Source organism: Equus quagga, chromosome 9 (genome assembly GCF_021613505.1).
Source record: "Equus quagga isolate Etosha38 chromosome 9, UCLA_HA_Equagga_1.0, whole genome shotgun sequence".
In the NCBI taxonomy this organism is placed as follows: Eukaryota; Metazoa; Chordata; class Mammalia; order Perissodactyla; family Equidae; genus Equus; species Equus quagga.
The window spans coordinates 11,430,767-11,502,855 of NC_060275.1; positions in this window are offsets into that span (position 1 = coordinate 11,430,767).

Below are 72,089 nucleotides of genomic sequence, written 5' to 3' on the forward strand. Positions count from 1 at the left end.
ACATTCCATCTGAAGAGATTGTATCTGCTACAATCTTTTTGATCATTTCATAACAAATATGATTAAACACACATACTTAAGTCACAAGGAATACGTGATGTCTTACACTGTATGCAATATCACAATGTCTGTGTTCAGTAGAGGAGCTGGAAACAAAAGCATGTGACATTTTAAATCCAATGTATCCTTTTGTTAAAGATGCTTTATATCACTTTTCATAATATAATCTCTTGCCTAAAAAGTAAATAGCTTTATCTTTGCTCTCTCTGAGAGTTCCATGTATAAGAAAGCTTGTCTTAGGTATCTCCAAATGCGACTCATGCTATTATTTTGTGATGTCAATGATATGTGACACGTTAAATTGCATAACACTCAAAGCAAGTTTATCTTGACATTTATGAGTAATGACATTTACAGAGAATAAAAAAATGAAATGGCTTATTGTTTGTTTTCTCAGATTTCAGAAACATTCACAGAGGCATCTGAATCAATATAAAACTGGGAAACAGACATTTAGATGTTGCAAAGGCTAAATGGATGTAGTAAGATTAAACTTTCAAAACATTTATTGCATTCAAGAGTGTATACAAAATGGAAAATTGTGGCTTTTTAAAAAAATATACAAGCAACTAATGCACAAATGGAAGACTCCATAAAAGCTTTAATTTGTGATAATCTTCAACATATGTTCAGTAGTTCAATATGACTAATTTCGAATGCTATCCAAACAGAGCCATATCTAGGCATTGGTTTACCAAGTTTTGTATTATTATGTTTCTTAGTCCATTAGAAGAATGATGATTTTTGTTAAAACTATATAAAAGTGTACCTGCATTAACCAATTTATAAAAGACACAGAGAACCGATTTTCTCAGAGTACATAATTCTCTACAAAGAATTAGGTCATTTTGGTCTTACGTAGGTGGATAAAATAAATAGAACCTTAAATATATAATAAATAGATTAAAAATAAATAAATCTCTAATAAATAGAATGTTAAATTGGTGCAGCAGTTAGTAGACATACTCTACAGAATCATTTCCAAAAAATGCCAGGAAAGTAGATGTTTTTGTTACTGTTCTAGTCAATATCACATATATTATTTTCTGTCCTTGAAAAAACACTTCGATGTAGAATGTAATGTCCCTATTTTAATGACAAAACATCAGAGTTAGTATGTTTCTTAGATATCAGCTACGTAGCTTATGAAAGGGTAAAGTGCAGTTCAGACTGAGGTCTGCTGGACTGCAAAGGCATCTTATGCATCTTATGCTGTATCATTTTAATATTTTTGGTCATGATTTGCACTGGACAGATTGATTCAATAGCAATATGGCATGGCACCTGACATACCATTGGACCCTGTGTTCGTTTCAGAGAATCTTGCTGACTCTCTGGGCAAGCACCAGTTTCCTAACCAACCGCCCAATGCTGGGACCCAGTTATGGTAGAAATTAGACTCCCCAGGAGAAAGAAAACAAATTATGAAAAACAAACAAAACAAAATAGTGAAGAAACAAATACTTATTTCTATTGCCCTTCCTTGACTAAATGGTTTAGTCAAAGGAAATGCCACTCTCAGTTCAGCATCCACATTAGAAATAATTAGTTTATAGTCAATACAAGCACTACTTCCATCCCTATGTTTTTTCCTCTCAAATGCACGTCTCTCTCCCTCACTCTACTAGTCTTTTGTAGCTAAAAACTATATTTACAAATATTAATATCTATTTTTTTTTTTAAGATTTTATTTGTTCCTTTTTCTCCCCAAAGCCCCCCAGTACATAGTTGTATATTCTTCGTTGTGGGTCCTTCTAGTTGTGGCATGTGGGACGCTGCCTCAGCGTGGTCTGACGAGCAGTGCCATGTCCGCGCCCAGGATTCGAACCAATGAAACACTGGGCCGCCTGCAGCGGAGCGCGCGAACTTAACCACTCGGCCACGGGGCCAGCCCCAATATCTATTTTTTTTTAAATTAACTTAACCTTCTTGGTTCCTTCTCTCAAGTTCAGAAAACAAAATCTTTCTATTAAACTTGAGCCTTTAATTCAAGGACATTATGCTTTTATGTTACTGGCTAAAGAATATTAAGAAACTGACCATTCAACTATTAGTCTTTATGTGTAACAACTAGAGAACTACCTATTTTAGAAAAATGATTTTTAATTATCCTGTTTTATTTTATATTTCACAATAAGGTGAAATTCCTGCCACTGTTGAATGATAAATGTGTCATAACCTTCCTGAGAAATCAGAATTCTGTTCCACAAGTGATCCCATTTCACATGTTATGGATTTAAGAAATATGCTCAAACTGGCTTCTGCATCATATCATTCTATAAGGAATATTGATTCTAATTTAACTTAAAGTTAATGATTACTGTCTGAACAGGCATGAAAAATTGCATTTTATTTTTTGTTAGGAGAATTTAGTAGAATGATACTGAAGTTTGAACAACATGAGTATGGTTTATGAGTTTGGAGAAGGTAATATTACTGGGCAAGTAATTCATAAAAGCAGAGCACAATGCAGCCTTTGAGGAGACTGACTTTTGTGAACTGAACCTGAATGGTTCTAATGTTCCCAAGTTGTTGATTTGGAAACATAAGGGGTTTAGATCACAAAAATGGCATTTTGAAACAAATTTGCCTTTATACTCTCTGGTCATAGCCTTGGGATGTGAATCATTTTCCAAGCAACTTTCCAAAATAAGGGAAGTGTTCATCACAAGATGGAAAACAAAATATACAATGAGTGGAATAATGGAAAGATATGCATGAAAACATCATTACATTGCTCATAGCATGATGATTCTTGTCTATCAGTGTAAAATGTAAACATATAGATTGGAAAAAATGGTGTACGATGTTAATAACTCTATGCTACTTTAAGGATAATGATGGAGCAGAGCTGATGATTGAAGAATGATGTAGCAAAAGCAAGAAGAAAAGAAATCACAAGTGGGATAGGGTGCTGGTAGGAGGGTTTCCTCAAGATTCCCTGAGCTGCAGATTTACCACCTCTGAATTACAGCCTCTACTTTTTGTCCTTCTATATTAATTGTCTTGGCTGTTCTCCTCTAAATCAGTGCCAAAGATGGCATCAAATATATGGAAAAACCGGCAACATGAAATTTCAGCTGACGTGGAAAAATGCAAATCACATAGAGAATGAAATGAAAAACTAGAATAATTTTTGGAAGGTTATCCATATTTACCTACTGACTGGTTGATCAATTAACTCAGAATATGTGGGTCAAACTCCTGGTTCTTATGCCAGCTAACTATTGGGCAAACTGCATAACCTCCATCAATCTCAATTTTTTGATCTATGAGTAGAGAGGGTTAAACTTATGATCCCTGAGTTTCCATCTAGTGAAATATTTTTTATGTTTTCAAATAACTCTGTGTATTGGCATTGATCTAAAGTGTGATCTGTGTCATGGAAAGCCATACAAATTCCAATCAAAAACAGTAAGGAGTGTCTAAAATTGCAAAAGGTAAGATAAACAGAGATATCTCTTTTGTTTCTCGTATTTAAATGTTGCTGAGGGAAACTGAGATGAAATCTCAATTATACTCTTAAGACAGTAAATTTTAATCAGAAATGATTCAAGACCCTACCAAGGATACAGAAGTGAACTAGGAATAAACAAAAGAGAAAAAGTAATGATCCCCAAAAAAGTAAACCTGATGCCATCTATTTCCCTAATATGAGATTTTGCTCAAAAATTATACAAACTGATGGATGGATTGGGATAAGAATCTCATAAATAATTATCTTGTAGGACAAGACGTATGAAAATAAATACCACTGACTAAAAATTTTCTGAAAGTGAAGAGAGAATTTTATTTTTTGTATGTATTAGCTACACTTTGATTTCTCGAGTATGACAAATATTTAGAATACATCCAGTCTGGACAGATTTTGAACATAATGTATATCATAAAAATGTTCTATTTTGAAATACTGGTACATTTATAAAGATGTCAACACCAACTACATGTTCATTAGTTGCTCTCAATGAAATAGTATTCAAATCCTTCAAGAAAATAGGTGTGAAAAACACTTGATACAGGAAAATAAAGTTGAATATAATAAAAACACAGGTGTTTCATCATAAGCTCAGCTAGTGGTGTATCTTAAGATTGTCAAGGGCCAGAACCACTGTCACATACTATCTCATTGCTCAGCTCACATGCTGCCGAACTGTATTAATTCCTTCTGTTTCCAATTCCTGCTGTGAAGTAGGGACCAGAAATCATAGTTGTCCTTAGAATACCTTCATAAAGATGAACTCCTAGCTACTTCCCTTAAAGTTCCCTTCAAGGTAGTCCTGATGTCTACACTGGGGAATGTTTGGGCCCCTTCTGCTACTCAGATTCCTCAATTCTAAGTAAGCTTTGGTGTGATTTTTGAGTCACCCCAATCTGGGTTGAAAAATCAAATAGTTTTTTATTTCTTAGGCACCATAATATTTGTGAATTTGCTACACGTTTTTCGAGGTTGGATTTCATTTTTATTTTCTCCATTGTTATTGTATTCTTTACATTTTATTGTTATCTTTTTATTTCTATGGCTACACATACCACATATTCTCTGTACCTCTGATATACTTAGAGTAATGTACACAAACACAAATACACACACATACGCACACACATACATACACACATAGTCTTGATGCCTCCCCACTTAAATTTCTCATCTGTGTATCTTACTTTTCCAAATCTGCTTGTAAGCTCTGAAACGTAATTTGTGTGTTCATCCTCACAAACATGTAGTGAAATACCTTTGTGTACAACTTGCTGAAAAAATAATAATAGTCAAGATTTATTGAATCTCAGCTTGCGTGAGGCTGTATGCTAAATGATATTATCATTTCCAGTTGTCAGGTGAAGTGAGTGAGGCATTGGTTAAGAAAGTGGCTTAAGGTCAGATGGGTAGCAAAAGCAAAGCATGGATTTGAACAGTCTGTTAGACTTCAAGCCAGTACCTTCCACTGACTTGCAAGTATAAATCTATCATTATACCATTCTGTGTATAGGTATTTATTTCAGTTGAGAGGATCAGAAATCTATAATTTAGACAAAAGTTAACATTTTAATGTTTTGTCTTGTTGCCTTTCCTCAATCATTGCAAATGTGTTCTTTGGGAATTTGTGGTTTATTCTGTGTGCTGTCCATATGATCAACAGAAAACGACCTGTTGGTTGTGTGCATGGTTATAACTCGTGTACTGCGTATACGAGTGCTCCATTTACCTGCAGTAACAAAGCATTAGTCAAACTGTGACCAAGATTTTGCTCCAATCAGGCATGGAAGCCTTTGCCCCTCATTTGCCTTATCAGATCCCTCTGTTGCCTGCTTGTGCTGGGAAGACAGATAGGTCAGAAGATGACCTTAACTTCCAGGAACTCAAATCTAGTAGGAAAAAAAGAGACAAGGATGTGAGGGAATTAAAAAAAATGCAATAGGATAGTATAGTGCATGCCCTGGGGAAAACGGAGTACCAGTGCCACCCCTCATCCATCATGCCCTGGATGTCTCAGAAGCGTTTGACACTGCTGCTCTCTGCCCCCATAAATCTCCTGGCATATCCTATTCCTGGGTACAGAAACTACAGCAGAAGCTGCTCAAGAGGTGTTCCTGAATTGTTCCAAGCAATATTTCTAACCACTCACTTTGAACTATCATCTGAGTCACAGGGCTTCTATGTTATTTCATCCCACCTATGAACCACCATCCTAAAATAAATGCATAAAGAAAATGCTAGGCTAAAATAAATTAAACTAAACTGACATAGTCTATCTTTGTTGGGCACCTCTGGTTTGGTAAACTGTCTGGGAGTGTCTGCTTAACCCTGATCTACCCTCCCTGAGAGAATGGCTCAGGTTCAGCCATAGGAGGACTGGGAATCAGACCCATGAATGAGCACTAGGAGCCTTCAAACACATCAGTTTGCATTATCCCACTCTGACGGGGCCCTCAGCTCCCTCCAGTTATCTCTTGAATGTTTGTGACATAGCAATGCTCAGTGTTGTTACCACGCCTTAAAACATGCACTTTTATTAAACTTGTTTGTTAGCAAAATAGTCCAGTGGGGGTGATCCTGAACCTTTCCTACTGGTTAGACCTAGCAGATTCTCTCCTCTCTGTTCCTCTCTCAGGACCCTGTGTGCATGTCAATTGTATCATTTTCCACAACATGTTGAAATGCTAATTGTCCTGAATTTCGTTCCTTTGGAGGGTAGGCTATCTAAGAAACAAGGACTAGTTTCATTCATCCTTGCAATTTTAACACCAAGCCCAGTGCCCGTCACATATCGGATACCCTAAAAAACTTGAACCAACTATAGTGGAATGAATTTAGAAGGAATCGCTCTATCTTAGTGGTATTTCAGGGGATCCTTGAAATTTTAAATTTGGCTGGGATTTTTAAGCAATATTTCCAAAATCTGTGACAACTCCGTGCTTCAATGAGAAAAATTCTATTGTAAAACCCCCAAGTTCTACAATAAATGGCTGTTCCAGAGGACAGATCTCTGAGCTAGTGAGTGAATTACTCCTTGTGCTTTGCTTGCAAAGCCACCTGCTGGCCCCATCTCCTGTGTTTCCATGCCACTTCTGATTGAGACGTGCCAGTGTGAACTATCTCCTCTTATTGATTCCCAGCAGTTAACAGTTATGCCACATAGTTTGATCTTGTTTTTCAGTCTTCAGTCTAGCTTGTAAACTTCAGGACAGTACATGCTGAAATTGACTATTAGTGATATAAACATAGCTTCATTCACAAGAAATATAAGCATAAATGCTATTTTCTGTCTTCCGAAATTGTGTTTCTTTTTTACCTGGTTTTAAATGTAATTGTTAATCTCACTCATTCTGGAAAAAAAAATTTGAGCAATTGTAGTGAGTTTATAATATTTTATATACCATATTGCTTACCTCATATGGTAATGTTTTTGAGGGAGAAGGGGAAATTTTCAATGATGATATTGTCATATTTTTAAATAAAGCCTTTGAATAAAATGACATTAGAAAAGATGACTTTCTCATAAAGATTCTGACCAGCTATTGACAATATAACCTGAGGCTGAGAAGAAAATAAAGAACTAATGGGATAAAGAAAACAGAATTACTCTTTAATGTAGCAAATATGTAGCTAACTTTTTCTCATTACTTGTGCTGCCTTGTCAAGTATGCAGCAGAGATGGACTGCATTCTTTTTTCCATTTGATTTTGCGATGTAGAGATACAGATGGTATAAAAGGTTTTCGTGGGGTCCTGGACCCCTCCTAGACTCACTCACCCACACTCCCTGACTTCCCAATCCCTGCTGGAGTCCCACCCTTCCTGAATGATGCATGGTTGTACTTTCCAGGACTCTCATAATTTCCAATTTTCTCCAATGTATACTCGTTTTATAGACTAGAATTTCCACTATCCCCCAAAACTGAGGAGACTCCTACCTTCATGCCATCCAAAGAATCATCTTTAGTCTTATTAATATGCTTAACATTGTGATAGAGTTGTTAAAGGCAACAACTTTTCTCAGGTTTAAATTCAGAAAGGGTTCGCATATTGGGCAGATTGAAGGAGCAGTACTCATCAAGGCAAACTAGTGCAGCTATTGACATCAGACAAGTATGGCTTGTGGAATGTAATAAAAACTGCAAATTCATTTGTCTCCCTTTTTACTTTAAACCTCATGTAGGGGAAGAAACATTTATCCTGCCTGAGATGACTCTCTGTGCCAGCCCTGGGACCTTGCAGCTCAGTCCAAGATAAACAGGTGAGATGTGTTTCCCCTTCCTGCTGCTGGGTTTGGCTGGTCAGCAGAACAGGGTGTGACTGGAGCCAACTCTTCTCCTTCCACCTCTTCTCGCACTTGCAAGCTGCTATTTCAGGCCATACTGGCGTAAAGACAGGGAGAAGCAGGGGCAATGTCCAAATGTTCTTTTTTCATGCTACTGATACCAACTGTCAGCTCTAAGAAAGATAATTTAAAATTTAAATCATTGGTTTGTAATACTTGTTTGAAGTATGTCTAACGTTTGCTGAAGAGAAAAATTAAGTACGTTATTTTAAAGCCTTAATTGTGCCAAACATTTCAAAGAAGAAAAAACTACACACTGCATTTTTCCTTTTGCACTTAACAAATGCCTCCCTTATTTTACTATCCTCCACTCAGCTGTTGTTTCCATTTCCATTCTCTTCAGTTAATTCTCTTCCTAGCCCCCATTGCTTTCATTGCTCTAGCCTTTGTTCCCTCAACTGGAGAGTCACTCAGTTTCTCCGGGACTCTTTCCTCCTGTGTTAAACTTACTGGCACACGGCCTGTGAGGAGGCTGAGAGATGACTTGTTTGATTGACGCAACCGACAGGACAGAGCGAGCCACAGTAGAGTGGAACTAAATTGGGCAGTGTTTCAGAAAAATGAAAACAGGTCAGATTTAAGAGACAGGCAATAAGAAGACATTCTTCATTCTAAAGCAGGAAAAAGTTTAGATATTAAAAAGAACTCATTTTTGAGCACTGATTCCTTTCCTATTTATAAAAATTTACTCTGTGTGATGATGGTAAAGTTCTATTAAAACAAAGACTTGGCAGCGTTAAAAAAATACTGAAAAGAAATCAAAGACCTTTATTAATAATTTTGTATGATAGTGAAAATTTTAAAAGATGTTATGATATGAAGTAATTTATAGAAGGTTAATGTAATTCCCTGATGTTGATTATAAAACGTGTGAATAATAAAATGTAATTTCTTTTCTCTTCTGTTTTACTGACATTTCAAATATACAGAAGATATATTTATGAGTTATGAGGAGTAATTATGAATCTGTCCCTGCAATTAAATGAGCGCCTCCTGTCTCCTACTTTTCTGTGACTATAAAGCACACACAAATCCGCATAGCCATTTATTGCACTCAGAAAAATTGACACACACATACATACATCTTTATATAATTCTATTTGAAACATCTCATGTTGTGCTTGCTTTCTTTCCAAAATCTTACCAATAAGATTATTACTTTTTCTTATGATCTGTAGGAATTTTCAAAGGATTTAATCCTTTAATCTTAGAGATTTTTCCTCATTCTTTCTGTGTCCTGTTAAAAGTACAATTATATATTTAAAAAAGAATTATGAGACCCCAAATAACATAGTATTATTTCAACCTAAGCTTGATTTTTTTGAAGTTTATAGTACTGGCTACTTGTTATTTAATTGGTTTACATTATTAAAAAGTGCTCACGCTTGGAGAAATATACTACATGGCCTAAGCACACCTTAGGTGCTGATTTACATTTAGAAATAAATTTACTGTAGAACAGAATCCAGCAAAGAGGATGAGAAGGAGTGGCCAGGGAGATGGGAGAGGGAGGAGTCGAGTGAAAAACAAACATACGTACATTCAAAAAACGGAGAGATTCCACTTCCCTCAAATCCAGCTGACAGATCAAATGAGATGAAGACAGCAAATTGCCCATTGGATGGGACAATGTGGAAGTCACTGGTAGAACTGGGGAGGAGGCAGGTGAGGGTGAGAGAAGAAGAGCCTGATTGGATTCTACTCAGGAGAGAATAGCGTATGACTGTCACAAAGGGTAAAAGGAACTCTTGTCAGCACGAACTTACATAAAGAGCGCAGAGAACTGGGACAGTATGTGGAGGGATATGTGACGTCTAGGAGAGTTTTCAAAAGATGTTAAGATACAGCATTTTTGTGTTCTGATGTGAATGTTCTAACAAATGATAAAGGAAAACTTGTGGTTCATTTCTGGAATAATTTTTCATATTAATGAGAATTGTTTGAGGTCCGTTGCAAAAGTGGAGTGCTTAACTTTATCTATGAAGGACAGTTATTCCATATTTACAAGAGGAAAGACAAAGTATATGGGTGCAGTTAGGGTCCAGGCAGCATGGGAGATTAAATGGAGGCAGGGTGAACCATTCTCCTTGGTTTCTTTCCTTTCTCTAGTGAAATAAATCAAGGGCATGATCTATGAGTATGAAAGAAAGAGGCTGTGATGGAGATGTAAAGACAAATAGTAAAGATTCAAATTCTTTTTGAAAATGGGATAGTATTTTGACTAGAGATGATTAGGCGATTTGTTCACCCTCGCTGAGAAGTTCTGGTGATAAACTTATAGTTAGATAAGTCGGAATGGTTAACATTCTACTTTGAACTGCTCAAACAGACATTTGAGTGAGTAGAGGTAACTTTCAAGATAAATATAACAGAGAGAAAGAAGGACAACAAAGTTGAAGATATGTGTAAAGGAATGATTAATTTTAGAAGCCTTGGAATCCTAGATGAAAAAGGAAGAATGTGGAGGTATGAGGGAGGAGATGGGTAGTGAATAATTGATAAGCGTGATGCGTTGGAGGTGCCATTTCTGGAACTCTTTATTCCTTGCTACACATTTGAGTTTCCATCTAACATCAATTCTGCTCATACTGAAGAAATTCTTTCAGTGTTTCTTGAAGTACAGGTCTGTTGGTGAAAAAGTTCTCAATTTTTATCTTAAAATGGCACTTTGCCTTACTTTTGAAGAATATTTCTTCTGGATAGTGTTTTTCTTCTTTACAGAACTTTACAGATATTGTTCCACTGTCTTCTGTTCTCCTTTATTTCTGATGAGAAGTCAGAGGAAGTTTCTATTATGATTCTCCTATATGTGATCTATCATTTTTTCTCTTGCTGATTTCGTGATTTCTTCTTTATTTTTGGTTTTTAGTAGTTTCACTATTATATGTCTAAGAATAGTTCTCTTTCTATTAAACTTTCTTGAGGTTAGAAAATTTATGGTTTTCTTCACATTTTGGAAATTTTTGGTCATTAATTCTTCAAAAATTTGTCCCCCATTTTCTCTTTTCTGTCCATCCACTGATACTGTCTCAACATTCACTAAGGCTCTCCTCGTTTTTCTTTTCAATCTTTTATTTTTCTCTCTTTTCTGCAAATGAAATGATGTCCATTGTTCTATCTTCAAGTTCATTGACCCTAGTTTTTGACACACTTTGTCTGATCTTAACCTCTTTCAATAAATTTTACAGTTCAGATACTGTAAATTTCAATTTCAATTCTAAAATGCTCATTTCTTCTCTTTTTCCTATTGTTCTGCTAAGATTCCTTATCTGTTCCACACCATATTTTCTTTTTAACTGTTTAGACGAAAAAAAGATACTCTAAGATGTTGTCTACTAATTCCAATATCTGAATTATCTTGGGGTTGGCTTTCGTTGAAAGCCATCTATCTCACTTCCAGAAACTATAGTGTGTGAGAAATGCTAGAAATACACAACCACCACTCCCAAAGTCCTTCTGGAAAGCAACGTCCTAGCACATGTGCTGATAAAGGTAAAGTATTGAAGAGTTGATAAGTTGAAGGGTTTGGATCAACAGAGAAGAGTAGGTTTCTACAAAGTGTGTAAGGGAAGCTTTGATTAGTTCTGATGGTATTGAGGAGAGAACTGAATAATCAGGACTAATTATAGTTTCCTTTTCTCAACTGAATTTTTATCCAATATTCATAATTTAGAAAATGTACTATTATAATTCCCGATGACTCACTGACTTCATGACATGGAAATTATGATCACATTGGTTGACTAAGTAGCCAAAGCATTTGAATTCTTCAGCAACAAAGACCTTACTTACTCTGATGTAATTGCCCTTGGTAAGAAAGAATAGAGGACTCTGTAGGAGAAGCATTGTTTTCAAATAAAACCAAAGTAACGTGCTTTGAGAAAGTTATTTACTGGCATACATAAATTGATTAGCTTCAAAAGTACAGTTCAGAACATGCTTTGAAGAGAAAGATTAAATGATTTTTTTCTGTGTTTTAAATAGATGAAGTTCAAGTCATTAGTTTACCTAATTTGACTGCTGTCATTTTCCTTGGGAACTTTGCAATTTTGTCTTTACAGTAAAGACATACACATAATTTTATAGTCTAGAAGTTAATTTTATGAGGTAGAATCTACGCTTAAATTTGGAGAATAACATTAATGTTTGATGAGTATACGTCAAACTTTGTACAATATACAAATATGTACATAGTTGTCAACTTTTCACAGGCAATATATTGGTTGATATAATATGTAAAAAAATAAAATCTTCTTTATAAATGTATGTGAAAGTACGTCAAGTCCCTTACATTAGAGAGTAGAAAACATGAATGAAATTTTAAGCGATCATTGCTTAATTGATGAAAGAAAATAATGTTTTAAACAATTGCTACCAGTGTATTATATATATGTTTATTATAAATATTTATAATAAATGTAAATATAAATATATAAATATTCATAATTAATAACACATATTTTACTTATATATGTCTCTGATTAGAAGTATGCATGCTTAAATGCAGTATTATCAATATATTTAATTATAACCCAATGAATTTTCCCTTATCTGAAAAATGTTGGTCCTGTATTACTCAATAATTCCCTTCTAACTTAAACTATTACAAATAAAGAAAATTAAACACTCCAAAGCTTTAGATTTTATTTAAACAATCTACTCTAAGTCACATTGTTAAAATGATTGGAGAATTGGATGTAGATGCTGAAAAAGTGGGCGAAGTCAATAGTTAACATTTTAAATGAAACAAAATGAATGGTATTGTTGCCATGTTTTAATGCCCATTAGAGCTAAGAGAGATATTGAAAATATTTAACAACTAGTCTGGCAATGCCACTACCAATAAGAATCGATCCACCATCCAATCCATATGGGTGCATGAACCAATCAGAGAAGATCCTGGCTGGCAACAAGTGGCCAGGGTCTCCTGGTGTTTCAGGTGGAGTATCAGTCTAATAAGTACCATAAGCTATAGATACTCTTTAGAAAAGAAGTAGAAAAAGACCAGGAAGCATACTTGAAAAAGTAATCCCTTTTAATTATTTTTTCTTAAGTGTAGAAAGATAAAAGCAAATATTTAAAGTAAATAATCATTCCTAACATTTTATATATTAAAAGTTCAAGTTTTTGCTTATTGGCCCAAAGAGAACAAGGGCTGGATGCAAACAACTGGGCAACTCATTGGTATTTACTTAAACATATAACTTCTCTAAAAAAGAAACAAAAAAGGGGCAGGGAGGAATTCCAGAATGGCTGAGTAAGGAACTTTATTGTCCTTCTCCAGCTCCACCTCAGCGCTCTGTTTTGGGCAAGTGTGGCCAAATGATGAGGTCTCATTCTCCTCCAGCTTTCAGTCTGAGACTATTTCACTTTGTGAGGACAGGCTGCCTGCTTTTCTCCTGCATCCAGCACCACGTTGCAGAACTCTAGGTCGGTTAAGCATAGTTGAAAAGATTGGTTCCATTTTGCCACCAACCTCACAAAATAGACTTCAAAACAAAACTTTTACTAGAGATAAAGACGGACATTTCATAATGATAAATGCATCAATCGATCAAGAAGTTACAATTATAAACACGTATGTACCTAAAAACAGAGCCCCACAATGAAGGAAGCAAAATGAGGGAAGAAATACACAATTCGGCAGTCGTCACTGGAGACATCAGCATACCACTTCCAATAATGAATAAGACAATGTGGCAGAAGATTAACAAGGACAAAAAAATTTTGACAACATTAGAAACTAATAGGATCTAAAAGACATCTGTAGAATTCAACACCCAACACCAGGAAAATGTGAATGAATATGAATATGAAGAATGTTCACAAGTACAAATTGAACCTTCTTCAATACAGACCATATACTAGAGCTTAAAAGAAGTGTAAATAAATTTAAAAGGATTGAATTTTGCAAAATGTGTTTTCTGTCCAAAATGAAAATAAATGAGAAATCAGCAGAAAGTTATTTGGGAAATTCACATATACGTGGAAATTAAACACACATCTTAATAACCAGTGGACCAAAGAGGGCATCATAGGGAAAATAAGAAAATATTTTGAAGCAAATGGAAGTGAAAATACAACATATCAGCAGCATATTTACATTGAGAACAATTTGTAGCTCTAAATATGATATTAAAAAAGAAGAAAGATCTCGAATCAATAATTTAACCTTCCAACTTAAAAAATAGAAAAAGAGGAGTAAACTAAACACAAAGGAAGCAGAAGGAAGAAAATAATAAAAATAGAAGAGAAGTAAGTGAAATAAAGCATAGAAAAGCAATAGAGGAAATAAACCAAAAGTTGAATTTTTGTAAAAATCAACAAATTGACAATCCTTAGGAAAACTGACCAAGAAAACATGAGATGACTCAAATTACTAAAATCAGGAATGAAAGAAGGTACCTAACCATGGAACTTACAAAAATACAAGAGGATTATAAGGTAATAGTATAAGCAACTTTATGCCAGCAAAGCAAAACCAAAGTATAGAATAAAAAATCGACACATGAAAACTGAACAAATACTTAAACCTTAGAGTTGGGCATGCAGATTTTGTTTTTTGCTGCTTGTTTCTCAAGACTACTGAGGGAAACTATATGTAAAAATATAATTCTCCGTCCTTGATAAATTCCACCTCTGATTTTCCACAATGATCCACAACTGCCGTTTTGCTCTCTCTGCAGGCTCATTATTGCCAAACTCTCATCTACTAGATGTTGCTAGGTAAACTTATAGTAGTGCAACTATATCATTTGTCATTGAAACCAGGGCATTTTGTGGTGTGAAGGCAGTTGCTGTTAAAAATATGTGGGTACTACAAGAGTAACAATGACAATCCCAAGCACACGTATTAGCAATGAGTTTCAAGGCGACCTAACTGTATAATCATTGGTTGGCAAAAGTGATGAAAATGTTTATTTAGGCAGATTTTCTGATGATACAAATTGAGTATCTTCTCCAGTTGGCCTTGAACCAACTGAACCTCCCTTTCCAACTTGGAGAAAATTCCTGGAGCAAACCCATGCCCATGTTAAGTAGGAAAGAATTGTATTAATCCAATAGGAAACTAAGAAGAACTTGTACACCCTCGATCATACAAAATACTAAAGTGGCACTTGGTCATCTCCTCTACTTGAAACAGAGTGATGAATTCAGAATCTATCAAACTCATAGTATATATCAGAGACCTTTATGTTCCAAAATTGGTAAAAGCAACAAAGTGTTTCTTAGCTTTAACTTCAAATAAAACTACTTTCTATCTGCTAAATGCCAGGAATCTTTGAAATTCCTAGAAAGGCCAGAAGCTCTTTCAAGCCTGTATAGAATAATATTATCCCTTTAAGAGATCACTTTTCACAGTCCTGAATCCCCCAGTGAGATGCTGTTTTCTTCAGATAAAAGCATGTTTTTTCTTTTCTAATAACGTTTTCCAGAGCTTAAAATTGGCTTCCTTTAACTAAATTTTCTTTAATTAATTGTACTAAAAAAGGCACAATGAGGGCAAAAGTGGACCATACATAGTCATATGTGGCTTTTATTTAACATAAGACATATGTAAGATAAATAAGCACACCTTTTCTTTTCTTGTCTATAACCAGTGCATTTTCAAGTCAGAGAGTCTGAAGTGTATTTTAATACCATTTTCAAACTGAACTGCAGCTTCAGAGCTTTAAAAGAAAACCGAAAAATAAAACCTCTCTTTAAAAATGATAGGTACCATGGGGAGGGGAAATTGGAGGAAGGTGATTGAAAAGCACAAATTCCCAGTGATAAGATAAATAAGTACTAAGGGTGTGCTGTATACCATGATGACTATAGTTATCACTGCTAAATGCTATATATGAAAGTTGTTAAGAGAGTTACTCCTGAGCTCTCATCACGAGGAAAAAAGCTTTTTTCTCTCTTTTCTTTTGTTTTTTTATTGTGCCTGTATGAGGTGGTAGATGCTACCTAAACTTATTGTGGCAATTATTTCACAGTATATGTAAGTCAAACCAGCATGCTGTACACTTTAAACATATACAGTGATATATGTCAACTATATCTCAATAAAACTAGGAAAAAAGACAGGTACATACCTAGTTTTACTTTTATTTATAACCAATTTTTATTTGCCCCCATTTTTATACTAGATAAGACATCAATTGTGAAGCGTTTTCTGTAAAAATGTGCAAAATGATTGGTATTTGTAAAGGGCTAGACATCTCTTTCCTATTTGATGGTGTAGTTAGCTGGTGATAACTTTTATTGTCGAACTTCATACAGCAGAAGTTTAAACCATCAAAATAAATCTGCACTAAATATCTCTTTATGAGATGAATACATTTAAATATTCTAGTTTCAGAGAGAATAGGGTCATGCTTACTGCTTTGTGACTGACAAACGTGCATTGCTGAAATTAGTGAAGTATGGTTAGATCTCAGTCCCTGTTTAATATCTCATTCACTGATGCTTGCTTATGAGATGCCAGGACAAATTTTTAAGAATCGGCTATATGAAGCCAGCCACAATAAATTACATTTTAATTAGGGAAGCAATAAATGTGTATGTATGTTTATAGACATATACATAGATAAAAAGTCGTGATGATAGATATAGAAATAAGTTTAGGCATAGATAGATAGATATAAAATAGAGATATGATTATAGATAATGTTGAGTATAAAAAGTGTTAAATCAATCCAGCAGGCTAGAAGCTAGCTCTGTTATGGCGGTAACTTTTCTTTTCGTAGAAATTTTTTCTTCATTATGATGTTAAAGTGTTGCCAAGGTGAATTACTAAAGAGAATTCCTAGAATCATTTACAAAATCTCAAAGAATCAATGAATTATTCACATATACATTTGTCATTGTTTTTTTCAAATTGTGCAAAGGTATATCCTTGTTTTCTAAAAGTAGTTGTGTCTACTTTTGCTTTTCAATTATTTAGGCTTTTGTTATATATTATATTTGTTTTGTGTTACTCCTCTGCCTGCTTCCAAGTCATAGGAATTTTTTGACCTTTTTATTTCATTTGTTTTTAATCCTACCTTATACCCAGTTTAACAGTGACCATAAGTTTTATACTCAAGAAATATCTGATGAATTCAGTCAAAAACATTTTAATTAAATCCAAAATCTCATTACTTGAGAAGTTGGGAAAATTAATTATAGTAAACTTGGAAAATAGCACATATAAAATTTCAGTTTTTTATCAGTTATGTGAAATATTATTTTATGGAAATATTAAGAGGATTGTAAATTTAGAATTAATTTAAGCTATCAGTTCAGAGAAGACTCAAATTTATTTCTGAAAGTATGCTGACAGGTTAGGCAATGCCAAAGCCATCCTATGAAATAAGTGGAAAAGCCTGCCGTTTGATTGCTTGTTTATTGACGTGGGACGCGGAGCCTGCCTAGCTCAGTCGGTAGAGCGTTGGAACCTTTCTTAGTCTTTAAGATGTGTTGGCACAACTGTGGCAAACCGAAGAAGTAAACGCTATGAGGAACCAAAAAATATTGGGGACACCAATGTCCTTGAAGGTGAAAGCAACTGAATCTTATATCGCTAATGTGCTTGTTATTCAGGATTTAAAAGGCAGTGCACAATTTTTTACCATATCATCCATCAAACACTGGCAATGGAGAGGTAGAATGTACGAAAATTAAAAACCTGTTTGGAAATCAACAAGCATGAACAATATCCATCAAAAGCGAAGAGATGCAGGATAAACGGAAGTTGGCAGAATAAACATCTGCACAGATTGTTAATGTTTGTTATTAAATATGTTAGCAATACTATTTATTTGCTTAATGTTTATTTTTAATGTAGTTGAGGACAGCAAATATAAATGGATAGGAATGTTAATTGAAAATTTGTATTTTAAATATTTTTTGGAAAATAAGTTGTTTACAAAACATGTCTTGGCTAAAAAAAGAAAGTGTATCAAATAGATATTAATATTTCAGGAAATCATAGACAGAGATAACAAGTGCCTCTGCTTTCTCTTTTCAAAAAATTGCTCTTGATTTTACTAGACTTAAATTTATACCTCAGTGCTACTTTTATTTTGAGAACTATGGCAATAAGATTGATTCAAGATCTTGCTCAGGAAGTTCAGCTTCCTCCCAGGAGTGGAAGCAATCATGGAGCAAGGTGATCCCACAGTAATTTAAAGCTAGGGAGTTTGGGAAGACGAGGGAAGGAAAGGATTGCAAATTGGAAGATAAAAGACTTGAGATAGCCGAACATACCACAATTTATCACCTTCATTTCTATTCTCTTCATAGATTTTGCCTCTCAAATCTCTAAAGCAAGTTTAGTAATGCATTCTAAAAGGAAAATCCCGGGGCTGGCCCTGTGGCCGAGTGGTTAAGTTTGCCTGCTCCGCTGCAGGCGGCCCAGTGTTTCGCTGGTTCGAAGCCTGGGCGCGGACATGGCACTGCTCATCAAACCATGCTGAGGCAGCGTCCCACATGCCACAACTAGAAGGACCCGCAATGAAGAATATACAACTATGTACCAGGGGGCTTTGGGGCGAAAAAGGAATAAATAAATATATTTTAAAAAAATTTAAAAAAAAATGAAAATCCCAATGAAACAGAAAGCATGCAAATACGCACACAGACATGCGTACATATCTCTCACTTGACAGAAATTCAGCCTTCTTTCAGAAACTGTATAAATTGTCACTAAGATCTAAAGGCAGAAATCATACAAAGTGACACATAAGTCACAAATTTGACCAAACCATCATTTTCATATGAATAAATGGTTAATGCACCATTGATAGTTTTTGAAGTATGTCTTACATATGAACAATTCTATAACAGAATTGTATGAACATATAAATGATTCTATAACAGAATTATAAGCGGCATCAATAGATATTAGTATTTGTCACTGACCTATATATTGCACTGTTTAAATTGTTTGCCAAATAGTATTGACTGTGAACCTGAAACAGAAGCCAGATCTCCAGTAGGGAAAAACCAATCTAATATTGAAAACAGTATTTTGAAAAGATCCTGTAGAGGGAAACTTACACTTCCTCAGTTTAAAAAGAAATTAAAGCATTTATCTAGAATGCTCTCCTTGGATAGGACAGACCCCTCCCCCCACTTCAGGAAATAATCCAATATCAACAAAGAATACTAAATCACAATCATTTTCGTATGTAAATGGAATACTTCCCAGAAATTATTTACTGGAAATTAATAACTGGATATGCAGCAGCATTATTTCCAGTTAATTATTTGAAACACAGTAATGTGTGGAAGATTAATATTTTTTCAAGTAGCTTAGAAATGATACTATATTTCCTGGTTGAAATTTTTTGCAAACTATCTGGCTCGTCTGACACGTAGTAGATGCTTAATAAATGTTAGTCACTTCATTCTACTTGCTAAATTGAGCATGAATCTCAAACTTCATGATGTATCTCTATCAACCTTATGCCCTTATGGTCTATTCAACTAGTCTGAAATACTGATCTTCTCGCATGCATTCATTCATGTATTTATTCAATAAAAATTATGGAATAATTCATGTGCCTGAGATCCTGCAAGGTTCAGAATATAATATAAAATAAACTACTCTTTTTGTCTTTAAGCTCTTATGATCTGATAAAAATCTGAAGGAAAGTACATTGATGGTCTTGAATTATTGCTTTTGTTCATTATTATTATCATTATTGCTATTTTACTATTTTAGAAAGGAGAATGCTAGATCGTATGTTGAAATTAGGGAGGCAGGAGTTGAATAGGAGGATTGAGGAGAGTGGTACTTACAAGGAGTGTCAGGGGACTGAAAATTAAACAGGATTATACCTGGGACCAGCCCCGTGGCCCAGTGGTTAAGTTTGCACCCTTCACTTCAGCAGCTCAAGGTTTTGCCAATTTGGATACTGGGCGCAGACATGGCACTGCTCATTAGGCCATGCTGAGGCAGTGTCCCACACGTCACAACTAGAAGGACCACAACAAAAATATACAACTATGTACTGGGGGGATTAGGGGAGAAAAAGCAGAAAAAAAAAAGGAAGATTGGTAACAGTTGTTAGCCCAGGTGCCAATTTTAAAATAAAAGGATTATACCTAACAATGTAGGTCCCATTAGAGAGTGTAAAAAGCTTATTTCTTCAATATAGTAATTTGTGTTTATTAGATTACTAGTGTCAGATGGGTATGAAATCAATTAGTGCATATGCAATTGTAAATATGGGAATTATATCAGAATGACAATGAAGCATGTTGATTTTCCAGTGGTTTTCCCCGGAGAAGATGAGTCAATAAGCATTAGGCCAATAGTGTTATAACGTTCATCATGACAGAAACTGCACAGGCAGCAGAAGTACTTTTAGTGCTATTTTATGAAAAATAGTAATAAGTACCTACAAATGAACCCCTTCCCCAAAACAGGGCACCCAAGCCTTGTTGATCTGCTGTGTGCTTTCTTCAATGCTCTATTTTAATTGCAGCCCCATCTTAGAGCTTCATGTCATTTCTCTTGTGTCCGGGCTCTAGGAAAAATGTTTAATTTTCTCCTTTATTGCTTTGTTTAGTTTTAATATCTGCTCTAACATTGTCTAACTTCCTGGAGAAGTTGAAGTTACTTCCTCAAATACCAATTGTTATTGTTTTGATAGTGTTTTGTTTGGAAATTTTCATAAGTTTTGAGACTTTCGAATTTTCTCTTCCAATTCTGGTTTCCCCATAAGCTTTGGGGCCTGAATAACAGCAGGCTAGGTCTGAACTGCAAACAGCAGTGACCTGATCAATGCTTTTGGGCTCTTTTGATCCACATTCCAATATGATTTGGAAATATCTGCAACTTGTGGTCATGCAGACTGGAGCTTATGATAAAAGCCTTTTAGGTATCAGTACTCAGCAGAGATATTTAGGATTTTAGACTAGCAAATTTTTAGGCACAGTGGTATGGTCCATGCCATTGGAGAGACAATTATTGAACTGCTATTGATCATTAATTGAAACTGCTCCTATGGTTGAAAGACATCAAATAATCTTGAAACCTGAAGTATGCTTAGAGTCTTGGCTAATCTTAGAGAAACACTCTAATTAGGAAGGTGGTGCCCCAAAGAGTTCCATAATGAAATGGAAATGGTGTATTCAAGGGTATGCTGCAGGAGAAAGTCAACGAGGTGCTCGCTGTATACATGGGCAGGCAGCTGACTGTGAAGTGACCTCAGGAGCTGCCTGAGCCTGTTGCCACATTGTTATTTAGTTCTCAATTTTTCAGTCTGAGAGATTTTTTCAGGAATTTATTTAACAGTAGAAATGCAGGTAAAATTAATGTGGAATTTAAAAAAATACAAAAAAATATATTTTTAAAAACCCACAGATATGACATTATAATATTGTTACCAAACCAAGTTCATTTTTGCCTGTCACCCAGAAAGCCAATCAACTCTTTAGCTGGGCAAAGAGCAAACTCATTTTTGTATGTAATATTCATGAGCTTTTCGAGAAAAGTTAACAGGATGAATCAATATATTTATTTTCCAATTTGACACAAATTTTTTAAATTGATTATTTTACCTGCAAAAGAAATATATAGCCTTTGTTGTGATTCATATGGTGTAGTAAACCTCCAAATGTGGTATATTTTGAAAGTTTTATTCCAACACCTAGATCTCAGGGCATTAGCTACCGGAGAGGTATTTCCACTGGAGTCTTCGTGATTCACTCATGAATGCTGTTTACAGCACCCAGGAAGCTGATCTATATGTCTGGTTCTGTCTTTATGAGATATAAAAAGTTTGCATCAAAATATGCATCTTTACAGCAGCCACAATTTGCCCACTCGCTCAGTGTTCTTTTATTGGAGCGTGTCTAATATATTTCAGGGAAATATAATCAATAAAATGGAAAAGAGCATTTTAATGAATTGTCCAAAAATGTTATGCTTATATTGCACAGAATTTCTAGAAGACAGTTAAAGCTTCCAGTTAATGCCTGTAAACAATTTAATTGATGATTTGTTTGAACGTTTTCTTTCTTATACATGGTCATGCAATAAAACCCCATTAATATGTAGGAATGAAGTATGTGAGAGTTGGGAAATCTTTTCGCATCTGCCCCACATTCGTCTCTGACTGCTCTTGGGTGGTTGGAGCCGGAGCACATAAAGCACTCCAGACCCCCACGACTCTGGGCTCAAAGGAGGGCAATTCTTTGCTGATTCCTTCTCTAGTTCTCTCTATTAAACTTACAGGTGCTAGCCTTCCTTAGCTCATATCTTGGGGCTACCAATCTGCCGTAATTGCTTTCCACGGTAATCTCCATTGCTGCCAATAACACTCTTAGGCAGGACGATCTTATTGCTCCAATAAAAATAACCCCCTCAGGCAGAGCAGCAGAGGTCTTCTTGGTCCTCTTGTCCTGCCTTTCCTCCTGACACTATACAGGGTTAGGAGTGAGGTTGATCCTATGGTAATCTTGGCCTGCCCTGCCTGATGTACAGCTTCCACTCTGTGAGTGGGTGCTAGGTGGATAAAGTGAGACCTGGTCCTGTTGGCCATACCTGCTTGGAATAGAGCATCTGCAACACGGAACTCAGAGGAATGAAAAACGCTAGCAGCCTGCCTCTCTCTGAGCAAAACCATAGCCCCGGAGTGGACACTGCGGGGGAAGGAGCACACATCTCCTGCCTCATCTTCTAGCCTGCATGTGGTCAGAGAGGAGTGTTCCATGGGGAAGTATAGTAGCATCAGTATGGTGTGGGGGGTGGTGAAGAAGCATGCTGTGACTCAAATGCCACACATCCCCACTATTCTTAGTGTGACTTAGGCGATTTTCTTCCATGAATATTTCCCTACTTGCTGTATGGCATTAGGACAATTTCCAGAGATTTTAAATGATTGATTTTTAAATTGTTATATTGAGGAGAGTGTCTACTAGGCTTTTTACTCCATCATTACTTTCCTTTATGCCTCATTTAGATAAACTCTAATTCATTGACAAAATTGTCAGAGTCTATCTGCTTATCTCACACCCACATTCTAATTGGGATGATTTTCACACAGAAGCCACAGAGAATGGCACTCTGTTTATGAGTTTACAGTCTCTTTCTTTAAATTCATCCAGAAGAGTTGAAATACAAATTTGCTTATATGGAATTCATTGTTTTTCTTTTAAAGATTGGCGCTGAGCTAACATCTGTTGCCAATCTTCCGTTTATTTTCTCCTCCCTGAAGCCCCCAGTACATAGTTGCATATCCTAGTTGTAGGCCTTTCTAGTTCTGCCACGTGGGGTGCTGCCTCAGCATGGCTTGTTGAGCGGTGCTAGGTCCATGCCCAGGACCTGAACCGGCGAACCCTGGGCCTCAGAGGTAGAGTGTGCGAACTTAACCACTTAGACACTGGGCAGCCCCTGAATTCATTTTTTAAAATAAATAAGTTTAAAAAATGAAACTCTGCTTCTGATAGAGCTTACATTTCTTCAAAATGATAGCATGAAATATTTCAAAAATTTATTTATTTATTTTTTACAAAATAGAAAATAATGTTATGTACACTGGATCAAACACACAAATATGAATTTTAACATTTTGTTAACTTTTCACTAGATCACTCTTCCTTTTTGAGAAGGAAAAGAAACATTTTACTCATTCTTAATTAACTGTGAGAGTTTGAAAGCTAGAGCTTAAAATTTTGTAATCAACATCTTTCATAAAACATGAATAAAAGCAAAGTAAAAAGATTTGTTGAGAGATTAGTGTGACTGAAGTCTGTCTATGAAAGCAGACTATTGTCTGCCCAGTAGATATTGTCTGCCCAGTAAGGCCTTATACTATGTGTCCATGTGTGTCTGTATTAGATATATTGACATATTAATTTTTAAAATAGATATATTGTTATAACAAGTTGTATGCTTGTGTAGGGAAGAAAGAACAATTCCTCTACCCTCTAGGTGCTTCTGGCTGGTCTAAGAATTAAATTGACATGAGACAGATTAACAGGAGGAAATCAAACAAAGTTTAATAATGTGTATACATGGGAGAAACACAGGAAAACTCAGTAGCTTGCCAAAATGGTGGAAGCTACTACTTTATGTACCATCTTCAGCTAAGGACAAAGGAGGATGTTGGGCATAGTGGTTTGGGACTCCAAAGGAGAGGAAGGCAATTCATCTGGAGATGGAAGAGCAAATGTTTGGTAAACAAATGTTTGCTGGGCCATCTATAGACAATATGACCTGAAGAGAGAGGACTTTCATAAAAATGGATTTACCAAGTATCCTCCCAGTCTATCATACCCAGAATTTTCTGTGCTGATGGCTCCTTCCTGGGATAGACCTTCTATCTTAAACTCTTTTAGCCAGTTAGGGGAAAGGTCTAAGTTTCTTTCAGAGTCTTTTGTTCTTAAAAATAATCAAGCCAAAGAGACATATTTTGGGGTAGACAATTCAAATCCCCCCCGACTTGAGTCTATTTTAGATATATAAACATAGAGGTTAGGCATAGATATATATCTAAATAGTCATGAAATCATTATGTTTGATATGTTAGCAAGCAGAAAGTACATATAGTTATTTTTATTCTTTATCTTAATAGGAGACATCACACTTGGAAAATGATAATGTCAGTTTAATACCAGGTCAAAAAATGTGTTTATTTAATTATTCTAGCCTAAGCCTATCTTAGGAGTAAATACTATCATTTCCAATCATTACAAGTCACATGACAGAAAGATCTAGTGCATGCTGTACCGGAGAAAGTAAGAGACATTTCCCCTTAAAAAAAACTCCCATGCTGTGTGTTGTCATACTATGTCCACATTGAGTACTACCTGATGGAGGTGAACAGGAAAAACTTTATTTAAGCATACTTGAAAAATAAATTATAATAAATCAAATTAGACCAATTCTCAAATTGTGTGGTTAGCCCAAAATGGACTCTATTTTTTTGTGTTTTCATGAATAATTTTCCTTTGGCTATCTATTCACCTTTTTTTCTGTGTTCATACTGGTAGATATTTGTCAGCATTGCAAATTGGAATTGTAATGAAACAATAATTAAAACCATCTGTTACTAGCTGAATCAAAAACAGATGGAAGGTTGGGACAGAATAGCCTTGAAAGACACCATTATGTGGAAAAACTCACTATGACCAGAAAGGGAAAAATAAAAATATTAAGATAAAGAAGAGTTATTCAATACACAGGGTTTTGATGTTTGCTTAAAATTAGGGAAATGGTAGATTTAGCACATACCCTTTAACATATCACAAAATAAAGAGAACATTAATTAATTAAAGTAAAAAAATAAGATATCCATTATCATAAAATGGCCAAACATAAAACTGATTATAAGTACTCAGGAAAAAACATCTTTTTCTAAAATTAAGATAAATACAAGAAATTAAAAAACAGTAGATCAAAGATATATGTGTCCATAAAAATAAATGTTCCAATTTTTCTGTTTTCCATAATAGCAATGACAAAGCAGAAGAAATATTTATCTCAAATATATTCATTTTCAATGAGCTAACAACTAATAAGGAAAAAACAATAAGACTAGTGAATAGAAAGGAAAAAACAAAATTAGTTTATAAAAGAAAATTTAGAAATTAAAATAAACTCAAAAATATTTCAAGAAATGAAAATATAATCAAAATGAAGTTCTATTCATTTGTTCTATTTACTAAGCAATTATATATAGTAATAATAATTATTATACCCAGTATTGATAAGACTATCTCTTTTACAATGTTGTAGAATTGTAGAATGTTTTAGAATATAAATATAAGAACATGCTTTGAGTTATAGAAAATAGCCTTTTCTTTTGGTAGAGTAATCAATAGCATGAAAATTGCTCAAAGAAGGAAATTATTCTGAATATTATCATTGCAGTCTTCACTTTAATAATGAAGGAATCAATCATAAAGTAGACATGCAGTCATTCAAGTGAAAATTATGAATAGTTATTAATCATATAATGGCAATGAAAACGATGATAAAATATATAGAAATACTATAATTAAAAATACAACCTGTGGCCGGCCCAGTGGTGTAGTGGTTAAGTTTGTGCTCTCTACTTGGGTGGCCCAGGGTTCATGGGTTTTGATCATGGGTGTAGACCTACACACCACTGATCAAGCCATGCTGTCGTGGTGTCCCACATACCAAATAGAGGAAGACTGGCACAGATGTTAGCTCAGCGGCAATCTTCCTCAAGCAAAAAGAAGAAGGTTGGCAACAGATGTCAGCTCAGGGCCAATCTTCCTGCCCCCACCCCCCAAAAAAAACAAGACAAAAACAAAAACCTAAGAAAGAAAGAGATGAAAATGTGAGTCTTGAAAACATTTTTAAAATGCCTTTCAGACATGGTGGCTCTTGAAATTCTTTTTTTTTTTTTTCTGCTTTTTCTCCCCAAATCACCCCAGTACATAGTTGCGTATTTTAGTTGTGGGTCCTTCTAGTTGTGGCATGTAGGACGCCGCCTCAGCATGGCCTGATGAGTGGTGCCATGTCTGTGCCCAGGATTCGAATCAGCAAAACCCTGGGCCACCGAAGCAGAGCACGTGAACTTCACCACTTGGCCACGGAGCCGGCCCCTCTTAACACATTTTAGCAAATCAAATCCAGTAATATATTTAAGAAACAATACACCATGACCAAATATGGTTTATCTCTTGAATGCAAGATTAGTTTAACATTTGAAATTTAATTGATATAATTTATCATATTAAGAGTCTAAAAATACCTCAGAGATGCCATTACAGACCTGTTTGAATATCTAAAATCAAAAACATTGACCATAGCAAGTGTTTATGAGGAGGTGGAGCAAATGCAAAGCTCATACACTGCTGATAGGAATGTAAAATGGTAAAAGCATTTTGGAAAATAGTTTCCCACTTTCTTAAAATGTTGAACTTATACTTGCCATATGATCTAGCCATTCTACTCTAGGTATTTACCCAAAGAAATAAAAAGCATGTATTGGTACATGCAGACAATGGAATATTATTCAGGGCTAAAAATCAATGAGCTATCAAGCCATGAAAAGACATGGAGGGAACTTAAATACGTATGACTAAGTGAAAGAAGCCATTCTCAAAAGGCTGCACTGTATGATCCCAACTATATGACATTCTAAAGGAGGCGAAACTATGGAGACAGTAAAAAGTCACTGGTTTCCAGGGATTAGGGGAGAGTGAGGAGTAAATTGGTGGAGCATAGAGATTTTTAGGGCAGTGAGACTACACTGTATGATATAATAGTGGGTATATGTCATTATACATTTATCAAACCCATAGAATGTACAACATTAAGAGTGAATCCTAATATAAACTATGTTGATGATGTGTCAACGTAGGCTCATCAGTTGTAACCAATGCACCCTTCTGATGGGGATGTTGATAATGGGGGAGGTTGTGCATGTGTGGAAGCAGAGGGCATATGGGAAATCTTTGTACCTTCCTCTCAATTTTCTTGTGAACCAAAAAGCTGCTCTAACAAAGACAGTAAAAAAGAACACATATGTCTATACAAAGAATTATAGACAAATATTGATAGCAACTTTATTTGTGGAACCCAAACTGGAAACAACACAAATATTTGTCAGTAGCTGAATGGTTAAACAAGTCCATAAAGTGGAGTACTACGCAGTAATGTGAACTGTTGACATAGGCAACCATATGTATGTATCTCAAATAATTATTCTGAGTGAAAGAAGCCAATTGTTCCCCACCCACCCCCCCCAAAATAAATCTAATGTGATTTCATTCATATAAAATTCTAAGAGATGCAAAATAACCTGCAGTGTTGGAAAACATAGTAGTGGCTCTCTATGCCTGGGAGTTGAGGAGCTACTGAGAGTGATTATATTTAAGGCATGAGGAAACTTGGCCCAGACTGATATGTTCGTGATCTTGATTATGGTATTGCTTCACCTATGTGTGTGTATAAAAATGTTATCATATACATATATATATAGTACACTTTAAATAATATAGTTTATTGCATGTCAGTTATACCTTGGTTAAAAGTAGAACAAAAACAAATAGCAGAGAGGAACATAAGGGCATTTCATTAATGTCCTTCTAAATTCTAAGCTCCCTCTTTGCCTAGAGAGACAGATCATGGAGTTAACAAACCAGCTCTTTTTCTGTCTCACGCAGTGGAAGTGGCACCATCCTCTGGTTTCACGATCTTGAAGTAAACTTTCTGTGTTCTGTGGGGTGTGAAGCCCTGGTGTCATCTTGATTTTGCATAAGTCAGAAAACAGATGAAGGTTAGTAAATGACAAGAAAGCCTGGGAAAGTCTCACTGCTGGCAAACTGAACATTAGTTCTTAAACAGGGCAAGACAAAAAGGTGAGACTCAGCCTTTGGCTTGTTCCTCTTCCAATCCTGTTCCTCCATATGAGGAAACTGCAACTTGGACAAGCTCATTATTTTAATCAGTGTCACAAAAGTACTTAGAAAGGCTTGTTAGTATCCACACTCCCTGTCCTTGGAGGCAGGTCCCTGTCCACGCATATGAGGGCACTGAGAAAATGACTACTACCAATTTTGTGCTATTGATGACAATGTCAATTGCCAGTCACCATAGCCTTCAATGAGCAAGTGCTGTGATTTGTTGTCATCAGTGAAAAGGAATTGATGGTGTTGAGTTGCATCACGAAATAGAAGGGATTGGAGTCAGAACGTGCCCTGAAAAAAGAGGTGAAGAACAGATGAAGGAATAGTTGGAGGTATCAATGCTGTGTCCAAATAATAAATGAATATTTCCTTGATGTGTTTGACCAAGTGTCCTGAAGGAGAGATGATCAAGTTGAACCATCTCAAGTTGTGAAATCCGCTGAAGGTTTTCTTTAATTTTCTGGGCCTTGACCTGATCCATCAGTCTTTGGAAATTATAGATGGCTCTGCCAAGTAGATAGCTACAGACTGTGGTACAGCCCTTGCTGTTACTGGAACAATCACTGCCCTCTGAAAGACAAGCATTTGATGAAAAAGTTTGACTGCTTTTGTGAAATGAAACATGGCTATCAGAGACCCAGCCTCCTTTCTCTTTTACTCGTTGGGAATCCCTGGGGAAGCACGAGGGTCTTGGGAAAACTATGCTTCTCTGCCAGGGATCCTGCAGCGCAGGGAGCGGGTGCTCACCTTGTTCTCTCCCCAAAGCATAGCATCACTGTGGGTGTAACCCAACTATTTGGCTTTCAATATCATTTTATATAAAATAGTTTATGCAGAATCAGTATTCTAAAAGCAAAAATATTTTTCCATATTTGGAAAATTGAACTAAAAAAGAAGAAATATTTAATTACCTAACTATCAGCAAAAATTTATTAAAGGTACAGAAAAAACATATTCTCTGCTCTTGTACTTATTATCATTGCGCTGATGATATGGAACAACATAAGATTTTAAAAGTGTAACGTGGGAACTTTCACAAATTAGCTATTGCTGTTGTCATTGACTAAAGAGTATTTCAATTGTATTTCCAATACACTCAAAGTGAAATAATTGCTTGTTTCAATAAGGTGATTTAGCAATGTCTTATGATGTTTTTATGGTCTCTTTAAAAACTGTTCCTGTAAAATTGAATACCAGTCAGAGCTTTCTGGCTAATTATAAGTTTAAATTTCTTGGCAACTTAAAGAATTAAAATTACATTATACTTTCCTCAAAAGCTTTTGAGAATTAATTTATAATCTATAGACACATTTGTAGAATGTGTGAATCAGTGACATAAGTACATATGTAAATAATGTTACACATACAGTTATAGAGTAAAATAACAATAAAAATTAGTTATATTTCATTTTCAAAGATTGGTCTTGGTATATGAATTTTAACATTTATCTATTACAAATTAATATCTAATTAAACTGTTTTAACTCGACAAAATAATCTAAACTTCACAGAATGAGAAAAATTCATTATATGCAATATTTGAAAAACTAATGGAAATATTTGGGATAATTTTTTCCACTTTAAAATATGAGTTTTTTATCTAAATAACTGCATATATTTCTTATGATGAGAGAGTAAGTTTTTATTTATAGATTATGTAGAGAAATTATAAAAGGATACAGGAGGAAGTTTCCATCTTCCTGCTGTCATAGATCCAACTAGTGAAGCATTTAATAGACAGATACAAACAAAACAAAAGGAGACAAAATGATCCTTTAAAACTATCAGAAACAAATGGACTCTAGGAAGACACCGCCAAGCAGTCAAAGCCTAAACTGCTCAGTCGTGCACACATCTCAACGCTGGCCCATGCAATCGCCTGTGAGGTTCACAGGAAATGCAGGGGCCAGACTATTTGTCATTCTTCTCCACTGTGGAAACCAGTCTCTGTTGAGGCCAACAAATTGGCCATGCTACATTAAAAAGTACGTGATAAAATAAAATTTTAAAAAATTTAAAATTAAGGAAGAAAATAATTGCTAAGGCATTCAACCCTCACCAAATTTTTTCTGCCTCTTGGTAGTGAGGCTTTTGTGTAAGTGTAAGTATAGTATCAATATTTAGATCCCTACATTTAAATTTAAAACCAATACGTAAATAGGCCCTGTATGGTCCAGAGAGTTTGTACTGAACTAGTGTAGCTGATCATAGTGTTTAAGTAGAGGAGACGGACGATTTGTCATTTAATATTTAATGAATTTCCCCTATTATAAAGAACACAAATATGCATACATACGAAGAAACTCTGATGTCAGAAGTTTATATAAATAACATAATATATAATGAGGAAGAGAGGGAAGAAGAAAACTGTATAGAAAAGTTGAAATTATGATGCAAAATGAGGAATATGTCTATATGTGATTATGTATGCATTTAATACATGTATCTGAATATGTATAAATGTGTCATATATAGAAATCAATAATGAAAAATTAAAGTTCTGAGAATGCATTTCATTCTGTCCACTGATGATGCAAAAGCTATTCTTATGGTTTAAATATAATTCAAATATACACTCAGTATCTATAAAAATATTTTATTTTAAATATTTTTTAAATAAATTACACAATCATTTTCTGAGACAGTATTCCTTCCTAAGCCACCATTTAGTGACTAAGACTTGTGATTTGCATACTCAATATCACAAAATTTCAGATGAAAACCTAGCATGGTCACTGAGTGATTACCCAGAAATTTAACTTCTGTATCCTATTTGAACAGTGTTGCTTGCTCCTTTCCTGTGTGCAGTTCTCTAGAAGATGTGGGGTTTTTTCGAATAAATAAAAATTGTTTATAGGATGCTGAGTATTACTTCCAAAGAGGAAAAACACATATTAAAGAAGTTTAGCTGCTCCCGGCAAGATTTTCAAGCATGAAATCCAAGGGATATTTTGGGAAGGCTGCCGATATCTGTGATAAAGAATATGGGAATAGCTAAATAGAAGAAAGACCTATTAAATGGCGAATTTTATGAATGAGCTACGGACATGCGTTGTAGCATTCTAAGAGCATGAGTTAAATTGTTGGGTTTTGTAATCTTTCTGATAATTGTCCTCTCTTTTGATAAACAAAACAAAACAAACAAAAACTTGATTATGTAATTATGTCTAGATTTTGCGAGTGGGATTCCACACTGTTAGTTGTGTGTCGTATTATAAGAAGATGAAAATTTAGCGGAAACTCATCAATATAATTGCGACTCTGTGATAGAATACATCTTTTCCTTAATTACACTTACCACAGGCTACGCTTTAAGCCTGCAAAGCAAGTGTCACAGATCTATTTGTATGGCTGCATTGTTTTCAGCCTTAGTTCCTGTGTTCACACTGATGACTGTGCTGTCTGAGAACAGGAAGTCCTCCTCCTCCTCTGCCGCTGCTTGGAATTGCTCTAATTTGTTCTGGTAATGGGCGCCAGATGTCAGGGTATAAAAGGAAGCTGGATCAGGCAAAAAGATTGCCATTCTGACCTTCTATTGAATTCCAGAGTTTTTGCCCTTTTTTTGTCTTCTGTGAAAATCAAATATTCACAAACATACTGAATGAAGTGGGACAAGCAGCTTCCCTCCTGTGGAAGCTGTCACAGCGGAAGAGAGATGGCTGCTTGGCACTACCCTGGAGGGGCAACATCTGCCACAGTTCTCGAAGCTGTCTTTTTTTGGGGGGAGGCGGAAAGAAAGAGAAAGGAGGAAAGAAAAGAGCCTGTAACCTCTACATCCACAGAATCATCTCCTATGTACTGACTGCTGCTTCTTCAAAATTGCCTTCTCCCCAGCTGGGTCTTTGGCATCCTTTTAGTAAAGATGAAGAATAGGTCTGAGGTTGTGTTTTCCTTTGCCTTTTCTTTTTTTGGTAACTACAGGGCTAAAATTTCTTTGCTTGTATAATGCACATCTAATTTATTGCATTTGTCACTCCATTTGTCTTGGTAAAATAGGTTTAAATCTGAAAACGTCTCGGCACAGCAAATCAAAGTGAATATAGTCAGATGCCTGCCGCTGTTGATAAGAGTACAGACCCGCGATAGAGTCGATCAACTGGGACAGGATTTACATGTCTGAGCATTCAATCTCATTTTCCTTAACTGATTTTCCATAGGTTCACAGGTTCCGTGCAACTCATTTTCTATTTGTAAAGAAGTTTATATTCCCAAAATTTTCAAATGGTTGTTTTCTGGGCATAAAAGAGAGATTTCTTTTTCCAAGTAGTGTCCCTACAGCAGCTGTCTTTGTTTTTTTTGTTGTTGTTGAAGGTATAGTTGGAACATAGAAATACCATCCTTTACTGAGGGAAAAAATGCATTTTGTTCTTCTCAGGAAAAGTAAAGAATGATAAAAAAAAAAAATTAACTATCCTGTTTATCAACTCTTTGTCATTCAAGCAGCAATTGGTAAAATTTGAAAATTCAAGTAAAGATCTAAAATTATTTTAAAGTTGGAATTATCCGCTCTTTGCCTCACAATGCTGGCAATGAGAGAATTTGAGGTCAGTAGGGAACACGAAGCTTAGCTGAGGGTTGATGTCCGCATACAACACAGCTGGTCCTGGGCACTTCCTTCAAATTAGGCTAATCACAGTTTCTATTTTTCTCCTCAATTTCTTTTCCCCAAATGTCAGAAGATCCAAATATATCTTAGTTTTTCTTGAGATTTTTAATAATTTTATAATGTGATTTTATTTTTTTCTATAGCACTTTGTTCTATTTGGGATTTCTGTGAGAATAACAAGTATTCAAGAAATAAGAGCTAAATAAAGATACTAAGTCTCTGGAAAACCCAATTATCCTTGTTGCCATCGCTAATTCTATTCATTGATAATGTGCATGTAAATGTCAACTTACTTAATCATTGTACCCTATTCTATCCAGCAGCGCCTTCTTTAGTTTACTCAGTGCTATCCTTATAAAAAACTGACTCATGTACTAGACAGCTTAAAGGGGAGACAGGACCCTGGCAGGACAAAAGCAGAAACAGTTGTCTGCTGGTGGCTCTTCCCTATGACAGAATAGTTTTCTTGACCTCTTTGACTCTCAAGTGTTCACATCTTTAAAATAGTATTAAATTTCTTATTTTGTGAATATTCAACAGGATACATTTGAGAAAGCACCAAGAATATAGTAGACACCTTAATAAATGTTATTGGAAAATATATTGTTGTATTTCAGTGCATCAGGTTAGCAATCTCAGACTAACTGCATTTGTGCTATTAATTTTGTAAACTTTATGAAAGTTTTACTGGTTGTAAACATTATGTATACAATTACCTATTAAGAATTGCACAGTATTATGCCATTCCTTGATATCTCTTTAGTCATGTTTAATGGACTACTTTTAAATGCCCAAACTCAAAGGCCACGTTGTCTCTTTGGAATGCAATTGGGAGAAAACAACTAGGATATTCCCTCAAATTTAATAGCAGACAGAGCTTCCTAGACCCAAATATTTTAATTACTTTGACAATAAGGGAAAATCAGCTGGAAGAAAGTAACTTGATGGTGTATCTTTATTGGCTCTCGTCTGGACGATTTATCTCTCCCTGACTCACCAGCATGCCACCTCTTCCTTTCAAACACCACAGCACTCGTGGGACTGACCGTTCCTCCCTCCATGGTTTTCAGGCCTTGCCGGTACTGGCTATCGATTGGGTAGCTGGTACTCATCACCTTGTATTTTGGATTCATTTTTTTGCTTTACTTTCAGCTAACGATAACTTTAATCATCCTCTCCCCATCAGAGGTGTTGCTGTTCCAGGGTTCTCTCTCTAACTGCAACAAATAGACCAATTCAAATAGCCCTAATGTTTGCTTTATAAAGAGAATATCCATATATTGGACATACTTTTGCTATTTTCCTCATTTTTCCTTCCCATTAACAATCACTTCTGCTGGGAACAAGAGAAACAGAGGCAAAGAACTGACTTAATATAATAAATTTATTAGAACTTAATAAATATATTTGGAGAGAAGCCACGGATCTTTAGGGTTTGCATCCACATCATGTAATGCATGGATTTACACAAATACCAAGGATAGTACTTTCACTTGATAGTATCTTGGGTGAGTTTTAAAATGAGGTGAGGTCATTATGGTAAGGAAGCATTTGGGAGATGACAGCAGCTCTTTCATTTAGAAAGAATGCATTATTTATTGCCCGCTTTACTCTCCAGGTGCTATTTTGCTCAAATAGCAATCATGAAATGAAAATTTTAGCTAAAATATATTAAGCATTGTTCCTCTTCTCTGTCTCCTTGTAGTCCTTTACCTCTCAGTTAATTGAAAAACAGAGAGCAAATATGGAACATGAGCAGTAAAAATAGCTGATATGTGGAATTTCATCTGCATGACACTGACAAAACAGAGGCATTTCTTCTGCTTCTACTTTCCTCTGGCTAAGCACAGAAGGATCAACCATTAACGCTGAATTCTGAATTCTAAAAAATGATGAGAATACTTCTGAAAATATAATCACTCATTACGATTGAAAAACACACTATATTATGTGTCTAGGAGCGGTCTGATTCAGGAATCTTCTCTTATAAATAATGAAACATCATAAAATGTGTATTAATGTAATATAATGTAATAGTAACGTAACATAATAAAAATAATATAAACATACCGGAAGGCATTGGTTCAGATAAATAATGTGATGGAAATTAACTACTTGTACACAAAATTCTGAATAGTGGAATGAAGTGAGCTTTGGATTCTGGGTTCCACTGTGAAAACCACTGAGCATCTGCTCTTGAACACATTACTTGAAATCTCTGGTGAAAATTTCTCCATATTAAAAATGAGAATGTTACTAACCATCCTACCCTCTCAAAGAGTTTGTTAGTAAGAATTTGCATAATTGACGCCAAAACTTTTAAATTTGTTTTAACAATTTGGTTTCTATAGCAGTACTAGTGTTATATAGAGAAATATTTTCTTTGTGGGTAAGATTAAGAGAATGCACTTAATTATAAACTAATTTACAGTTAAAAATACCATAGCAAAAACTTTTGTCAAATAATCAGTAAATAATGAAAATATTTTCTCTATTTATAGTAGGAAAAATATTCCCCAGCTCACCTGCACTTAAGAATTACCTTGTTTCCTTTTACATAATATTGCTTTTTAAAAACCATGTTCCTCATTACCCTGGAATATTTGACTTCTGTCTTTCATTTCCTTTTCTGAAGGCAGAAGCATTCTTAGGATTTGAGGACATTCTCTAAACAAACACACATTCATAAGTTTCTCCCACTGCAGCATAATGATGAAGGAAATTACCACAATTGGGTAAAGGCTTTTTTTCCCCATCTCAGAAGGCTTAGTTACAATGCACTTTTATCTTTATGAAGAGTTACAATAATCTATTAACAGTTACTAATAATAAGTTTATAATTAACTTTAATAAAGTATTAATATACAATCAGGAAATAATTTAGTACTGTATTTTGACTAAAACAAATGCATGGTTTTCTTGCAAGATGCAAATCACAGGCCTATACCTCATAACTACAAGATAGACATATGATACAGGGTAGGCTAATAATAATACCTCTGTCCACCCATCCCCGTGGAAATAAATCCAGGCATGCGTATGTAAGAGATGCATTTCTTTTTCAGGATTTTCTGGCTTGAGTTCCCTTTAAACATCATTTAACTTTCTTGCAGTGACATTGTAAGGTTAGCATGAAAGTTTTTTGTGGCAACATTAGCTAACCTTCTCATACGTCCATATCCACAAAAATACACAGAAAACCACCTGCAGCAAAAGAAAATGGGGCAATGTCCACAGAAAGAGAGATAAAACAGAGTTCTAACTTTGATTCCCAAAATAAAGCTAAGTTCACCTCTATCACTCCCTTATGAACAAATAAATTACTTAACCTCGTGCTAGTTGGCTTTCAGACACCAGCAGAAGAAATCCTAAACAGTAGATTTCTATACAAGAAATTCTGCTGGATAATTGGATAAACAAATACTAAATATAAGGCCTGACTTCTAAGCATTATGTACTGATTGGAGACATTGTATTACAATGATTAATTGTCAGTATATATATTCTGGTGTAAGAGATAAAGGGAATAACTTCCATGATGGCTCAGAGGAATTAGAGAAAGTAATGAAACAAGAGGCTTCATGGAAGATGTGGAATTTGGGTTAAGCTTAGGTGATGGGGGAATATTAAGACTGGATAAAAAGGAGATAGTCATCTTATTCTTGAAGTCTTGACACTTAGGAGTATGTTCTCATGTAATCATGCATCACTTAGTAACAGGGATACATTCTGAGAAATGTGTTGTTAGGCAGTTTTGCCGTGTGACGACATCATAGACTGTACTTACACAAGACTAATTGGTGTATATGGGCTATATGGGACGGGCTATATGGGACCACCGTCGTATGTGTGGTCCATTGTTGACCAAAACGTTGTTGTGTGGCTCATGACTGTAATAGTATAGAAAGATTAGGGACATGTCACAAGGAAGCCATGACAGCGCTAGCATCTGCTGTAAGGAAAGCCTGAGGGAAAGAAGCCAATTACTTGTAGACAAGTTTGAGGTCACAGAACACTTCCCGAGAAAAGATGAGCCGCTGTGGAGTCCTGAGGCTCTCTGCACAGCCAGAGAGCTGTAGGTATTCGCTTTAATTCTGAAAGAAAGGGAAAAGAGTTCTGTCTTTTAGAAGGGTACTGATCACTAAGGCACATGAATAATCTTTTCTCTCCTCAAATTTAAATATGTAGCCCAAGTTTGCTTTAACGAAGGGCATTCAGGATCACCATGATGCACAGCAAGAGTGTAGGCAGAAGGTAATAGACGTTGATTAGAATAGGCTCATCAGGGCAGTGGGACCCAGGTGGGGCCAGGCACTGGTGCTCCCGCTGTGCGAGTAGGAATCCAGAATGAGATTAGCCCTTTGGGTTAGTCCAACTTTATTAGTCATGATTACTCCACTGAATTGCTGAGCGCCAACAAGTCCCTTAAACTCACGTCCCTCATTTCAAATGGGAGATTCTGAACTTTGTGTTATCTCAAAGAAGTACCATTGTAACACTTGAAAATATTAAACTTTTTCATGATATATTCCATTTGTGCATATGTTCATATGCATTTATTGGTATGATATATACACATATATTATGTGTGTAAACACTTAGACAAAATCCAGGAGTCTTTATAAAAATAATAATTATGTATGAGTGCTGGGATTACAGGTTATTAGCACTGTATTCTTCATACTTTATTCTATAACGTAAATGTTTACAGTAAATATGTACTATGGTTACAGTCAGAAAATATATTCTTTTCCCAAATCTGGAATAAAATTAATTCTTTGGTAAACGTAACTATAATTATTGCTGTGCATGCTGGCATCTTGAGTTTGCAATCATCTGTAGCTATTTTTCCCATAACTTTAGAGTAGGGGTCTCCATTGTCTCACAATAACATATCCAAAACTCTAGCATGTCTTCTAGCACTTAGTAGGTTCTCAATAAGTGCAAATTGAAACTAATTCCAAATCAGACTGTGTTTTCAAATATAACAAGTTGCCTGTTTCCCGACTGTAGGTTCATAGCTTGAAATTGCAAAATCAAAATTGATATGTCCAAAATACATGAAATCCATTTATCTCTTCTATGTTACTTCACGCAAAATTATCACTCCCAGTCCTCTCCGCAGCAGTGCCTAACATCTGGAACAAGCTTTCTCCATCTTTCTGTGTTATTGGAGCTGCCTTTTCAAATCCCATCTAAAACCATGTCTTTTTCTTTCTACTTCTATTATTGAATTCCATAATTGTATTATTTAACTCTGTCAAATATACAGGGATTCAGTTTTCTGTGAAAATGGCTTGCACACAAATACAGTGCAGTAGCATACTATTTTGAAATTAATTTCATAGAAATGACTGCCCCTAGGTTAGAAATAGTCTTGTGTTTATTGGTATTCAGCAAACCAGCTATATACAGCAAGGCAAAATATTTTAAAAGATGGACAGATTTTGAAAATGCTGGAAGGGTGAAAACAAAAGATACTTTCTGTAATTCTCAAGTGCCCTTAATAAAGTGTTATGTCAGTGTGTCTGTGCTCTGGCCACATATACCAAAAATTCATTTGGTACTTAAAGATAGATAATTTAAATCTGGACTGAGAGTTCTTAGTTTTGAAAGAAAAACACGAATAATAATAGAGTCTCCTTATATTCCTTTTATTGTTATTTCTATGACACTGTGTGAATTTCATCCAAGATAAAGAAATTATTTTCAAATCATTAACTTAGTAATATGGAAATAAAAAGTGATGATCCAAATGAGAAAAGAACAAAGGTTACTCATTCAGACTTGCTAGCAAGGAAGTCAGCCACCATTGCTTGCTTTTGGCAGAGACTCAACGCCAGGCAGGGGTGTAGGTGAGCTTTACAGCCAAATAAAGGGAAAGCTCCAGGTGTGCTCTGATTGGAAGTTGTGGAGAAGCTGTAGGCAGGCTAACTAGAGGATATTATCTGTGATTGGCTGTGAAAGCATATTTGACTTTCTCTCCTTGGTCTTCAGTTGAAAACAGGGGCAAACATCAGGTAAGCTGTCAGTCATTGACCCAGTTCTGACCTTCTGCGCCCATCACTGCCAAGGTGGTTTGCCTTCCTGATCACTGCAAAGATTGTAGGTCAAAGTTTTGTCATCATATATGGTCTGGCCATTGTCCATTAGTAAATGGACAATGGCCATTAGTTTCGCAGTAAAAAATAATATAATTTAGGAACTTATCAACTTTTAATATAAAATATCAAATAATGTTTAAAGAAAGCTTTTCTTGTAGAAGATACATTTGAAGGAAAAGTGAGAACTAGCAAAATTAAGGGAATTGGCTCAGGGGATGGAAGAGAGCTTTTGAAAGGCAAAGGGGAGCTTGGAAAGGACTGTGAAATAAGCAATAGCATGGGATATGAGTAAACAGAAAAGTGTCAGTGTCATATTCCCAGCAATGCAGATTTGTCCATGACGAGCGGGCTGAGGTGTGCTGGGACTAAGTCCCACATGGCCTCTTGGTAAGAGGAAGGGTCATGTACGCTTAGGGTTGTGAGTATTTTCCTAAGAGTTCTGAGATGCCATTGAAGGAATCAGACAAATTAGACATTTTTCTTTTAAGAAGAGAATTCTTTCTATTCTTTGAAGAGTGGATTGAAAGGGATCGTAAATAGAAAGCATTTAAACTTTCACAGAACCCTTAATAAAATATAAAGGATTAAACTATTAGCAGTGGAAAAGGAGAGGAATAGATGGATTAAAATAGTGCTTCTCAAATACCAACATGAATATGAAAGCACTGCAGATGTTAAAATGCAGATCTCGATTGGACAGGTCTGGGGGAGGGTCCTGAGATTATGCATTTCTAACAAGATCCCAAATGATGCTGATGCTGTTGGTCCAACAACTAAACATTGACATTTGAGCAGCAAAAGATAAGAGAAATAATTCTCTCTGTGGTGCTCAACCATTTAAACAAAAATTTTGCTACATCATTTTGTATCCTGAAACAAAATCACTGATAAAATTATCTATCAAAACATGCATAGGGGCCATCCCATGGCCATTGGTTAAGTTTGCTTGCTCCACTTTGGTGGCATGGGGTTCACGGGTTGGGATTCTGGGCCCGGACCTAGCACAGCCCATCAAGCCATGTTGTGGCAGCGTCCCACACAGCAGAACTAGAAGGACCTACAGCTAGATCATACAAACTGTGTGCTGGGGGGCTTCTGGGAGAAGAAGGAAAAAGAAAATATTGGCAACAGATGTTAGCTCAGGGCCAATCTTTAAAAGAAATTTAGCAAAAAAAGAGAAAAAGAAAACACAAAAATTTAAATGTCAATAAAATGCCTAATAATAATTATAAAAAATGAGAAATAAAAGGAAAGTTAATTATAATAAAGTAATATGGATTTCAATATGAAAGTATACAGATGTGATCATACTGGAAGACATATAATCATTTTGCACCAGTACGTAAGCTCAGTGTGAATATCAGCTACAAATACAGGTAGAAATAAGTGTGCTGTTTTGACAATAATAAAACCTGCAGTATTGCTATTGTTAACATATCTCTGGAAGATGTTTTAAAAAATTTGAATGTGTTTAAGTAGAATAAACTATCATCTTCCCTCAGATTTGTATTTCTGAAGTATATATATTCAGTGTGTTTAATATCATACAAAATGGAATAAGGTTAAAGACTCAAAATATTACAAAGATATATGTCTTGTGGGACATTCCATATTGTATAGGGCAGCAAAAAATTCTTCATTCTCACATTGCAGACATGGAGTATCTATGGCCCTAGTCAAATATCCCATCATTGCATATTCTATTCATAAGCATATTTGCGGATACTTAGTTTATTTCCAGGTTCTTTTGCTAACAGGTTTTTTTGCTAACACAAGCAATGCTACAAGGAAAATTGAGAGCACACGTTCATTTGAAGCAAAAATTGCTCTGTGAATGTGACAGATATTGTCAAATTATTCCCACAAATGGGACCAAATGATGCTTCCATTATCAAACGCTTTATATTTACAGTACAACCTCTCTAGTGTTTTCCTTTATATGTTTCCTGCTCCTATAGCATCCGCGATGATCAGGCAAGTCGACTCTGAGAAAAGACTTAGGACAACTGAGAGACTGAGCCACATGAATGTCCAGAGAAAGAACATTCCAACAGGTTAAAACAACAAATGCTAAGACTCTGAGGTGGACACATGCTTGGTGGAGACAGCCAGGAGGCGAGGTGTGGGACCAGAGTGATGAGTGAAGTGGGAGGGAGCATAGCAGGAGTAGAGGTTGTCCATTAGGTGGGGGCCAGGTCTGTAAGGTCTTTGCAGGGTCGAACAGGACTGTGGAGTTTATTCTGCATGGAATGGCAACCCAGTGGAGGCCTGAGGATTCACTTTGAATTCTCTTCATTGATGTAAGAGCCTAGTACCACCCAATATTTCTTTCTAAAGTCATCAAGAGTCTCTTTGGAACTCTAGTTCTAATTATAAAGTTATATATCTTTCTTTTCAAATTAATATTGTTTCTTTATGCTTACGACATCTCAATTTTATTATTAGAAACAAATACATCTTGACGAAAATTTTTGTCAACTTTAGGTATGCTAGAATTCGTCCAGAAATGTAAAGATTCTTGATAATTTAAAGATATATATTTTCAGATATTTTTCCCCTTAGTCATGTGTGTAAAAATGCACTCTGTTTAGTTTGTATAGAGTTGACATAAAACTACGCAAACTATTATGAACATTATTCCTTTTTTAATTTTTAAAGTAGGATATTTGATACATGCAACAGAATGCATATTATTTTTATAATTTCTGAAAGATGACAATAAAATTAACATTATTAATTTACCACACAAGTTAAGAAAGTATATTAGTGATATTCACTGGGAGCTCCTCTAATTCTCTTGCTCACCATAATTTTCCGTTCCATTATTTCCTAATAGTTTTACAACAAATATTTTATTAATGATAAATGTCTTTTATTATAATTTATATTGAGCGTTTTGGATATGCTATCATACAGCATCTTGCTTTTTCAATGTAATATTAAATATCTAAGATCCATCAACACTGTATGTGAGGTAGCTTTGCTCCCTGCTATAAAGAACTTCATTGTGGTGTTATCTACAGTTTACCTTGTTTAAATTTCAAAGCTTCCTTCCTTAATTCCTATTTTCCATCTCTTTTACATTTTTCATTGCTTTTATAACTCTCTAACATGCTATACAAAAAACGTATTTGTTTTGTTTATTTTTTTAATTTTCTGTGTCTCCTTACCAGAATATGTCCCATTAAAGCAGGCGTTTTTGTTTTGCTTAATGTCGTATCTCAAACATCTAGAATTTTGCTTGATACGGAGTTTGAGCTCAATAAATATATTTTGAATGAATTAACAAATGTGTTAATCTTCTATTCAGAAAAGTTAGACTTATTTCCATGTATGTATATGTAACATTCATATATATTCCAGGCATATTACTTAGAGTGTTTTTATAAAGATCTGATGATTCTTAGTATGCCTGTGTCCTGGCACATATGTATAAGAGTTTTCTGTATTGTATACATTGGCTAATAGCATAAATCAAAATAGTCAGGTTTTAGATATATACTGGAAGTTATGGAAACTGTTTCACTGACATAATGAATTAACTGTTTAAAAAACTGAGAGGAAACATGAATGACTTGACCTTTTGGCCTAACCAACTGAAATAAAGGAGTTGTCATTAATCAAGATGGGGAAGACAATGGGAAGAATGGCTTGGGTGGTGTGATCAAGGGCTCAGGTATACAAGTGCTGTATTTGAGATGTCTTTTGGACATCCACTTAGAAAGGTCAACTAGTGGATTGGATATACTGTTTGGATATCAAGGAAAAAGTTCAGTGTAGAGTTATAAATGCTAGAGTCATCAGCATATATGGTACCAAGAGCAGTAAAACTAATGAGATCACAAGCAAGTATATAGAAGAAGTGGTAATATATTAATGATTGATACCTGAGGCTCCTTAGGATGATAATAATAACTTATAAATTAGAGTGAACAGGAGAAAATTAGAGTGTCCAGAGAGGTCAGAGGAAAGCAGGAAAGGGTGATATCCTGGATACTCAATAAATAGGAATAGAAAACAATGTCCTCAGCTATAAGTGCAGATGGGAAAAGAGATGTTTGAATATTTGAGGATAAAGGAAAGTGAAGGAGTGGATACACCTGGAAATAAGGTATGTTTAGTGGATATCAAGAATGGTCTCCGTGGGATTACAATTGTGAGTTTAATATAAGATCAGTCAGTGTGGTTGCAGATGTTGCCACCAAATTTATGTGGACATTTATCAAGACTTGGCATAGAGCTGGAACTTAAACCAATTGGAAATTTGGCAGATGAAGATGAATAGAAGACACTTCGCTGATGCTGAACAGCTTGATTCATAGTTGGTAGAAGGGATAGACGAAATAGGGATTGACAAGCACAGGGGTAAAGAGAGGGATGTACAGAGACATAGTGGGAGTGAGAATACAGGAGAAGAAATATAAAATCCAAGTATTCTTATGTTTACACAGGTGGGGATTAAAGAGCAAGGTACAGTAATTGTCTCAAAGCGAAAAGTGGTGTCCAAGGCTCTGAGTAAAGAATCAGGGAGTGGAGACAAGGTTCTTATGGTCTGTCTCTGGTTCTAATGTTAAATTTGGTCATTGTCATTGCAAACTCTTCTGTATGATCAGACTTAACTTCTCTTACACAGAAGACAATTCTCCTTTAAGGAGGAAATACAAGAATTCTAGAGTGTGCTGGGCAGAAGGCCAACCAGAAATAGGGTTTGTAAAAACTAATTTTCTTGTAAGCTATTCACCAATGGTTTCTTTATAATGTGAATTTGATTGTGGATAGTATATCTTTAGGTTTGGAAAATTGTAATTAAAAGAAACAACAATAATTCACAGACATACTCAATATTGAGAGATGGAAACCTCAGGAATAAGTAGAAAGATTGGGCATTTCAAATCCTTTCTGTTAAAGCATTTAGTATTTATTAATTTTTGCCTTTGAAATACATTTTAAAGATCTGATGTAGTCTGCATTTAAAAGATTCCTTGACAAATTGAGTGTTTGGTCCATTGAAGACCCAGGTGTAATGATGGCTTCTGAATTTCAATATGCTTGTTGACCTATGGGTAACCTGACCTTTTCTAAATCTTAGTTTATGAATTTCTCTTTATGAACAAGTAAATTTACTTTAGCACTCTGTGGAGTGCTAAATAACAACCAAATAGAGTTCAGTATTTCATAATATGTAAAAGCGTTATCACTGCCAAAAAACGGAGAAATAAAAATTATAGATGTTTCACAGAGGATGTCTCCCTTTAATGCTTTTAGGTCTTTTGCAAAGTGAAACCAATTTCTTTTGTTAGTGAAAAGAATGACAATACCAGAAAGAGAAAAATCCCACATTTTTCTGATTTTTTAAAGATTTAGTTCAAATCTCGACCCGATGTATAATTTTATGTTGTACGCACTGGTGATTCTGAATAGTTTTGTAGAAAGCCAACCAAAAGATACAATTTTACTTGATGGTCTCCTTTTGTTTGATTATCATTTTATAAAAGTAGTTTTCTCCCTTTAATGTTGAACATTAGAAATATCAATTAAATTAAAAGATGAATATTTTCTCTTCAGTGTGAGAAAATGCTCACATGATTTTGCCTTGGATAGAGTAATAAAATTATTTTCTTAAAATCAGAAATTTTAAGTTAGTCATTATGCTCTTTGGGGACTGGATTCATGGCTTTTTCATCTTTATCCTACTTCCGTCACATCATAAAACAGAATATTTACTTATAGTTGTTGTACAATACATGTTGATGTAAGAGATCAATGAGCAAATTAATGGTTACTAAAAAGAGTTTATTTAGGGGCTGGCCCCGTGGCTGAATGGTTAAGTTTGCAAGCTCCACTGCAGGCGGCCCAGTGTTTCAACGGTTCGAATCCTGGGTGTGGACATGGCACTACTCATCAAGCCACACTGAGGCAGCGTCCCAGGTGCCATAACTAGAAGGACCCACAATGAAGAGTATACAACTATGTACCTGGGGGCTTTGGGGAGAAAAAGGAAAAAAAATAGTAAAATCTTTTAAAAAAAAAGGCATTATATTAAAAAAAAGAGTTTATTTAGAAGAAATATAAATAGTTATAAAGAATCAACTTTTAATGATTCACAAAGGGTGTTCTAGAAACTCATGTTCTACCCTCAAACAAAATATAAATACATCCACCTAGAAACATAGACATGACTTTTATAGTTCACGTGCATGATTTTAAAGGAAAAATAAGACTTTGCAACTTCATAGGAATTTAGATTTTAGCTGGTGTACTAGATTTATTTTTCAAAAGATAAAGTTGAGGCTTATGGAAAGAAGCTTTAATTCTTAGTCTTGGTGTTTGCCAGAACTCAGTATTATTCAGTATCATCTCGTGTTCCCCATGCTCTCCTTCTTCCTCATGCATGATAAACAAGGAGCAGTTGCAATAAAAGAAATTGGGGCAATAAAGTAGAAAGAAGAAAGGCAAAATTTGTGAAAAAGTTATTTCAATTTATATGAAGTTATAACACTTACCTCTCTGTCCTAATCAGTAACAGATCAAAGCTACCGCCTACTAAAATTTTTACATTGTCAGAATCAAAATGCAACTTTCATAGAAAACGGTTTACTTAAAGTGACTTTCAAGTACTCTACATGTTTTCGGGGTCCCAAACTCTATGGTAGGCACTTTAATTTATAGTGGTGAAAATAAGGGACATTATTTCTAACGCTAAGTCCATTCACAGTCCAATGGGAAAAAGAAAAATTTTCACAAACATATGTCTATTTAACATTATCTCAAGAGCAATTAAGGAATTGAAAATGGCTCTGTAAATCAGAGCAAGAGAAAAGTATCTATCTTTATACGGAGAGGTCAACAGAGGCTTCTATATGACAGTAACATTTTAGCTGAATCTCAGGGCTTATAAGAATTAGTGTTAAGAATGTGTGTGTTTGAAGGCTGGCAAAAGGTAAGAAAGGTGCAGGTCTGAGAAACAAAGATTCTAGGTTAATGTAATTGAACATAGAATGACTCTGAAGTGGAAAGGATCAATTTATTAGAGAAATTCATGAAGGGCAGGGTGAGAACATGGTGGATACCCTGGAGAGTGGCCTCCCACGAAATGGATGTGGTCAGAAAAGGTAGGACTGTGGAGGGGATGCTAGTTTTGCTACTGGTCCTTAGTAAAATAGGATGATGTTAAATCTTGTAAAGCAGATCATGGCCTTTTGGGAAAGAAACAAAGGAGGAATCAGGGTGTTAAGTTTGGAGGCTATTAATAGTTCACATATGAAGTGAGAGTGGATCAGATAAGACTAGCAGCAGAGTTATGGAGGTATGGTGGACAAACTAATAAATCCATGCCTTTCAAAAATGATACCATGAAATGTTCGTTCAACATTAATTACTGTGAATTAAAAAGAAACAACAGGGGCTGGCCAGGTGGTGTGGTGGTTAAGTTTGCGCACTCTGCTTTGGTGCCCCGGGGTTCACTGGTTCAGATCCTGGGTGCAGACCTATGTGTCGCTTGTCAAGCCATGCTGTGTGGTAGGCATCCCACATATAAAGTAGAGGAAGTTGGGCACAGATGTTAGGTAGAGCCAATCTTCTTCAGCAAAAAGAGGAGGATTAGCAGCAGATGTTAGCTCAGGGCTAATCTTCCTTAAAAAAAAAAAAGAAACAATTTCTGTTAATCAAATTATGTTATTCTTTACATTCAAAAGAAGATACTCTTTCCATGTACTGATTCTTACAATATATTTTCACATACTTGGAACTGGTCTTTTATTTCACAGTTTCCTGTCACTCATAAATAATGTCATGCTACCCACCAAAACCACACTGACTTAGATGAATATGAATATAAACCTTGCTTAAATATATTTAAAATTCTTCTATCTCGCCATCAGGTCCACAAAATTGGTCCTGCAATTTGTATGCTCTTTTCACTTCAGTTTTATTTGGAATGTTCTAAACCAGACAAACTCTTGAGAAACTTAAAGTATTTAAAATTTAGATAATAAAATAAATTACCACTGAATTGGTATATGTCACTTCACACAGCATTATTCTATTTTGGAATTGCAAATAATTTTACTTACATGAGCATAAGTAATCCTTCTATAGGGCATATTAAAAACAAAAGTAAAACACTACAACAAACAGCGACGAGCGTCAGTCACTGTTACGTAACTGGTGTCAGAGTTTGCGTCATATTATGTGGTTGTACTTTAAGATAGAACTTCAAAAAAATACTATGGAGAACTAGGTGCATTTTGATGATAAATCTGTCTTTAGTTTTCCTTGATATTGCTGTTAACTTTTCAGAATTGAAATCAATTACTCTTTTGTCAGTTAAGAACTATTTGTCCATAGAAATCTGAGGGGACTGCAATACTACATTTTTATCTGTTATGGCTAAGTTTTAACAGGCCTTGAAGAATGAATCTTCATGTTTTTCCATGTCTCCTTCTCATATTAATTTGTCTCTGAGTAGAGATGCTAGTGCTGGAGAGAAGTTGAAGGATACGAGCTATGTCTTGAAGAAAATGTTACCTGGAGTTTTCAAATTTATCTCTGTGAGTGTGGATAAACTCCCCAGAGAGCATATTTTTAATTTAGCTATGAGCCTGATGATTTGGATAAAAAGAATAAAGTTTTGGAAAACTACATGCAAATTTCAATTTCCATATATTTACCATTTCTTATGCAGTTGCTTAAGTTTGACCAGTTAACATTTTCAAGCAGGCAACAGCAATAATTTTACTGAAATTGCAGTAAGAAACAATCCATTGGACATATTAAAAACGAAAACAGAGCAATTAAAAATTGCAAACTTATGAAAACATTTTGAAAATCATACAGTCATGTCAAAATTATTAATATACCACAGTAACTTGCTTAGTCTTAAAGTGTTATTTTTCTAAAATTTTTGGCATAAAAATTTTTAAAATAAATTAGTAAGAATATAAATCTCATGTAGGATATTTAATATTTAATTAATTTATTTAAATAAGCAGGCTTATGTGTTGGGAAACTTTTATTATTTTTAATTTATGAGAATTGGAAATATAATTTCCTTAAGGTAAATGTTTCTTGCTAAATTTAGATATAGGAAAGTGTTACTGAAAAAAAGAAGAGATCGGATACAGAGAACATCTTTCTCCCTCCTTTGAGAAAATGTACACCATGTTGTCATAGTTACTGAAGCCTAACAATTGTTTTCTTTAGATATATGCAATTAGTGTTTGCTACACATTCTCCCGTAATGAATTTCTGGTACAAACGGAATTTAAGTGCATCTCACACCAAACATGTAAATTTATGATTTAATACCACACAAAGATTTGTTTTTCTTTTCTTAAGTCATAGAATAATTGAATATCCTACTTAAAAAAAATCAATAATATTAAAAAGTTTGGGTTGAAACGAGGAAGTTAAGTGAGCCCGCAATTAAGAAATCAAGAGATTGTCTTTAAATTCAAACAAAAGAGCAAAAGCTTGTGATGGTTAACTTTGTGTCAATTTGACTGTGCCATGGGGTGCCCAGATTAAATGTTATTTCTAAGTGTGTCTATGGTGTATTTGTGGTTGTGATTAGCATTTGAATCTGTGGACTCAGTAGACTGCCCTTCCCAATGTGGGTGCGCATCATTCAATTCACCGAAGGCCTGAATAGAACAAAAGGCAGAGGAAGGAGGAGTTCACCCCTTTTTCTTTCTACCTGCCTGTTGAGCTGGGACATTGGTTTTCTCCTCCTCTTGGACTGGGATTTATACCATTGGCTCCCCTGGTTCCCAGGCCTTTGGACCCAGACTGGAATTATACCACTCACTTTAGACTTAAAGACTGGGTCTTTAGCTTGCAGATGGCAGACTGTGGAACTTTTCAGGTCCCATAATCATGACAGCCAGTTTCTTACAATACAGTCATGCATTATTTAATCATGGGGATACATTCTGAGAAATGCGTTGTTAGGCAATTTCATCGTTGTGTGAATATCATAGAGTGTACTTATGCAAACCTAGAGAGTGTAGCCTACTGCACACCTAAGCTATATAGTATTAATCTTATGGGACCACCGTTATATATGTGATCCATCATTGACCAAAACATCATTATGTGGCACAACTATAAATCATTATGTAGATAGATAGATAGATAGATAGATAGATAGATGGTAAATAGATGGGTATCAATACAGATATAGATATATAGATTCTATTTCTTTGGAGAATGCTGACTACTGCAGCTTGTTTTTTTAAAAAACAAAAACGTGGGAGGAAGACACTTACTTAATGAAAAGAACACTCAGAAAAAAGGGACTTCACAGAATTGAGGAGGTGTAAACCAAAATGCAAAGGCACAGCAAGAAGAGTACTTGAAGCCAATGAAGGAGACAAGAAAAAAACATATCAGTGTGAGCAAGACAGCTAGAGGAGCAATGAGCCTCCTTATGACACACAGGCATCCTTGCCAAAGGATGATGATAGGTCACCTATTCTTCTCTCCTCCCTTGCTAGGAAGCCATTTAAATTCATATCAAACTTTTTCATCCTTACCTACATATTCCACACTTGCTTTTCTGTGTTTCCAATCTTGTTTGCTGTCTGTGCTTAAAATTCTGTATTTTCTTCTGGCTTATTTTCTCACTCATTGATCATTTTCTTCATCTGTGACCAATCCGTTATTGTCCATTCTTAATTTCAATTATTATATTTTTCATTATATAGTTTCTAACTGATTCTTTTTTATATATGTATTCCACTTTTTTGGTGAAATTCTCCGTCTTGTCATATATTTTATTCAATTTATTAATACAACTTTTTAATGTGTTATTTCTGACAAATGCAGAAGATAGTTCAGGGTTTGTTTCTGTTGTCTTTTTTAAAAAATCTTGATTATGTTTTTCTTGCATATTCTATTAAATCCTAGATTTCTTACATGAAAAATTTGTAAAGACTCTGGATGTAGTTGTGATGGCACAAAATTGGGGTTCTTTTGCCCCAGGTGCATAAAAAAATACCAATTATTATGGCATTAGCTTTTGGGAAAAGAAATCAGCTTTACTGCTAGATTGATCTGCGAGGAGACCAGGGATTACACTCTCAGCTCTGTCTCCCTAATCCAGGGCTTGGAGCACAATTCATGGGATGAAGGGCGGGATGGTCTGAAGTGTGGAGATGGATGATGGGTGGTAAGGAGAAGTGAGATAATTGATGATCTGTGCAAGCGTAGTCAAACTTTATGCCTCTCCATAGGATGCATGTTCACAAAATGGTGGCATTACCATAATCTGAGGGTGGAGGTTTTAGCTCCCTGACCCCAAACACATCACTTATCAAGCATTCACATAGGCCCAGTTGATGGGTCGGTGGTCTCAAGGGGCCTGAACTGCACAAGGCTTCTCAGTTCCTGAAAAAACATTCTTAATTACTCTGTTGATAAGATGGGGTCAGTTGACCTGGTCCTGGAGGGCCCATGGTTACATAGTTACCTTCCTTCAGGATAGATTTGACTAACAGGGAGCTAGAGTGGGGATATGATATCATGATTTATAATAAAAAACATATTTGGTCTTCATCCAGTTTCTGGCACAGAGCTCCTAAATCCCTTGGAATTTCCTAAATGAAGAGAGCTATCAAACTCTCCTTTGTTATGTTAATGAAGTAATTTCCTAGCCACACCCAAGGATGGGGCTTGGTTGCCAGTGAAGCCAACTATGTGATTAGAGGGTTGGAGCATTCAGTCCTCCCCTTGCCCCAACCTTGAGGGAGGGGAGAGGGCCTTGAGATTGAGTTCAATCACCAGTGGCCAATGAGGTAATCCATCATGCCTATGTGATGAAGCGTCCACAAAGCCCCAAAATGACTGGATTAGAGAGCTCTGGGTTGGTGAATATATGGAGACCTGGGAGAGTAGTGCTGTCAGAGAGGGTGTGGAAGCTCCACCTCTTTTCCCCATACCTTGTCCAATGCATCTTCTCCATCTGGCTGTTCCTGAATTATATCCTCTTATAATAAACTAGTAAATGTAAGTAAACTGTTTTTCTGCGTTCTGTGAGCTGCTCTAGCAAATTAATTGAACCCGAGGAGGAGATCTTGGGAACCTCTCATTTATGGCTAGTAGGCTAGAAGTACTTGTAATAACCTGGACTTGTGATTGCTTTCTTGAGTTGGAGGGGTCATTGGAACCTCCAATCTGTAGCCAGCGGGTCAGAACCTGGGCTTGCAACTGGTGTCTGAAGTGGAGGGCAGTCTTGTGTGACTGAGCCCTTAAATAGTGGAATCTGATGCCATCTCTGAGTGAATAGTGTTAGAATTGAGTTGAATTGTAAATGCCCAGCTGGTGTCTGGAAAACTGCTTGGGTGGTGTGGGGATCCCCCCCTCCCCCCACACACACATACACATGTTAGAATTGGGTCCAGAACCCAAATAGAGGACTAACCTTCTCAATTTACTTGGGGATTGAATTGTTACCAGGCTAATATGCAGTCTTTGTATATTTAAATATCCCTCTGATTCACATTCACACCAAAGAGCCCTTTCCGAATATCAACTGAGAATCTGGCACAATTATCAGTGTCCATCTTTCCTAGAAGGTTCTGGATTCATACTTTGCTTTTTAGCACTATGAAATAATACCAATTCTCTGTTAATTCTCAGTTCCTTTTCTGCTTGGCTTCTTAGCCCCTCTCCCCACACAACTTAGGAATCCCAAATGCCTCCAGGATGTCAAAGGTCAAGATCAATTTTCTGAACCTCTCTCCCCTCTACATTCTTGTCCTTTCAAGCCCTGCCTGTCTTGCAATCTGTGAACTCCAGCGTTGCTCACTACAGTTTAAGAGATTGCTGAGAGCTCTGCTACTTTCTCTGTCCCTTGGAAATCACCATCTGACTGACTTTTCAGACTCTATCCCTTTACACCAAGTATGAGAAAATACTTTTAGGCGAAAGAGATGTACAGAGTGCTGGGCTCGCCTCAGTGAGCTTACCTTCTCCCCAGAATCCTGATTCAAGCCCTAGATGCCTTCCATCATGTTTATTTTTATTTAATGTGTTTATCTAGTTTCCGTAGTGGTTATCAGAGGAGCGTGAGTGTGCTACAGGCTACTCTGTCATAGCCAGTGTTACATTAGACTAAAGAAATTTTGCCGCTGTTTTTACTAAGGAAGGTATTAGCAAAATTCCTATCCTTCGCTTGCATTTTGAAGCAAATTTAAGGAGAAATACATAATCAAATAATAATAGCTGAATATAATCTTTCAACATAACTAACATCTATGTGTGAATACACCATCAATATCCGATGTCACCAAACTTCTAGGGTTAATGCAATTAAAGAACAAACATGCAGCCTGTTTATGTCATTCCCAGCAAAGTTGACAAACAACTGATGTGCAGTAAGTTGACATGCTGTCAGTTTAGTTTCCACCAACATGAAGAGTTCTACAAGTGCATCAGCGAATATACGTTATAAAAAGTTAGCAAGACCATTTTCAGTAAGTGTTCTGCAACTTTTGTCAATTTGAGATAGTCCATAAATACCAAACAACTATCAATCAGAAAGCTCCTTTGTGATGCCTTATTAAAATGAAGAAGCCACATCTGCACATGTGCAGGGGGCTGCAATTTAAACTTTCCTTCAATGTCAATTCAATTTCAGTATCCTTCCCACACCCAGTTTATGGTTTGTACAAATTACCACATTGATGTGTTTGCTAGGGTAATGGTGATGATATGTCATTAATTCCCCAGAGCGTATCATATTTTCTGAACACATGGTGTAGGGAAGGTCACATTGAATTCATCCATTTTACACTACTTAAAATAAGCCATCACCACTAAGCTGCTATAATAGAGGAAGGGTACAGAGCAAAACTGTGAGCGTGCTGTCATAATGAATATATTTATGTCTTCTATAACTTATCACAATTAGTTTGCACTTAGATGATAACTTCATAAAATGTGGTTCTATTAAATTCTGATAATTAAAAAAGTAGGAGAAAGAGCAAAGAACTTTGGCTAATAAAATTTTCTTGGTGTATTAGGATATCTCTATACTTTGGTAAGAAAAAGACAAAGTGACCACTTGTGACGGGCTTTAAATCTCAACAATAACAGGTTTCTTGCTATTTCCATAGGACTGCTAAGATTCTCTCTTGGTCGGAGTCTAAATAGCTTATGCACCAGAAATCTCTAACATATTGTAACTCAGGCATTTAGGAGTTCTTCATTAGCTCAAACATAGGTCCGGTCTAAGCTCAATAAAGGGAGGCTGTAATGGAGTACTCACATTAAGATGGCCTAAGGACTAAGTCAATGTAGTTCTTGCTAGGGGTCCTAAATGTGCCCCTGCTTCCTCTGGTGATTAAGTAGTAAACTTCTTGCTCAGATTTCCTGCTCAGAATTCAAGTGTGCAAACATGGGATTACACTGTTTCTCACATCAGAAATTTCAGTCTCGGCCTCCAAGTTACTCCTTCCTCACTCAACTCAGACTTCAAGGGATTTCCAAAAGTGGCAATGAATTCCAACCCAACTTCTGCGAAATTGGAGTTTATTAGATGCACATGAGTGAAGATACAACAGGAGGCCTATTTTAGGTGTGTGTGATGTTGGTTAAAGCTGTCCTCTGTGACTCTGCTGCGATGAAGTTGATGTCAGCATGGTGATAATGGCCACTAATATTACTTTTGCTCTTGTAGGTTTTCACTTGGCATTGTTTTTCCTGAGTCTTCCTTAATATGAGAAAGCAGATGGCTAAATCAATTCAGCATTATTCTGCTGTTAGCCGTGCAGTGTCACCATGCATAACTGTTTTCGAGCATGTTAAGGCTTTTGCTGGGTCATTGGTGCTGTGGATATGAACACTCCTTGGGCTCCTGTTCTGTGATGGGCAAGTTTTAGTTCTGTACTCCGAGTTGCCCTGTCTTAGCTTCAGCATTTCTTCTGATGTTCAACCAAGGAAAGCCTGCCGCTTACAGATACAGACACTTGTGCTGATGTCTCTTTGAGCACCAAGGAGAGCTCAAAGATGATGCAGAGGCAAAAGAAAGTGTTAGTCGAAGCACTTATGCCAACAAGAGCCAGGCGGAGAAAAAGAAATGATTGAAATGATGCCTGATGTTTGCGAGAAAATAGAGTGACATGGGTGGGAAGACAGTTCATCTCAGAAGACCCCAGGTGGTAAGGTTATTTATCCCCTAGGTCCAAGTTTTGAGGCTGTAGCCAGGTATGGAGGGCCAGGCTCTGGAGGTCTTGGTTAGAGCAAATCAGTGCTGGCTTTTAGGTTTTTTAGATGAGCCCAAAACAGTTTTTAGTAAAGGGCTAAATGCAACCAATGAGGCAATGCCCTTCTGAGTACTCTACCCATGTCCCATACATTACAAGTTTCCCACTCTGACTCCTGGGGACACAAGATGTTCCTGGCCCTGTATGGGCCTGTGCTCCTTGTGGGTGACTGTTTCTCTGGCATTAGAAAGTTTCCACTCACGTACACACTTATCAGTCCTCAGCTAAAGATGTATGAAACCCTCCAGGTGTAAAATTGGGCCAATCATAGAGCTCACCTCAGGTTTTCCTCTCTCAGGAATCAGTGTCTTGTATTGCCTGATGTTTGATATCTGAAAACTTCTGTTTCACAGTTTTACAGTTGTTCCAGATGTTACAATAAACCCAGCAGCTGTTACTTCATCTTGGAAATTGACCCACAACACAGTTTAACATATTACTATTTTTGCTCTAAAGCATTCAAACTTTGCATTTTTTCAGATTTTAATAATCTAAATTATAAATATATCCAAGAACAAGACATCTAAGAATAAGAAAAATGTTATCCAAAAAATGATTTATCTCTAAAAGCTACTTTTAAACATTTATTTATTTCCAATTCCTTCATGTTCATTTTCGGTTAATTCATTCTCATTTGCTTTCTGAAATATATGAATACATACATTTAATTTTTGACTAATGTTATTTCCTTCTTTGTATTGCATACAACATATACATTTACATTTCAATAAACATAATTCATGCATCTTAAATTGGTACATAAAGTAATGAGTCCAGAACTATACATTTCTAAATCTCTCAGGTGTATATAACATGGAATATCAGTAAATGGTGTCTAATATTTTATATTGTGTGTTGTTTATATGAGTCTGAATTCCAGATTCATCACTCTAATACCTCTGTATCAGATTGTATATGAATAAAACACACATGAGAAAACTAGGTCTTCATTTTAGTTGCATAAATTTGAAGGTTATTTTTCTGTATTATTTTTATTATCCTGTGTTTTCTTTCTTGATTATACTCCTCAATAATATTATGTCTTCCATTAACCATTTTGTCTTATTCTTGAAAGCAGTCTAGTAAAATATTATACATGTGTGTACTTTCAAAGTTCAACCTCAGGGCAAAGAGAATAATGCTAATTGTTCAAATATTTAACTCCTAGTCTTTCTAAAAAAAAAAATTATAGGGCCTGCCTGCTGGCACAGAGGTTAAGTTCTCATATTCTGCTTCGGCGGCCCAGGGTTTGCCAGTTCGGATCCTTGGTGTGGACATGGCACCACTCAACAAGCCATGCTGTGGCAGGCTTCCCACATATAAAATAGAGGAAGATGGGCATGGATGTTGGCTCAGGGCCAGTCTTCCTCAAAAAAAAAAATTCTAACTGTCTTATCCTTAGCATGATATATAAATGTAACTCCTGTTATAAAGTCTTCATGTTCAAAGCCTCTTACATTTAGAATTTAAATCTCTTTGTAAACAAGGTATTTGAATGATCAATTTGCCTTTATGTTGAACTTTTTTCTTTATTTAAGAAGTTGGATTAAATGAATAGCATATTGCTTATCTAGTTAAGAAGAACTGGATACACTACATCATGAGGGAGATGTTACATCTCATCCTTCAGCCTGGAGCAGTGGCTCTTAACCAGGAGTGATTTTGCCCCGCAGAGGACATTTGCAATGTTTGGAGGCAGAGTTGGGTTTTCAAAACCAGAGAAGAGAGGATGCTACCGGCATCTGAATTAGTGACTAGAGGTGCTGTTCAGCATTTGACAACATCCAGGACAACCCCACAATAGAGAATTATTCAACCCAAATGTCAGTAGTGCAGTGGCTGAGAACCCTGGCTTAGAATAATTTTTAGTTTCCAATCAGTTAGATATATGATACCAAGTGACTAAGACCAAGTAACTACTGTTGGCATGAAATTTACAGTTAAATAAGTGCATGTAATATCCATTAATTTATGAATTTATCTTAGCCTTCTGAGGTAAATATTATCTTGGTCTTTTTACATTGAAGAAATATTACAGGAGACTGTCTGCCAGTAAATTAAACACTTGGTTGAAAAGGAAAAAATCCTCGAAGAACACAAACTACAATGATCAATTGAAGAAAAAGATAAATAACTGGAATAGTCCTATATCTATAAGAGAAATTTAATTCTTAGTCTAACTACTTCCAAGAATGAAAATTCTAGTACCATATAATTTCACAGGCAAATTCTGATAATCAATTAATACAGAAAAAAGCTAATTCTACACAATCTTTTGCTGAATTTTGAAGAGGAAAGAACACTTCTCTACTTCTCTACTCATTTTATCTGATCATTATACTATTACCATAATTCAGTGTAGTTTTTGGATTTTTTCAGTGTTTTAAAAAATTTCTCTTTGAATCCTTTTTTAAATAGAGGGCAGCATTTTTTTTTCTTTTTTTTTTGGTGAGGAATATTTGCCCTGAGCTCACATCCATTTCCAATCTTCCTCTTTTTTCACTTGAGGAAGACTAGCCCTGAGCTAACATCTGTGCCAATCTTCCTTTACTTTGTATGTGGGATGCTCCATAGGGTGGCTGACGAGTGCGGTAGGTCCACGTCCAGGATCCAGGTCTGTGAACCCGGGCCACCAAAGTGGAGCGTGTGGAACTTTAACCACTCAGCCACGGGGCTGGGCCCTATAGACAGCAGTCTTAAGCTTTTCAATACATTTGTGGTCCCTATTTAATCTTTGGAAAGCATCTAGATACAAGGTTTTGGTGAATCAAATATTAACTGCCAACCCTAAACTCACAACTTGATCAAACCTCCAACAACATAATGAAAGTAAACAAGTGATGAAAACATTTGAATAAAAATGTTTTGTATGATCAATGTTCTCACTAAGTTTATTTTCATGCGTTTATGTATTTAATATTATAGCTCTTCAGCATCTCGGTTAATTTAAAATTATACTAGGATTCTTGTGTGAAAAACATAGTCAAAATTCTCTACATTTCCAATTTTTATTATAATTGGCACCAATGATGTTAAAAATTAAATACTGAAATCCAAAACTGTAAATCTCTGGTTTATGATGAAATAGCTAACTGAAGAAAATCCTGTGCTAGAAATTTATTTCCTTAGATTACCTGAAACAAGAGTGATGAAACAAGAATGATGACAATATTAATACAAACACAAACAGGATCAGAAGTCAGCATTTTGGGTTTGTGAAAATTTACATCTTCTCAGCTACATTTGGAAAAATCTAAGTAATCTTCAGACTGTTGTATTGGTTTCTGGTAATAGGCAAAGATGACTATGTTTCTACTTATAGAAAGTGCTTTGATGTCACCCAATGCTACTATTTTAATATGCATTCAATTTTAATCATTGTCTGAAAAAAAATCTTTTTAGAATTCCGTCTACTGTATGCATCCACCATCGTTGGGGTGGGAATGAGAAAATACAGTTACACAGCAAATTCAGGAAGTAGATTTAAGAAAGAACTGTGAATATTGGCACATGGATCTGACTAGAATCAAAGAGAACAGAGGCCAATTGGTTTTTGAAAGAGTTGAAATGCCACAATATCCATCACCGCCACTCCCAAACCAACATAAACTGTGCGTATTTAAGACTTAATGTGTTCCTTTGCTCTTCAGGTGACTCAAGGCAGGAAATGGCCTGAGAAAGCTGCTTAGCCCCCATGAGAGCTATTCTCCAATCCAATTTAGACACAGTCAGGGAGAATAATGGAGAAAAAGAAACTGCTAGAATGTGATGCTAACATGGCACAGGGAAAAATTAATTGGTGTTCCCCTCCTAGGGAGAAGAATTAAGACCTAACCTTGGGGCATTTGCCACCTCCAGGGTAAGGACCCTTGCTGTGGGTGCATGGGAGAGTGCAGAATTGCTACATATCAGTGACAACTGTGTACCTGGTATTCTTTCCAAATCCAAGAGTCTATTGTGGGCTCTATACCTATTCTTCCATTGCATATTGTTTACTTGAGTTCTGAGAAAATTTGTCTTTCTAATATGTAGGTCTCTAGACCAAAGGAGCCACATCTGGGCATGATTAAAAAAAAAAAAAAATTGGATATCACTCAAAGTTCCTGGAATTTGGGCTGGAACATAGTAACTGGATAGGAATTTTCCATTGTTCCCTAGAGGAACGAGTGAGTGTGTCTGCATATAGTAAGGAGGCGAGCCCAGTATTTGGTGTACGAGTAGACAGCCTGTGGTAGTCATTAGGGCTGCGACTCTAATATTACAGATCCCCTTCTAGGAATCAGATATGATTTCACTGCCCTGCTCCATTGAAGGCCCATAAAAGGTGAGCAGAAGTGACATTTGTCCGGTCCAGGTGGAAATGTAAAGAACCAGTGGACAATGCATCAGTCTTCCTTTACCTGGTCCCGACCACAGGCATCAATTCAGAGTAGAATCTGCCCTGATAACTTGAGTTCTGGAGCGAATACGCACAAAGAAGAATCCCAGCTAGAAAGAAACAATCATTTATTTTAAGGCACGAAGCTTGTACAATTTTTTAAACCCCAGCCTGATTTAGTCTATCCCGACAGATGCAACCATTTACTGAAAATTACTCACTTAACGCAGGAAAACAAAGTGCATATTTTTATCCAACACTATTTTCCATGTTAATTAATTTAGGCATTAGTCATAGCCTATCCATACCTCTTTAATTATCATTACATATAGAAGAAATTGCTAATGTAGGACCCCGTTTTTTGTTTTTTGTGGGGTTTTTTTGTAGTCTACATTAGGGAAAATATAGTCATAGTGAAGAAATTTTGTTAAAAAAAAGAGGCAAAGTATAGCGCTGTGCACTCGGGCACAAAGAAGCCTGCCTGGTCGTATGTATGTTGGTAGAACTTTGCAAAAATGTTGAAACGATACATTTTGCATACTTTTTCCCCCAGTGACAATCTTGTTTTTAGACACAGAAACTACCCAAATGGTACATTTCCCATTTAAAGCGTCTATCCCAGTGAGAAGCAATCAGTGAAGCAATTGTTATCTTGTTGCAAAATACCTACCACCAGAGTACAGAACAAAAAATATAGCTTGCATCGTAGCTATCAATTTTATTGGTGAAGAAAGCAACTGCTATTCATCAGTTTAGCTTAGAAATACTTTTGCTACAGAATTTCTTAACGTGAAAATGTTCTTCTGGGGATTTTCTAGAGGATGTGTTGAAATGGAAAAAAGTCAGTGCTCAGACATAAATCAGTCTCTACAAGTAAGTTGCTTCCTAGGAACTGAATTTATTATTTATAATCTATAGTGAAAGTAAAAATTTAGTAAGATAGATGAAAAGAGTTTTGATGAGAGAGGTTAAATTTAGTTTATCAAAAGACTATCAGCTTTTTCATTAAAATGATTTTATATGTTTCTCCAATAAAATCACATGCCAAATAATATTTGAATTGACCAAATATTTAATATTAAAAGCTCTTCAAATGCCCTTTGACTTAGTATGTATTTATAGCGGTTACATGTGCATGAGGTTGAGGTTTGGTAACATTACATAAATTCATTCACGTGAATGTAATTATGTCTCAAATTTTAGTGTTTGCATAAACTGAACATCAGTTTTACTTGAACATGAGTGAAAAATGTGCGTCAGTATTCTTTTCTCTAGACCTTTGAAACAACTTTCTAGAGAATTATTTTATTTTTGATCTTGAATATTCACATTAGATGTAATGTTAATTTTGAAATATTTCATAAGTCTAGAATGTTAGAAAGCTCAGAGCACATTCTGCTGTGTTGTCCTGTGCTGTTTCCTGGTGGGAATGCTCCCAGGGTCCACAGCCAACCTTAGAAAGAGTAGGCTCACAGCTTGTTTTGCAGAACTGCCTTCATCATCTCTTATAAGCTTTATATTTTGATAGTTTATTGCATATGCTGGATGCCATGAGAGCAATTTAATTTTTTATGCCATCCAGCAAAATCAAGTGCCTCTTATTTAGTTGTAGAGTTCAAGCACAAATATTCAAACTAATGAATTAAGACATTCATTCTCTTATGCAGAAACTTTGGTTTGCAACCTTCATGAAGTGCACTCTAATTACTTTAATGCGGAGTGCAAGCTAAGTTGATAAAAGTACCATTGACTGGAGAAAGAGTGCTTTTGACAATACTTGCTATCAAACAAAATTACAGTAAATATACTTTTGTAGCATAGACAAAAACTTGAAAATTATCAGCTGGATCAGAAGTAGAAGAGGCATAGGGTGGCCTACTGAGGAAACCCTGAGTGCTCGTCTTCTTAAGATTCAAGGAAAATTCCAAGTTTCTCAGATTCTTTATCATTTCTAAATTTTAGTTCCATGATAAAATATTCCTTTAAGTAAAGACATATTTATAGCTTATGCATCTTTTATTTTAGTCTTAAAGCAGGCTTAAGGGGAAAGAGACTTTACTGCCCATTCCACTTATGCTTCAGCAGAAAAAGAATGTCAACCCCGTTTATACATGAGAGTTGCGGATGGAAAGTGATGCTTAGCAGGAGCAGAGAGCAAAGATAATAATGGTGGGAGTTCCACTCTTTCGGAGGAGCTTTCTGGTGAAGATATATGTAAGATAGAAAACGAAGAGAATACATTCTGATTACCCTTTTTTAGTCCATGCTGCTTTTATAATAAGTCAAATGACAATCAGGTAAATTAATGATATTACAGATATCTACCGAAAGCAGTACTTGATATTTGATATTTATGAATCTCTATACATTTTGATAAGGCAAAAAAAAGAAGCAGAAAACAAAGGTCTTCCTGCAAACTGTTTCAGCCTGATTGTGATGGCCATGAGAATACTCCATATAATCTCCTCGTGTGGTGAATACAGGTGACTGACAGCTCCCCCTAATACCCTCTGCAGTCTGGACCCACCACCATATTGGTGCCAAGCTCATGATGCCCTGAGGCTGCTCCCAGCCAGTGATTGATCATGACAGAGCCACTTGTGCAGGCTTATTTTATGAGACTCCCTTTACAGGCTGTCTTGAATCAAAGAACCACCATGAGATCAACCAAAACTTTACCAGAATGGCGCTGCAGTCTTGAACTTTTCTTATCCAGTCCTCCTTCCTCTCCTCTTTCCTTTGCAGGCGTCAGGCTGGCATTGTGGTCTGACAGTTCTCCCTGGCTACTTCTCGTTCCTCGCGTTCATCATTCCTAGGCACTTCCCCCAATGAACTATTGCGCATCTAGTCCCATCTTGTCATCTGCCTCTTGGAAGATGCAAACCAACACAGTTATATGTGTATATCCTCAGCAAACATCTGAAAGCTAACACTTTTCTTGACGTTTTGTTGGCGGTTATTGATTCCAAATAATGCTAGCATAGTCCAAAGCAAACAGTCTGGTAGATGATCGGTTTATTCACCATAAAATACTTCAGGATGCACGGTGTGATCTATGTATGTTAGTTTTTTTAATCAATACTTCAGTGATGTTTAGTTAAATTTTGAAATACCTCTTTAGAAATCTATGCTTCAGACATACTTAGTATCTAAAACATCCTAAAAAGCAGCCCACACTCCAGAGATGACCACAAACTGTGCTTTAAATATTACTGTCAAAACCCACATGGGAAGATTCCTTCATTAACATGGCAAAATTAAAGTACTATTTCAATGGTTAAATAAATTGGAAATGAACATCATTCAAGACATGTGGTTTGTTGGGAATATAGAGGTACATTGACCCTTGCATGGGCCAGATGTAATATTGTTGTTAGTCCAGAAACACAATGCCTTCTGAGAACTCCTCCATGTTTATAAGACTGTTCAGTCTCATGTACCACAACCCGAACAATGTAATGGAGGGATCTCTTCTTATTTTGCTAGAGTATTTCCTGGTTTTGCTTTACAACATAATTCAGCTTTGCTTGAGTGTGAACATTTTTTTCAGGTTGCTATGTGGCTTTTAAAGGGGAAAAGCACTCTATGCAGATGGAACAGCTAATTCAAATGCTCTAAGGCAGTAAAATGTCTGCAGTTGGTATGAACAGCAAGAGGGCAGTGGGATTGGAGTGGAGGGAACAAACAGGAGTATAGTAGATGAGGAGAAATTCTGTGTTTAAATGAGTCATAAGTCCTTGTTTGGTCAAAGATTGTTGGAATTAGGTAATGGAGCTTTGTGAGATGGAAAGATAAAATGTGAGGTTTGGATAATGTAGTGTTTGAAGATGAGATCCTAAATAGATAACAGTTATTGGTAATGGCAAATGCTAAGGTATGGTAAAATGACATACAGTTGAGAAAACTATTGGAGGAGAGAATTTCAAAGTACTAAGATATCTATGTAGAAACTCTTAAGAATTATGGCAAGAGTGTTCTCGAAGAGACCTGGGAAGTGTTGGAGAGAGTAACAATATAAGAAGTTAAAACCTTCAAAATATGAGAAAAAGTGGCCCAGTTTCTGTAGATATATTAAGAAGGGCTGGTGCACAGTAGAGCTGAGGTCATAGGGTTAGAGGAGCAAGGAAGTGCCCTTCCCTACTTGAGTTTCTCATTTCTAGATGGGTGAGAAGCAAAAAGACATGTCAAAGGCTGCTTTGAAAGCAGTACATTCACGGAGTGCTAAATTTGAGTAGAGCAGGAAATTGAATAAAATGCTTATCAAGTTTGGGCGAATTTTGCTGAGGATTGACTATTCCAGGAAGGACGACAGGAGGCTAGAGCTCTGCGGTGATGACAGTCAGGGAATAGGATCATCTGGGAGTCTTATGGTTCTTATACTGTAAACAGAGTTAAATAGCATTTGGGATTAAACCTGATGATCCCAGGCAGAGAGGGTGCTGAGGCTGTCAGCGTGGAGGCAAAAGAAGGGGGTGAGGTCTTTCCAAGCCATAGAGACATTTGGGATACCCTCTTCTCTGCCACCAGTGGTCTTGCGGAGGCTGAAGGGAGGAGTCTTCATGCAGAACACGAGGCATTCCAGGCTGTCTCTTCAGTCCTGTTACTGGAGGCAGAGTGTCTAGGGTAGCCGTGGTATTATCCATGTGTCCCAACCCTCCTCCTCTCCCTGAAAGACATTTATAAAATATAACCTCACAAAATTTTAAAGCTAATTGGTTTAAATCAATTTGTAGCACTATTTAATCTGTCACAGCGTTGGAAAGCAAAATATGTGCTTTTAGCAGAGAAAAAAGAGACAATTCGTAAGAATGAGCAAGGTGCCTATAACAGTGTTATTTGTATTATATATTACAAATATATAATTCATATTTATATTATATATTTGAATATTTGTGACAATTCTATTCATTTTACAGATGACAAAAACAATGAGTTGCCCTCAAATGCATATTGTAGATGTGGGAAACCACAATTGAAATCTAATCGTAACTTTATATCCCAATGCTTTTCCACTCCTACGTTTCAGAGATTGGGTAACCTACCTTCAGTCAATTCTTCAACTGTAGCTCTACATACTGACGTAGTCTATCAGTAGATAAAAAGGTGATTTCAAGATCTCAGTCATCACAAAGGGCTGAAAACATTCTGGAGGTTCTTTAGCTTCTTGATGGACAGTGGGCTATATGTGAAACCTGTTACTGACCCTCTTCCGTCACAAACATGGCAACTATAAAATGGCTTGCTTTTTCTGTTTGTGTGTTTTGGCAGGGAAGATTGTCCATGAGCTAACATCTGTTGCCAATCTTCCTCTTTTTGTTTAAGGAAGAGTGTTGCTGAGCTAACATCTGTGCCAATCTTCCTCTATTTTGTATGTGGGATGCCTCCACAGTATGGCTTGATGAGCAGCATGTAGGCCAAGCCCAGGATCTGAACCCACCAACTCTGGGCCTCCAAAGCAGAGCTCTTGAACTTAACCACTACACCGCCGAGCCACCCCCAGGCTTGCTTTGTTTTTAAAGAAGAAAATATCCTAAAAAGAACTATTAAAAGGGGAAAATGAAAGGAGGTCTTAATGAGGTTCCTTGAAACACTTTAATATGTTACAAACTCTCGCAGAATTACCAAAATGATTTCCGTGAAATACTTATTGCAGGAGGCACTGATTTGTCAACTATTAACCAGTGTCCTAACGACAGAAAGTTCCTTTGGTAAGTTATCTTGGCTAGTCACCTTTGAAAGTTTACGCTACACATTACCATGTGAAAGTTCTGAATTTTAACTTTTAGAACTAAATTTAAATATTTAAACTAAAATAGCCTTTTTTGCACTTAGCAGCATTTTCCTCTAGATCCTAAACCCCAATCCACACTGTATATTTTATTTTCTTAATATTAATTTGAGAAGCACTAGGAAAATCTCAAGTTAAGAACTGCTTTGAAAGCACATCTTGCTTCAAAATCACCCTCAGCTGCTTTTCATGGCTGGCCTTTCACACTGACTCCTTCAAGTCTGACTGCTGACTTTGACTACCGTGCTACTATAGCTCAGTCATATGATAAGAACCCAAGACAAAGTACCTTCTAGAAGAGAAATAATTTACATTAAAAATATAGTCAATAAATATTTAAAACAGAAATAATATATAGACTCACTGACATTTATAAGGTTAACTAAAGGTCTGAATAAGCAATAGCATAGGGATTCATTTGAAATGAATTAGGAATGCATTTTTTCACAGGTTTATCTTATATACTTTAGTGACAGTGTGACCATAATACATCTGTAAGTGGCATAAGTGCAGCTGACTCCCTGCACTAAACTTAATGTTTCATGTCATCAGTTGGTAAAGCAGGAGACAGAGGGTTCCTAGGTTATTTTCTTAGTTATCTTTACTGCACAATGCATTACCCTCAAAATTTGTGGCTTAAAACAACCCACATCTACTATCTTACATTTCTGTGGGTCAGGAATCCAGACACGCTTTAGCTGGATGCTCTGCTTTATGATCTCTTGCAAGGCTGCCTTTGAGGTGTTAACTGGAGCTGTGGCCTCATCTGAAGGCTTGATTAGGGAAGAGGCCCTTTTCAAGATGACCCATATGGTTTTGGGGAGGATTCAAGTCCTTAAGGACTATTGGACTGAGACCTTCAGTTTTTCATTGGCAGTTGGCCAGACGTTTCTCTCAAATCTGGCCGCATGAACCCCTCCAGTGTGTTTCATCAGAGCATGCATACAAGGAGAGCCAGACAGCGAGTGCAGGCAAAAGAATGAGTGCTAGCAAGAAGGAAATCGCAGTCTTTTGAAACCTAATAATGAAAGTAATATTCCATTGCTTTTATCCTATTTTATTCATTAGCACTAGGTCACTGCGTCCAGCCCATGCTTAACAGGAAGAGATTACATAAAAGTGTGAATATCAAAATATGCGGCTCATTTGAAACCTGCTTACTCCTGTTCTCATGAAGGCACAAATATTTACTGAGCATTTCCTATACATACTTCACTGTGTTAGCTAATATATTGGTTTCCTGACCCTTCAAAATGTAAGATCTAGTGAGATACGTATTAAAAGATATATTACAATAAAATGTAGCAAGTGATAATGCTATAGGAGTGATACAAATAATTCCCTTACTTCTAAAACCCCTCTTCTCTTGGAAAGCCAATAAGGAGAACTAATTGCAACAATTGCAATGAAAATATCATAATGTTTCTTCTCAGCTGCAGAGTAGAAGAATAATTTGCCAAGTAAGGTACGATCACATAAGAGGCCAACGTTCTAAATTTTATACCATATTTGATGGCAGTACCAAGGAACTGAGAATGGAGGATCTCCAATGTTACTCCAAGCTATCCCAAATGTACATATCTATCTAAGTAAAAGAGAATGCTTGCTAGTCCAATGTCGTTTTATGACAAGTTCTCCAACACCACCCTGTGCTACTCCAAAACAGACTGCCATATCTAAACCCTTTTATATAAGAGTTCTAGAGTCTCCAAAAACTCTGCAACTGAAACCAATGTGCAGTTTGGTTTGACAGAATTCTAGAATATTCCAGTTAATGAAGGAAATATTAGTAGGCTCCAATTTTCTTACCTACATGCATTCTCAATTTAGAAGTGTGCATGTATGTATGTGCAATTTTTGCTTCTATATTGCTTCTATATTAAAATATATTCAATAGCTGAACTCTCATACATAAAATGGATTTATTAAGAAAGTAAATGATCACCTTTAATACAATCAGAAAAAACAAAAATATTACTTTAACCAACTCATGTAACAATATAGAATGAATAGATTCTTGCAAAGTGTGTAAGCTGTAGGTTATGTTTATTGGTTGTATCCAATAGTTCTTTTGAGATCTGAAGTCAATTTTCAGTTGAAGCTGTCACAATACTGAAATTAGAGGATTTGGCAAGGTCAAATCTTTCACAGTAGAGGATATCATAGAAGCATGATTTATTATAAAAATTCTCCAGGTTTCATTAGGAGCATTTTTTGGCTGTATGTTCTAAGTAGATCCCATTGCCGTCTCCTACAGCGTGGCTTATTCTAGCGCTTGGTGCAGCTGTATATGGAACCCGTGTAGAATTTTGTGATTAAAGGCAAATTAATTACCATGGGCAGTTGTATCTCTTGGTCCAGGGTTTATTCATTACAGCTTTCCACTTTTCTTAAAATTTTTGTGACTGACTTTAAGTTTCTTGGGCATTCAAAACACCCCCCAAATGATCTTACTCTTGGCCTCAGTGGTTGAGGCTGTGTTCAGTAGTTACAGAGCCAGAAATAGTCTCTCACGATAGGCAGGCCAGTGAGGATTTTAGAAGAGAATATGAGTCCTAGCAACCACAGGACAATTATAAATCTTTAGAGTCAGGTGAGGTTCGAAATCTGTTGATGCAATACACCAATTGTGCTATCTTGGTCCATTTATTAACCTTTCAGTTTCTAAGTTCACATATGAAAAATAGGGGAAAACATCTGTGACACAAGAGGGTGTGAATATGTAATGAAACAATTTGTTGATTGTAAAGACCTTAGTGTGGAACCAGGCACATAGTATATATTCGATAGAAAGATGATTTAAATTAGCATTGTTTTTGTCATTTTGTTGTTGTTAAATCCTCCAAATATACACATGGCAGCAATAATTTCTCCCATTTTACATGCTTTTCTTACATTGTGATGTTGTGTGACTTTGCCTCTTCTCCCATCAAGATTTGAGGGTCTAAAATATTCAACGTCTTTGAAACTGAGTAAGTTTTTGACTTGGCAGAAAGGGTACTGTGTGACCACTGACGCTAGTTTGTAAAAAGTGGTAGGCTTCTGCCTTGGTTGTTGTGGATGTTTGTTCTTGGATCCCACTTGTCATGCTGTGAGTGAGCCTAATCTAAAGCATGCAGAGAAACCACATGGAGAGGCCATGTATTACAGCAGACAGTCCAGATGTGTTTTGAGCTGAGAGCCAGCATCAACCATCAGATATGTAAGTCAGTGAGGAATGGAATAATTCCAAACCCCAGCCACCCAGTCACCCTCTGCCTTTCTCACTGTGACCAGTCTGAATTCCTGATCCACATTATCCACATTATTATTGGCCCCCTGGACAAGTGGTTAAGTTCACACACTCTGCTTTTACCACCCAGGGTTTTGCTGGTTCAGATCCTGGGAACGGACCTGGCACTGCTCATCAGGCCATGCCACATAGCACAACTAGAAGGACCTACAACTAGAATATACAACTATGTACTGGGTGGTTTTGGGGAGAAGAAAAAAAGAAGATAAAAAGACAAGAGATAATAATTATTGGCAAAGATGTAGAGGAAAAGGAACCCTTGTGCACAGTTGATGGGAATATAAATTAGACCATCAACTATGGAAAAACAGTATGGAGGTTCCTCAAAAATTAAAAATAGGGGGCCAACCCAGTGGCACAGTGGTTACGTTCGCACGTTCGCCGGTTCAGATCCCAGGTGTGGACCTACGCACTGCTTGTCAAGCCATGCTGTGGCAGGCATCCCACATATAAAGTAGAGGAAGATGGGCACAGATGTTAGCTCAGGGCCAGTCTTCCTTAGCAACAAGAGGAGGATTGGTGGCAGATGTTAGCTCAGGGCTAATCTTCCTCAAAAAAAAGAGAAAATTAAAAATAGAACTACTATATGATCCAGCAATCCTACTTCTGGGTATTTTTCCAAAGGATATCAAAAAGATATTTGGACCCCCATGTCCACTGCATCATTATTTACAATAGCCAAGACATGGAAACAACCTAAATGTCCATTGACGGATGAATGGATTAAAAAAAAAAATGTGGCATAAATGTATATACAATGGAATATTATTCAGCCATAAAAAAGAAAGAAGTCCTGCAATTTGTGACATTAAGATGGACCTTGAGGGCATTATGCTAAGTGAAATAAGTCAGACAGAGAAAGAAAATACTATAGGATCTCACTTATATGAAGAATCTAAAAAACACCAAACTCATAAAAATTAAGAATAGATTGGTGGTTGCTTAGAAGCAAGGGTTGAAGGGTGGAGGAAATGGGTGAAAATATTCAAAAGATACAAACTTATTTACAAGCTAAATCAGTACTGGGGCTGTAAAGTACAGCTTGGTGACTATAGTAAACAACACTGGATTGTGTACTTGAAAGGCGCTAAATGAGTAGATCTTAAAAGTCCTCATCACAAGAAAAATGTCCTTGAATAAAAGCTGCTCTTCCTTATGGTTGCCTCTGAGTTCTGACCGCCTTCTCTAGGTCAGTTTGTGTGCCATGCTTCAAATTTCCAACTTCATATGAGATCCTTCAGGATATGTGGCCTGATATTAACACCAATATATCTTGTGCCTTGTCATTTCCTGCCTGACATAGTGTCCAAATTAATTCAATAATGAGAATAACATGCCTTGGCCAGACTGAGGCCTTCCTCTTTTCAAATTGTGTCTTACAGCCTTTTGTGAATTCCTCAAAGTACAAAAATGTCTTTGTTTCTCCATTTCTATTTACCACTGCAACCAACACCCACAGGGATAGTAGGAGGAAACAGTTCTTTTAACTACTGGCCTCTATTCGTTCTCTCCTGGTATACTCAACACAAGCAGGGGGATAAATGAAATATTACCCTAGTGTTCCAGTTACTTTTGCTGCATAAAAAGACACTCCAAAAATGAGTGGCAGAAAACCATTTTTTTCTTTTCTTTAAGAGAAAATAAACAAAAAGACCCACAGTCCCCACCACCCTAGCAAGTTTGCAAATTTCTTTGTTTACTTTTAGTTTCTGACCATATGGGATTGTATTTTTACATAGTTTCAATCCAAGTGTAAAAAGCATTTTCTCACCTAATAATATATCCGAAACATTTCCATATGCTCCTACACAGGCTTCTCAGTGACAATTGTGAATGGCTTTAGAGTACTTTATTAAAAAATTCTCACATAGTACAGTAATCATATATTAAATCCAGATTACATAATCTCTCAGATATAATTCTAATATGATGTTTTCTCTTTCTTTCAACCCATTTTCTGTTTCTTTTATGAAACTTTCTAAGTTAGGAGCCACACAAATGATTGTTTGGAAGTCCCGTTGCTATATTTCAGGCTATGAGTTTGGCTGAGTAAACAGAAATGCTAAAATTTTCAGGACCCTTCAGGGAAATTAGCCCTCTAGATACATTGAATCATCCACTCAACAAATAGTGGTGTAAATCCTATAATCCAAAGATTTGGCTGACATGTTATCGAAGAATAGAAATTAGACATAGTCTCTTTCTTCAGGTTTGGCAGAGGTTAGTGTGGATGCGTTAACCACGTCATTTCCTCTTCCCAGGAAGAAAGAGAAGGTACATTTCCCAGCCTCTCCTGCAACTTTGTTGGCGCCGAGTAACCGACTACTGACCAATGAATTATGAGGGAAAGCGCTATGAGCCACTTCCAGGCCTTGACCTTAAAAAAACATTCAGTAAAACCATCCATTTTCTCTTTATCTTCTGCTACAAACTTAAGTCATTGAAATTTTCCAAAAAGCAGAGATGCAAGATGGAATCAGCCTGGATTCTTGACTCAGTGCTTGGAGGAGAGCTGCTTAAGAGAGCTGTGTGAGAGCAAAAATTAAAACCTCCTATATTTAACAGAGTCTAATGTTAAATACAGTTACTAATAGACATTTTAATGCAATGCAGAGCTCGACGTGCAACAGTTCCTGTGCAGAAACAGTGTTGCAGAATTGGGAACAGGGAGATTGCCCTTCAGCGTGGGGATAAGATGAGGGTACCACAAGGAGGTGTCATTTAGGAGTGTATTTGGCAGATTTGGACACATAGAAATGGGATAAAAAGCATTGCAGACAGGTAACAGTATGAATAAAAACAGAATGTTGGAAAATGCGAGGCTTTTATTGACACTTCCAGGAGCCCCATTGGGCAAATGCAATGTGGTATGCATAGAAGTTGCAAAGGTAGCATTGAATTTCAGAGTATATTTTTGTTTAGGATTTTCTAAACATGAATGGAATGCAATGAAAACTTTTGAGCAAGAGAGTGAATATATCAGAATTATCATTAGTAAAAATAATCTAATACCTTCAGGAGGAGTTACATAATGTGTTGGACCCAGTGAAAAATGAAAATATTGGACCTTTTGTTCAAAGATTATTAAGAATTTAAAGATGGCTACAGCAGAGCATCACACCAAATGTGAGGTCCTTCTGTTACTGAACCAAAGTGGATTTGCCGCCGGGAGAGTTAAATCAGACTCTCCACCAGAAGTAGTTGTCTCGCAAAGTAAAGTATATTTGTGGCAAATAGGAGACCATGAGGAATCATTTCTAAAGTCATGGTGTCCCTGAACAAAGGGAAAAAGGACATTTTCTTTCAGAAGGGGAGTGAATATTCAAAAAGGAGAGGTGGGTATTTGCTTGTGCAGGCCCAGTTTGAAAACATGCTTCCACATACACTGCAGCTTATGGTGATAAGGCCTGAGCTCCTCCTGGAAAGATCTTAGCATTAAAAATAAGGCAAAGGTCATAGGCTTAGCTCTTGTGATGAGGCTTGGTCTGGTTCAAGGTGGTTGATTGCATCTCCTTAACATAACGAAAGGAAAAAAAAACTATTAAATGCTACCATACCCACCCTTGAGTTCCTCAGGGCAACTGGTTGGTGAGCCTTCTAAGAAAAGGCCCCATATGGGACTGCACAATTCACATGCTCATGAAACTATGTCTGTACACCTTAGTTCCTAGCTTTGGTGGGAAGGAGACCATGATGGTTTAGGTGGAGGTGCAACTGGATAGAAGCTGCTCACAATTCTCAGAGAAAGAACAGTATTTGTTAGTAAGAAATTCTTTGGTCTGTCACTAGGCGTGGGAGATGTGGCCATCAACATGAAAGCCAATGTCCAAACATGAATGTTTACTACTGGTGCAAAAAAATATTTCTGGTCCATACATGTATGTTCTCCCTATAGTTAGTTATAGACTAAAATCCACGGCTTTAATATAAGGAAAAAAAGAAGAACCATATGCTTCAGGTATAAAATAGAACCTATGATTTCAATATATTTGGATTTTACATTGAATTACTTAGTTGATTGACAACTGAAATCCATTTCATTACTGTTTCCCATGAGTCTCTCAACCGTGTCCTAGTAAATTGGAAATGCTGTAACGTTTATAAGCAGGACAGAATTTGTGCGAGGAGTTACCTTATTCTATGGGATGTCCTAAAGATAATCCTCTGGTGCCTTGGTTAAAAGCTTCCATTATTTTCCCAATGAAGCTGAATCTGTGAGGCCGGTCATCACAACATCAAAACTTACCTCCACTAAGAAAACAAAGTATTGAGAGGTTAACATACCTATCTATAAGAGTGTCTTTTGTGCTTTATAAGAGAATATTTCATTCATTTTTTTGTTTCTTTCTATATTAGCCTTGCCAAATTGTATTGTGTGAATAATGCAAGAACTTAAAAAATAACTTGAGGTA